Source organism: Dipodomys spectabilis, unplaced genomic scaffold (assembly GCF_019054845.1).
Source record: "Dipodomys spectabilis isolate Male_0828 unplaced genomic scaffold, ASM1905484v1 ptg000018l, whole genome shotgun sequence".
Classification (NCBI taxonomy): domain Eukaryota; kingdom Metazoa; phylum Chordata; class Mammalia; order Rodentia; family Heteromyidae; genus Dipodomys; species Dipodomys spectabilis.
Window position 1 is genome coordinate 8893760 of NW_024870695.1, and position 60948 is coordinate 8954707.

Here is a 60948-nt window from a genome sequence, read left to right on the forward strand (position 1 = left end):
ACCCCCAGTGCTCTCCACTCACCCGCTTCCAACTTTCTATCCTGAGCTCCAATATAAATGGAGTTAAATATGGTATTTTGTTTTCAGGTCCAGCTTCTTCTTCCTAGCTTTATATTGGTGAAAGCCGTCTGTATCACTGTATTATACTTATAATTTGTTCATTCTGTCTAGAATATAATATTCTGTTGTGTGAACATATTGCAGCCCATCTAGCCGTGCTGTTGTTGATGGTCCCTGGGTAATTTTAGGTTGGGGGCATTATGATTACAGTGTCTATGATATTCTTGGAAGTGTCTTTGGGCAGGCTTGTATGTATTTTTCTGTCTACACTTAGGATTGGAATTATGGGTTATAGAGATGGTATGGTTTTTGTGTTTTGGTTTTTTTTGGGTTTTTTTTTTTTTTTTTGGTAGGTCATGAACTCTGGACCTAGGTGCTGTCCTTCAGCTCTTCAGCTCAAGGCAACCGCTCTACCACTTGAGCTACAGCACCTTCCGGTTTTCTGGTGGTTTATTGGAGATAGGAGTTTCATGGTCTTTCCTGCCCAAGCTGGCTTTGAACTGCGATTCTCAGATCTCAGCCTCCTGAGTAGCTAGGATTACAGGCGTGAGCCACTGGTGCCAGCTTCTAAAACACATTTCAAGTCAGCAGCCACAATTTATGTGAAAGGACCACAGACAGATGATGAGATGTTAATCAAGTCTAATGCTGGGCCACGCTGGGTTCTGTGCCCAGCTGTTCTGGGCCGGCAGACTCCCTAGCCTGGAGATGACAGCTCACTTTGCGCCAACTACAGACATTTTTCGTGAGGGAGGTCCAAGAAGAGGGTGGTAGTGGGACTCCATGGAGCATTTTGGGGTGGTGACAGCTGATGCATGAGGAAGCAAGGCAGAAGGGGGTACCGCTGTCCTGCCAGGGCTTGCGCTATCCCGGCCCCTGCTGGGCACAGGTGAAGTCCCCAACCCCTGGGGGATGTTCAGTGTCCCTCTCACCCCGTGATCCAGACACAACCAGGCTGAGGCTCCATTGCCGAGAACACAGGGCCCCAAACCTAGGAGGGTGACGCCGCTTGGTTGGAGGGGGCATTGCAGGGAGTGCGGGCTGTGTCTGCGTTCTCCAGGGTTCTGGGGTCCGCCTCACAAGGACCCATCGCCCCTGGGGCCTCCACTCCCATGAAGTTAGATGCAGGCTCCTGACCTCGACCTTGTGGGGGGCTCAGCCCAGCCCCCGCAGAGTCCCTTGGGCGTCGGTGGCTGTCACGTCATGCCCGCGCGGGTGGGTGCCAGCCCAGGCTGTTTGCGCAGTTAAGTGGTGTCTGTGTACCCAGCGGGGCGCAGCGGCCCAGGCTTATGTCCACAAACAGCGCCCAGCGCCGGAACCCGCGCCTGGCCCGGCCTCCATTAGCCCCCGGAACGCCAGCCTCGGCTCATCACCTTATCAGCCCATTGCTGATAAGGACCGGAGAAGTGACCGGGTCACTGCTAAAAGCCCCCAACCCTAGGGAAGCTGGGAGCCTTCCAGCACCTTTCCTGAGACTACTCACTGTGTCCCTGACCCCATGGCCAGGCTTGGGGCCAGGGCCGGGCTGAGCTGTGTGCACCTGCCTGCCTGCACATGGCCACCACCACACAGCCAGGGCCCCACCCATCCCAGGGCAGACAGGAGACTCCAAGCAGCCTGCCTAACAGGAATGGTGTGTATCTGTTACTGGGGTCAAGATGCCAAAGTTTCCACCATCTGGCTTCTTCTCCCACTCTGTCAGGACCCCAGGTCCGTATCCCCGCGGCCCAGCCTCCAGCTGCCAACTGGGCAAGGGCGCATTTGACACTGGCTGTCTGAACCCAGAGCCTGGACCTCCCTTGTGCTAACAAGATAGCCCAGCCAGCAGCTGGTGGCTCACATCTGTTATCCTAGCTACTCAAGAGGCTGAGATCTGAGGATTGTGGTTCAAAGCCAGCCCAGGCAGGGAAGTCTATAGGACTCTTATCTCGCTGGGAAGGTGGCTCAGTGGTAGAGCGCTTGCCTTGCATGCATGAGGCCCTGGGTTCCATTCCTAGCACCACATAAGCAAAAAGAAAAAAGCCAGAAATGGTGCTGTAGCTCAAGTGGTAGAGCGCTAGCCTTGAGCTGAAGAGCTGAGGAACAGCACCCAGGCCCAGAGTTCAGGCCCCACGATTGGACACCCCCCAAAAAAACCAAAAAGACTCATCTCCAATTAACCAGCAAAAAATCCACAAGTGGAGCAGCCGTTCAAGTGGTATAGCATTAGCCTTGAATAAAAAAGCTAAGGGACAAGCCAGGCACTGGTGGCTCACGCCTATAATCCTAGCTACTCGAGGCTGAGATCTGAGTTCAAAGCCAGCCCAGGCAGGAAAGTTCATGAGACTCTTATCTCCAATTAATCACCAGAAAACTGGAAGCGGCCCTGTGGCTCAAGTGGTAGAGCGCCAGCCTTGAGCTAAAGAGCTGAGGGATAGCAGCCAGGCCCAGAGTTCAAGCCCCATGATGAAGGAAAAAAAAAAAAAAAAGCTAAGGGAGAGCACTGAGTCTTTGAGTTCAAGCCTCAGTACCAACACACACACACACACACACACACACTCAGAAAAGCCAGCCTGTCAGGTGCCAGTGGTTCATGCCTATAGTTTTAGCTACTCAGGAGGCTGAGATCTGAGGATTGCAGTTCAAAGCTAGCCCAGACAGGAAAGTCCTCAAGACCTTTACCTCCAATTAACCACCAGAAAACTGGAAATGGTGCTGTGGCTCAAGCAGTAGAACATTCTTCTTGAAGTGAAGAGCTCAGGAACAGTGCTCAGTCCCAGAGTTCAAGCCCCATGACTGACAAAAAAAAAAGCCAACCTATGGCTCCAACCTCCTCCCTTACAGATGGAGAAACTGAGGTAGGGATGCCCAGGGCAGATCTCTGGCTGTCTACCACATGGCCACTTCCCCTTCCTCCTGGGGTCAGGCACGTCGTCTACTCTGAGGCAGCTGAAATTGATGGTCTCAGTCTAGACCATGGGCTGCAATCTCATTAAATCTCAGTTTTGTTCTTAATTAAATCCTGACTGGCTGTATGAGGAATTGGAGCCTGACACAACTTTGTTTCTTTCTCAAACTTGGAGAAAAACTCATATGACTTTTATCATGAAAAATAAAAGGAAAAGCCCTGCTAAATATGAAAATATTTTAAGTGAGTATATTTTATAAGTTGATATTAAAATTTAATACTTCTTTGCATGAGAAAAAATTAAGCCAGTTACCAGTGGCTTACACCTGTAATCCTAGCTACTCTGGAGGCTGAGATCTGAAGATTGTAACCAGCCCAGGCAGGAAAGTCCTCAAGATTCTTCTCTCCAAATAACCACCAAAAAAGCCAGAAGTACAAGTGTGGATGGATCAAGCAATAGCCTTGAGCAAAAGAAAATTAATGAACTGGTTCCCAGGTCCTGAGTTCAAGCCCCAGTATTGGCATATTGAATGAGTGAATGAATGAATGTCTGCACCAACTCTCAGACCATGGACCATCATCTAGCAGCCTGAATATTTATCCCTCTGCCTATTCACCTGCTCACAGGTGGAGCCTCAGATTCAGCTGCCACAAACTTTTCTTTTTGGTGATACTGAGGTTTAAGCTCAAGACATCACACTTGCTAGGCCAAGTGTTCTACTTCTTTTTTTTTTTTTTTTGGTCGGTCATGGGGCTTGAACTCTGGGCCTGGGCGCTGTCCCTCAGCTCTTTAGCTCAAGGCGAGCGCTCTACCACTTGAGCTACAGCGCCACTTCCGGTTTTCTGGTGGTTTATTGGAGATAGGAGTCTCACGGTCTCTCCTTCCCGGGCTGGCTTTGAACCTCGATCCTCAGATCTCAGCCTCCTGAGTAGCTAGGATTACAGGCGTGAGCCACCAGCGCCCGGCTCCAAGTGTTCTACTTCTTTAGCCACATCCCTACCCCATTTTGCTTTAAGTCATTTTTCAGAGCATCTCCAGCTTTTGTCTGAGGGCTGACCTTGGACCCAAATCCTCCTATTTCTGCCTGTAATGTAGCTGGGATTACAGGAATGAACCATCATACCTGCCTTGGTTTTTTTTTTGAGATGGAGTCTTCTTACTTTTTTTTTTGTTTTTGATGGGGGGTGGGAGGCGGTGTCTGGGCTAACTTCAAACTACCATCTTCCTGATCTCTGCCACCCAAGTATCTGGGATTAGAGGCAGAGCTGTAATTTCAGCACTTCACTTGTTTGCTATGGACTAGGCACACTGCTAAGCATAGTACGTTGTGTATCCACATCAATCCTACATGGTCCATGTGATTCAGTCCATTCCACTGATTAAAAAAGGCGGCTTAGAGAAGTCAAGTAACCTGTCTAATGTCAAAGAACAGGAAAAGGACAATGCTCAGAGTCAGGACAGTCCGGACCCCGCCTTGCAAAGCCAGGCTGCCACGAGGCCCTAATGAATCCAGATGCAGCACAGTCCTCTCAGCCACTGTGTCCAGTCCTCCTCTGGTGATCAGCACAGATATGCGAGACTGTGGACCTGGAGTCACGACTCGCTTACCAGTGTTCCCCGACGAGACAAAGCCCTCCTCCTTGCCTTCTTAATCACACCCAGGGCCTCCAGGGAGAGGAGAACTGCTCCTTCCCTGACGCTGCTCTGGCATTAATTACTTCTCCCGTAATGAACTGCTGTGAACCCCTGAGAGGCAATGCATGTGCATCTCCATCCTGCAGCTTGGCCTCCCTGAGCCTGGTTTCTTTCTGTCCAGATCCTGTCTCCATCCCAGATCCTGATCTTCATCAGCAATCAGCCTGCCTCAGGGCTTTGGAGCAGACAACTCAGAGTGGCCAGTACTCCTGGCATTGGGGTCGGCCCTGGTGGGACTATGAGGAAGCAACCATGTGGCTTTCACTGTTTGCTTCTCCACCCCCACTCCCCAGGTCTAGCAGGGGACACAGCTCCATTCCAGCAAAAGAACAGAAGAGCAAGCCGGGCTTTGGTGGCTCACGCCTGAAATCCTAGCTACTCAGGAGGCTGAGATCTGAGGATTGCGGTTCAAAGCCAGCCCGGGCAATAAAGTCCATCAGACTCTTATCTCCAACTAACCACCAGAAAACGGGAAGTGGTGCTGTGGCTCAAGTGGTAGAATGCTAGCCTTGAGGTGAAGAGCTGAGCGACAGAGCCCAGTCCCAGAGTTCAAGACCCACAACGGACAAAAAAAAAACAGAAGAGCAGATAAATCATCTGGGCAATGTTGGATCATACTTGTAATCCTAGCTCCTCAGGAGGCTGAGATCTGAGGATCGCAGTTCAAAGTCAGCCTGGGCAGGAAAGTCGTGAGACTCTTATCTCCAACTAACCAGCAAAAAGCCAGATGTGAAGCTGTGAGTCAAGTAGTAGGGTGCTAGCAATGAGGAGAAAAGTTGATCCAGAGTGTGAGATCTTGAGTTCAAGCTCCCTCCACCCCCACCATAGACAGATAAATCAAATTTTTTATTAAAAAGGAAGAAAAGGGACTGGGAATGTGGCTTAGTGGTACAGTGCTTGCCTAGCATGCATGAAGCCCTGGGTTCAATTCCTCAGTACCACATACACATACACAGGCTAGAAGTGGCACTGTGGCTCAAGTGGTAGAGTGCAGGCTCAGGGACAGTGTCCAGGCCCTGAGTTCAAGCCCCAGGACTAGCTAAAAAAGGAAGAAAGGGGGATCTGAGAGTCGCAGTTCAGGTTAGAAAGGATGGACAGGAAGACAGGGCCCCTGATCCTCTAACCCAACTTGCGTAGTGCCCAAGCTAGAAGTCCTCCCAGCAGCCTGCTCTGAACTCCCATGCTTCGAGGCTAACATGTTCTTATGGATCATTACCTTCAATCACCCAGACTTTGGGCCACACACACCCTTTCCACTCATCCCCTTCACTACCACAGGGAGAGGACAAGGCAGGGGTTGGGCGCCCTGCCACCATCAGGAAGGAGGGAGGCAGAAGGAAGCAGCAAAGCTCTGTGCAGAGACCCAGCCCACGGACCTCCCCAGCACAGTTTCCAGGTAGAAAGAGTTAAATGTAAAAATAAAGCAAGCCATGGGAAAACAGGAAGAAATAGAACTAGCAGCTCTGTTTCGGGAAGAGATCTTTATGAGCATGAAAGCCTCGGGAAGAAATCACAGGGAAAGGTCAACAGCTTCGCTCAGGAAGCATTAAACAGAAGCGGAATTGAAAATGACAGGCGGCAACCAACTTTGCCTGGCCAGCTTCTAATGTGTCCTCAGTTCCCAGGCTTCCCTGACCTCCCCTGACCCCACAGCCCTCACACACTCCTTGGGGATCACTGGCTGGAACACCCCAGGGACTCCAAGACTGGTCAGTCTTTCTCTGCTATGATGGCCAACGTGTGTTTAAACACATACCAGGGCACTGTAACATTTTGTTATTTTTCTAATCTCAAGGCACAACAAACATATTTAGTATAATACAGAACTCAATGTTTTATTTTTCTTCTTTTTGGTGAATATGTATTTTTTCCTTTTTTTTTTTTTTTTTTTGTGTCAGTTGTAGGGCTTGAAATCTGAGCCTGGGAGCTGTCCCTCAGCTTCTTAGCTCAAGGCTAGTGCTCTACCACTTGAGCCACAACGTCACTTCTGTTTTTCTGGTAGTTTATTGGAGATAAGAATCTCATGGACTTTCCTGTCTCGGCTGGCTTTGAACCATGATCCTCAGATCTCAGCCTCCTAAGTAGCTAGGATTACAGGCATGAGTCACCAGTACCCGGCTCATTTTAGTTAAGTTTTAAAATCAAATATCTTCATTTTTCAGAAATAGATTTATTTCAATGCTGGGAATTAAACTCACAACTTTGTGCATGCTACATGAGTTCTAAGCTATGTGCCAGTGGCTCATACCTGTAATCCTAGCTACTCAGGAGGCTGAGATTTAAGGATGGAGATTTGAAGCCAGACTGGGCAAGAAAGTCTATGAGACTGTTACCTCAAAGTTATTACCAGAAAAGTGGAAATGGTGCTGTGGCTCAATGTGGGAGAAAGAGAGATGAGTTCTGCCATTGAACTACACCCTCGCCCTATAGAGTTTTCTTTTATTTCTATGATCAAGTTGGTAATTGACAGATTCATTTACTTGATTGATTTTAGATTTTTTTGTTTATTTAGTTTCTGTGTGTGTGTGTGTGTGTGTGTGTGCTATGCTGTGGTGTGCTGTGATGTGCTGTGATGTTCATGGATGTGTGTGAGGTTGTTTTATTGGAGACAAAATCTATCCAGCTCAGGCTAGCCTGGAATTTGAGATTCTCCTGACTTAACCTTGGAATCTGAGATTCTCCTGACTCAACCTTCCAATGCTGGGATTACAGCCCGAAATGGAGCTATGGCCCAAGTGGTATAATACAATTCTTGAGCAAAAGAAGCTAAGGGAAGTGCCCAGGTCCTGAGTTCAAGCTCCAGAATGAAACCAAAATATTTAAAAATGTATAAAAAAAAAAAAAAGAGCTGAAGGCATGACTTAAGTGGTAGAGCTTGATATGAGCATGCACAAAGGCCCTGAGCTCAAATTCCAGTACTGTGTGTGTGTGTGTGTGTGTGTGTGTGTGTGTGTGTGTGTGTGTCTTAAACCTAGCTACTTAGAATGCTGAGATCTGAGGATTGTGGTTCAAGGTCAGCCTCAGCAGACAAATTCATAAGAATGAGTTCATTCTTATGAATTTGTCTGAAGTGAGGATGTGAAAAGGAGAGGGACATAAAAAGAAGGGTAAAGAGTTCAAGATAAATTTCAACTACATAGGAAGAGGGCATAAGGAATCGCAGTGAAAGCTGTTGATCAACATGGAGTTTAAGAGGAACAGGAAAAGAGACAGCAATAGTGAGGGATATTCTGACCAAAATATAATATACGCATGTCTGAAATACCATGATGAAAACATTTGGTACAATTAGTACATGCTAAAAGACTGACAGGAAAACAAATCAGGCTTTATTGGGGAGGCACCAGGGTGAGGGGTGAGGGTGAATGAAGATAAATATGGGCATGACAGTTCATTTGCATGTGTGAAAACAGCACAATGAAACCTGTAGAAACTCTCTGAAGAGGGCTGGGAAGGTGGCTCAGTGGTAGAGAGCTAGCCTTGAGCTGAAGAGCTGAGGGACAGTGCCCAGGCCCAGAGTTCAGGCCCCACAACCGGACCCCCCAAAAAAAATTGTCTAAAGATGACAAAAGGCAGGATGGGGAGGATGACAGAGGGGTGGGGTTGACGGGGTGTATTACACGCATGTATGGAAATGTCCCAATGAAAACTCCCGTTACAACTTCTGTATGCTAATCAAAAATAAAAAGGATGAATACACTCTAGTAAACATCAGCCTCTCTGCCCATTCCACTGCCATGGTGGGTCAGCAGACCCCTGCTTTTGCCCCATAAATCCCCTGCTGCTCCTCTCAAAGCCTTTGCCACCCACCACCCCTTAGGCTGCACCTTGATGCCTGAGCACGGGCTGCATTTTCCCGGGAATAGGTTGAGGTATCCAGGTAGAAGCCAAAGGTGGACTAGAGGCAGCCAGGGCCCAGAGCAGTGGTGGTTAAGTCTGGGCATCAGACACTATGAGGTGTCTGTAGTAGGAAGACCCCCCTACTCAGGCAGGCAAACCAACCTAGTCATCCAGAGTAACAGAGCCCACCGCAACAAAGTTGTTAATAAAAAAGCAACTTTATGGAGAAGGTTCCTACACTGAGCAGCCAGGGCCGCAGCACAGGCTCGGGAGCTGAACCTGCAACCCCGGAGAAGCCCCCATTCTTTGGTTTTTAAAGGCAAAATCCATGAGGTCGAGCCTGGTCACGCAGGTGACCAATGAGATTGTCACACACCCAAAAGATTGCACAGTCATACTAGACCACACACAGGTGGCCAATGAGATCACAGTTCGTCACATAATGGCTGTTTAAACCAGACTATCACTTTTGGTTTAAATGACTCACGAAGGGGCTGGGAAGGTGGCTCAGTGGTAGAGTGCTTGCCTTGCATGCCTGAGGCCCTGGGTTCGATTCCTCAGCACCACATAAGAAAAAAGAAAGCCGGAAGTGGTGCTGTGGCTCAAGTGGTAGAGTGCTAGCCTTGAGCTGAAGAGCTGAGGGACAGTGCCTAGGCCCAGAGTTCAGGCCCCACGACTGGGCCAAAAAAAAAAAGACTCACGAATTCAACGGGTGAGGCAAAGCTTACAGTAAGCTGGTAAACTCGTGCTGTGCCAATATGAGCCAGATTACAACCTATCTGTTTTATGGGTCAGTCCTTAACAGAACAATCAAGGTGGGTTAGGTTGTTAAGGGGAGGGGGACCTAGAGGCATTCTTTCCATTCCAGGAACTGGGCTGGTTGGAGCCAAGGTGTAGTTAACATTGTTTAAAGGTTTTTTTTCTGAAATCCCTAAAACAAAGGCAAAGCCTAGAAAGAAGCTGTATCAGCTCAAGTCTCCTCTCAGGGCCTACTTCAGCGTCCACCGCCCAGACCCAACACCCCAGCCTGCTTCCCCACATTGGCTTCCCCCGTGGGTTGCTCGGTGCTGCAGGCGGACGCGGAGTAGCAGGTGTCCGTTGCCCCCTCGTGGCAGCTCTTTGTAATAACACCCTGGGAACCGCAGGGATTTGAGCTCGTGGAGCCCAACATGGAGATCCAAGTCCAGAAAGCTGAAGTCATCTTTTTTATTTTACTTATTTTTATTCAGTTGTTCAATTCATTTTTTTAATTTTTTGGAAAGTACTGTAGTTTGAACTCAAGGCATCAGATTCACTTGGCTGGCGCTCTACCCCTTCAGCTATGCCTCCACACCTCCAGCTTTTTACGGTTTGTTTTGGAGAAACTAGTGAACTTTTCTGACAGGGCTGGCCTCCGACCTTGATCCCCCGGACCACAGCCTCCTGAATAGGATCACAAACTCCAGCCACTAGCTGAATATTCACATTTAGGATATTTTCCTGAATCTTGACACCCCATAGTCCCTTCCTCACATTAGCTGACATTCCCCTGACATTAGCTTCACCTTGGGACATGCACATATCAGGCTGAACCTTGTAAATTGTCCACTAGCTGACCATTTCTAACACACACACACACACACAATACAAAAACACACATGAGCTCTTTCTCCAACTTCCACACACCAACACCCTGGAGTACACACAGACTTGTGATGCTCCACACACTCCTCTCCTAGGGGACACACACAGACGGATACCCTTTAGGGACATTTTAGCCACAAATTATAGAGATAACACTTGACATTATGCAATCTTAGCCAGGAGCGCCACCCCTCCCCCAGCCCTACACAGCCATAAACACCCACCACAGCCCTACCCAGCATCCCAGTATTGTCCCCTCCCTCTACCAGTTCTGCCCCTGTCTACAAAGGAACCCAGCCTATCTCTGCCATGCTACCTCACGCACTTTCACGCACATAAGAACACCCTGGCAACTGGTTACAAGGCAGATTCTGCCTCATAGGCTGGGACTTGTGTTCCTTGTTTGTTTGTTTTCATTGCTGGAGATCCAGTCCTGCCACCTACATGTTAAGCAACTGCTGTACCACCGAGCTATATTGTCAGCAACCCCCACCTCCATCCTCCACTTCTAACCAGCTCCAGTTGGTGCCATAGACCATAGTTAAACTATAAAGACTTCGAGCCAAGCACAGTGACTGAAGAGGCTGAGGTACCAGGTTCACATGAATCCAGGAGCTGGAAAACAACTTGGGCAACAGAGTGAGATTGTATCTTAAAACAAATAGGGCTGGGAAGGTGGCTCAGTGGTAGAGTGCGTGCCTTGCATGCATGAGGCCCTGGGTTTGATTCCTCAGCACCATATACGCAGAAAAAGCTGAAGGGGAGCTGTGGCTCAAGTGGTAGAGCGCTAGCCTTGAGCTTAAGAATTGAGGGACAGTGCCCAGGCCCAGAGTTCAGGCCCCACAACTGGCAAAAAACAAACAAACAAAAAACCCCAAATAAATAGCCAGGCGCTGGTGGCTCACGCGTGTAATCCTAGCTACTAAGGAGGCTGAGATCTGAGGATCATGATTCAAAGCCAGCCCAGGTGGGAAAGTCCATGACACTCTTATCTACAATTAACCACTAGAAAACTGAAATGGCACTGTGGCTCAAGTGGTAGAGCACTTGCCTTGAGCTGAAGAGCTTAAGAACAGCACCCAGGCCCAGAGTTCAAGCCCCACAACCAACAACAACAACAACAAAATGAAATTAAGTAAACAAAATCATTTGCTTCTCCAGCCACAGCTTCTCCAGGAATTCCATACTGTGGTCCCAACCTAGCCCACCCCCCCTTACATTGTGAGCTGCCCCCCCCCATTTTTGTACTGGTTCTGGGGCTTGGGACCTGTCCCTTTGATGGTTAATAGGAGATAAGAATACCATGGAATTTGCTGCCTGGGCTGCCTTTGAACCATGATCCTCAGGTCTCAGCCTGTTGAGTAGCTAGGATTACACGTGTGAGCCATCAGCACCCAGTTTGCCCTACCCATGATTGAGATGCCCTACCCATGGGCATCTGGGCTACTCCAGATTGGTCTCCTGCTTCTGAGCCCCTTCCAATCTTTCCTCTGCCATGAGGCCCTCTTTCTACAGCCCCTCTTGGCAGCCCATGCTCATCCCAGGGACACACGGAGCAGGTTCTCACCCTGAGGCTTCACCACCTCTTCAGGACCTCTCCAGGCAACTTCTCTCCTGAACCCCAGGCCCCATTTCCAGCTGCCTGCATAGCTTTACCTGTGCACTTAAAACACGTTATCACCATATTCAAAACCAGCCTCCTGGGAGCTCTGGAAGGACTTTATGAAATTAGTGTGAAAATTAAGTTAAAACAGTATCTTCAGTCTTCCAGGCAGCAGCTCTTTACAGAAACCTATCATAGGGTTATGGCAAATTCTTTCCTCTTCCCCCTAACTTCATCAAATGCTTCTTTGCAGTGTGTCTCTCTTACACAGCTGATAATCTTTTTCTTTCTACAAACCCTCCCAGCAGCAACCAGAAAGACAAAAGCAAAGTGTAGGACGCCCCCTGCTGGAAAGAAGCTGGTGGGACACTTTGAAGCTGAATTTTATTTTTATTTTTGGTGGTACTGGGAATTGAATTTAGGGCCTCCTGATTGCTATACAAAGGCTCTACTACTTGAGCCCACCCCTAAAATTTGCCAATCTATAAATCCAGGAGCTTCTTCCTCTGCCTTGTACTAGGTATTTCTGGAATGTTTTGTATTTTACATACTTAGGCATTAGAGGAAAACTAGGTCTGGAGAACACAAACTAGCATTTATTGCATGTTAACCTAATGTCAGACTGGGAACTGATATATTGGGGGTCATACTGAATCTTTTCTAGGTTGGAAAAGTCCAAGCACAGGTAAAAGCAGAGAGATAGTATAATAAAACCTCCTACATGTTAGGAAAACAGAGGAGAAAGGAAGGAAACAGGCCAGACTCGATCTTCTCCAGGCAAGGACTTTATTGAAGAATAGCAAGGGGCAGCAACTTTCCCATGGGATCTGAGGTTGTACAAGGAGGTGGGGTTGGAGTTAGGCTTTTGTGGGGTCTGAGCATGAAGACAGAGGTTTCTTGAGTTCAGTATAGGAGAGTTGACTGCAGGTGCAGGCAGAGAATAGGGTTAATGATAATTGACTCCTTTATCCAAGGTCTCCAGCTTTTTAATGTTCAAACAGCTCTATATGTGTCTTGCCTTGACAGTTTGACCTTCTCAGAGTCTAGTTCTCAGCCATCTGTTCAATCTGTTAACCCTTTCCTGGTCTCAGCTCAGCCTCAGAGTTCCCTACAGGTTAGGCCCATAATTGAATGTTTACAGCCAGACTTAGGTCGGATTGCCCTACTCTCGTCAAGCACATCCATGCAAACCCAGGGTTCTGCCTCACATCTGTATGCACCTGGGATAAAAGGGTTGGGGGGGGCAATCCTTCATATTCCATCTTTAGATATATAAAAAGATTGGGCCGAAAGGGGAGAAGTAAGTCCTTCACTACTCACCATCCAGCTTCAATGCCTAACTCACCCAATAGGGCAAGGTAAAGACGAGAGGGGGAATAAAAGGAGCCAGGTGAGAAGCATTAACCAGCAGAGAAGGAGAAAGCTAGGGACTCATGGAGAACAAGGGAGGTAGCCTGCCTCAGAGCTGGGCAGGGCTGATAATTGACTTTTGGTTCAGCAATGCCACGGTCATCAGTGGTCTTGTTAAGACAGGTTTTGACCCAGGAGAATGGTGGGGCTGAGGGATGGCAGCTAAGAAAGGAGGGAAGACCTGGGTGGCTCATGCTTGTGTAATCCTAGCTACTTAGAAATGTTAGGTCCAGGGGCTGGGAAGGTGGCTCAGTGGCAGAGCGCTTGTCTTGCATGCCTGAGGCCCTGGGTTTGATTCCTCAGCACCACATAAGCAAAAAGAAAAAAAGCTGGAAGTGGCGCTGTAGCTCAAGTGGTAGAGCGCTAGCCTTGAGCTGAAGAGCTGAGGGACTATGCCCAGGCCCAGAGTTCAGGCCCCATGGCCGGATCCCTCCCCCCCAAAAAAAAGAAATGTTAGGTCCACCCAGGAAAAATGGCCCCTTCCCTTCCCTAGAAGTCACTGCCCAGCATTTGTATCCCAGGTAACTGGTGCACCTGGGAGCAGTAGAAGGTTCCCCAGGCTCTAATATCTTTGCCATCCAGCCACACACACACCCCTTCCTATATATCAGTCTCTATCATAAGTCCCGCCCCTTTTCCCTTTGCCTCTTGCCACCTTTCCCTTCCCTTTGCTCCTTGCCCCCTTGCCCACTTTCCCTTCCCCTACAGCCCTTGCACCTCCATCTTGTGCAGGCTGGCAATATGCTTCCTCCCCTCTCCCCCCAATAAACTGTTTTCTGCCTGAACCATGTGGTGGTCTCCTTTTGCTGAATCTTTCAAGGACACTGAGACCTAAGGATCATGGATCAAAAAGCCAGCCCAGGCAGAAAAGTCTGAGAGACTCTTATCTCCAACTAACCAATAAAAAGGCAGAAGTGAGCTGAGTGACAGTGGCTCATGCCTGGAATCCTAGCTACTCAGGAAGCTGAGATCTGATTGAAGCCAGCCAGGGCAGGAAAGTCTATCAGACTCTAATTAGTCACCAAAATGGAGCTGTGGCTCAAGTGGTCCAGCATTAGCCTTGAGCAAAAACAGTTCAGGGACAGCACCCAGGTCCTAAATTCAAGACCAGGACACAGACACACACACTCCAGAAATGGGGATATGGCTACAAGTGGTAGAACACCAGCCTTGAGCTAAGCAAAGTAAGCAAGAGCCAGAGACCCTGAGTTTAGAACACCGGTGCCGGCTCACACACATGAGAAAGAAGGAACTAGGAGGGCAAAATTGTTCACCATTTCCAAGGGTTCTGAAAGCAAATGGAGCAAAGTAATGTGGAAAAGTTCCATTGATGAGGGGGTGCAGTTAAGGGGTAAGGCCAAAAAGTTATGTTCCAAAGTGCTGGTGGCCCTCATCATATGGTTCAGGTGGTAGATTGGCATCTTTGAGCAAAAAAGCCAAGGAAGAACATGAGGCCTTGACTTCAAGCCCCAGTACTGGCAAAGAAAAGAAAAATCAGGCTGAGACCGCAGGGCAGCTAGGGTCCTATGGGTGTCAGCCTGGCATGGTGGGTTCTGGCATCACTGTCTTCTCCAAAAGCAGAACTGACCATCCCTCAGGGAGAGGCTGAGGGGACACAGTGGCCGGAGGTCAATAAGCCTAGAGTTAATCATTCACCAGGGGTACACTGGGATCCCATTGGCTGCCTGGGACACAGCCCTCTGGGATGATACCCAAAAGGATTGGACACAGCTTCCAAACTAGTGTCTGGCCCACAGCCGATTGGGAGGACTCCCACAGGATGAGTGGGCACTCAGGATGCCCCCAGTCTGAGGAGGGAAACAGCAGCCCTGGGGAGCTCCAGTCTAAGACAAAGAAGTTTGACTGAGGGAGAATTCTAAGGGCACTTTGATGGGCTGGAATGGAGAGCCTGGAAGGGAAACCCATTTGTAGTTGGGTGCCCTGCGGGTGAGGAGGGGCTGTGAAGGGAAAACTTTTAGGTCAGAGGAAGGGAAAGGGGCTAGGCCCCCTCTGGGGATTCTGGGAAGTAAAAGTGGGAGGGGCTGGCAGTGAGGAGGGAAGATCTAGAGGCACTGGAGGCCCCCAGGGAGGAGAAGCAGACCCTCCCTGCCTAATGAATAGAAATGTCAATACAGAGGTCCCTAGGGTAGCCTCCCCTCCCCTGCCCTCTGATCTCCTGCCTGTGGCAGTAGGGAAAGCTGTGGGAGTCTTCCTGGAAGCCGTCTGCACACCCACTTAGCACCCTCGAGATTGCTTTTCTGGTGCTGGAGTTGGAACCTGGGGTCTTTCTCCTGCAAAGCACCTGCTTTCCCACGCAGCCACCTGCAGCCCTTAGAATACTCAGGACGGTGGTGGCCCAGGCCACTGCTCCTATTTAGGCAAAAGTCCTGAGTCCCAGCCTGCAGAGCGCAAAACCACACTAAGAAAAGCCCAGAAATGGAACCTAGGGTCTGACCATGACAGTGACAAGCTGTGTGGCCTTGGACAGATCATGTCCCCTATACAACGTCCAACATCAGATATCCTATCTCCTCCTCTTTCACAGGGAGTGGGACTGGGCCTTGTGCACCTATATGTAGGAATAGGATGGTGTAACAGAGCCCACAGGTGCTTTCATGCAGCACTTGGGCCCTGTGGCAGGTGACACTGACTCACTTCCTGTGAGAGCTAACACCCTCCAATTCTTTCCAAACCCTACAGCCTGGATCTGAGTAAGATCTAGTTTGCTTCAAAGGCCAGCATACCTGCTTGCGAGCAGAATGGCCCTCATCTGTAAACTAACTGAGGATGATAAAACAGGAATGAGAGAAGTCAGGCTTTGGGGAAGGGTTTTCCACAGTGACTGGCATTCTGCATGTAAGGAAACTGAGTCAGGAGGGTATGAGGGGGAAGCCAGAGTCTTCCACCCAGACTGGAGAGAAGATGGCCAGACAATCTTACCACTGATCAAGGGGGCGGGGGGGGGGGGGGGGGGGGGGGGGGGTAGAGGGAGGGGGAAGGGAGAGAGAGGGAGTCAGTGAAGTCAGGCAGGGCAAGGGTCTAAGGAAGTTTGTCTTAGGAGGAGGGGCAGGATGGGAACACCAAAGCGACTCAGAGCCCAGATTGAATCTTATCTTGACTTACAGGGAAGCATCAGCTTTTAGCAGACTAGTCAACAAACAGTAGGGCCCACTATTCACAGGCTATCTCTTAACAGCCACAGGGTATGTTTAGTGAGGGGGGGAGGGGAAGAGAGATGATCTAATGAGGCCTGCGGCAAAGGGCAGTTTTATGGCTCAGAGGGAAAGGCCAGTGTTTTTAGTTTAAGTCATTTTCCATCACTGCGTGAAAGACCTTCCACAGGCCTCCTATCTAGCTGGAATTTAATAACATTGGTGTTCTCTCCCTTTATGGCTAAGGCTGTCTCCAGTTTCTGACACTGCCCTCCCAGTCGAAGTCTAGACATGAATAGATGTTAAATTCGCATAGTTTAAAGAAAGGAGTTCCAGCCGGGCGTTGGTGGCTCATGCCAGTAATCCTAGCTACTCAGGAAGCTGAGATCTGAGGACTGATCATGGTTCAAAGCCAGCCTGGGCAGGAAAGTCCGTGACACTATCTCCAGTTAACCACCAGAAAACCGGAGGTGGCGCTGTGGCTCAAGTGGTAGAGCGCTTGCCTTGAGCTGAAGAGCTGGGACAGTGCGCAGGCCCAGAGTTCAAGCCCCACAACCGACGTAAAAAAAGAAAGGAGTAGCCGGGCGCTGGTGGCTCACGCCTGTAATCCTAGCTACTCAGGAGGCCGAGATCTGAGGATCGCGGTTCAAAGCCAGCCCGGGCAGGAGAGACCGTGAGACTCTTATCTCCAATAAACCACCAGAAAACCGGAAGTGGCGCTGTAGCTCAAGTGGTAGAGCGCTCGCCTTGAGCTGAAGAGCTGAGGGACAGCGCCCAGGCCCAGAGTTCAAGTCCCACGACCGACAAAAAAAAAAAGAAAGGAGTTCCAGGGGTGGCCCTTTAATTTTGCCAGGGGCTCACATCCTCTACCCAGCCTAATCGTTCTGTCTTTCTCTCCCAGCATCTGCTCTCTCTCCCTTCTCAAAACTCGGCTGACTTCCAGACCTCTCCTAGGCCCCTGGGCCCTAGGCCCTGGAAGGCGCCTTGGCAGCAGATTAAAGAGCTCGCTCCCCTCTTTATCTTGGCCTTGCTGTAAATCTCGTCTGGCCAACCCCCCTCCAGAGGCGGGGTTCCTGGAGGCCCCGCCCCCTGACCCATGGACTGACCCTCTCCAAATGCACCCAGAAGCAATTCCGGAGCCCAGGTCCTGACCCGCCTGATCCAGCCCCACCCAGAGACCTGCCAAGAGCCCCTCAGTGCTGAGTGTTCTAGACAGACTTCCACCCGTGGGAGGGGGGGGGGGAGGAGGGTTGGCTGTCGTCATGGCGACGGCGTGGGTAGCCGCGACCCTGCGGACCGGAGCTGCGGGTGTGAGGCTCCGGGGCACCCGGAGGCTGAGTGGTAGCACGGGGCGGCGGGCGGCTGCGAGCGGCAGCCCGGGACGCCGGCTCAGCACCGCTTGGGCGAGGGCCCAGCCCCCGAGGGAGGAGGCGGAGGGCACGGAAAACAGCGCCCAGTCGCCGGCCACCGGACAGCCATCCTGGACGCCGCCTCCTCCGCCCCCCGAAAGCCCGGCGCCCCCAGCGGGCCGCTCGCTGGTGCAGCGGGACATCCAGGCCTTCCTGAACCAGTGCGGGGCCAGCCCAGGGGAGGCACGGCACTGGCTCACGCAGTTCCAGACCTGCCAGTACTCCGCGGACAAGCCCTTCGCGGTCATCGAGGTGAGCAGCCACGGCCACAGGACGGGGGTGGGCACTGCCGGACAGGCTGCGGACCCGGGGACGGGAGCACGAGGGCGCTGGCCGGGCCTGGGAGGCCGTGCGCTGTTCCTGACACTTGGCGCCCAACGCTGGATGCCGGGAGCCAGCCTCCGGGGGTGATGCCTGGAAAAGCCCCCTCTCCGTGGGCGCAGGCAGGGTTTCAGATGGCAGAGCCGCCGCCGCATCCCCTCCCCACCCCACCCCCAGGGTGTCCTAGAGTCCAAGGTCTCCGGGAGGAGGCAGGATCGCAGGTATGAGATAAGGGGGTGGCAAGACCCGACGGTCAAAGGGCGAAGCAGACCGGTGCAGGTAGCCAGGAGTGGGGTCTGCCAGGAGAGCATGGGGCCCTCACCCTGAGGGTCCCAAGAACCAGACTGTGGGAGCTTGTGGCTCAGTGCCAGTGCTGCTCCCCCCCCCACACACACACCCCCCCGGAACGCGCACTCCTCCATTCCACAGGTGGACGAGGAGGTGCTCAGGTGCCCGCAAGCGGTATCCAGCCTCGCCTTCGCCCTGGCCTTCCTGCAGCGCATGGACATGAAGCCACTGGTGGTCCTAGGGCTGCCGGCCCCCACGGCACCCTCAGGATGCCTTTCCTTCTGGGAGGCCAAAACACAGCTTGCCCAGAGCTGCAAGGTGTTGGTGGACGAGTTGCGGCATAACGCAGCCACTGCCGTGCCATTTTTTGGCGGCGGTTCGGTGCTGAGCGCGGCGGAGCCCGCCCCCCATGCCAGGTTAGTGCGGGCCCCCGCCCGTCCCTGACTCCGCTGGGCGGGTTACTTTGCTCGTCCCGCCCGGAGGGGACTTCTCGAGCACCGCGTCTGGCCCACAGCTATGGCGGCATCGTCTCGGTGGAGACGGACCTGCTGCAGTGGTGCCTGGAGTCCAACAGCATCCCTATCCTGTGCCCCATTGGGGAGACGTCCGCGCGCCGATCTGTGCTCCTCGATTCGCTGGAGGTGACCGCGTCGCTGGCCAAGGCGCTGCAGCCCACCAAAATCATCTTCCTCAATAACTCAGGCGGCCTGCGCAACACCAGCCAGAAGGTGCGCCCCTCCTCCAGCGCCCATCCCCTCCCAGTGAGCCTAGGCGGGGCTGAGGCTCCCACGCGCCCTCAGTGGGCTTCAAACCAGGTGGGAGTATCAGAGAGGGGTTTGGCCCCTGAGGCTCGGATCCAACCACTTCCTGGCCTACAACTCTAGGAAAAAGTAGGGCAAAGGAGGAAAGGTCTTTGGGGGCCGCAGTGCTGTCTGGGGGTGGGGAAGCTTCGTAGCCGGGTCGTGGGCCGGAGGCTCATCTTGCCCCGACGCAGGTCCTGAGCAGCGTGAACCTGCCTGCCGACTTAGATCTGGTGACTACCGCGGAGTGGTTGAGCACCAAGGAGCGGCAGCAGATACGGCTCATCGTGGATGTGCTCAGCCGCCTGCCCCACTACTGCTCTGCGGTCATCACCGCCGCCAGCACGCTGCTCACCGAGCTCTTCAGCAACCGGGGTGAGCGCCACGGGAGGGCGGGGCGGGCCCTATCCTGGAGTGAGCCCGCGGAACAGGCCGTACATGAGCAGGAGCCGTGGTTTCCAGGCCAGCCCGGAGAACACAGGGGGAGGCCACAGTAGTGGCTTCCAGCCCGGCCGAAACTAGGGGAGGTGAGAAAGGCAGAGACCCATTGGTGATGCAACCCGGATGAGACCTGGACCTTGGGCGGACTGAAGCCTGAAGGGCTGGGCTTGAGTGGAGGAATGGTTGGTGGGCGGAACACAGGGGGAGGGACTTAGGGGAGCCGGGACTGGAGAGGAAGCGGGGGGGGGGGGGGGGGGGGGGGCGGTAGAGATAACAAAATTTAGGGAGAGAAGCCGGACTATGGAAAACAGGAAGGACTACTGGTGATGGATAGAACTTGGAAGACAAAACCTGCCTGGGAAAATCTCTGCAGACCACACCAATCATTTCACTGGGGTCCCCCAAGGGATATTGTCCCAACCATCGTCTACAGCCCAAAACAGGCCACACCCTGAAAGGGATGGGCACTAGGCCAATCTAAGGCCCTCTCTACTTTTCGCCCCAGGCTCCGGCACCCTGTTCAAAAATGCCGAGAGAATGCTGCGAGTGTTTAACTTGCACCACCTGGACCAGGACCGCCTAGTGAATCTAGTCAACACCAGCTTTGGCAAGAAGCTCCGGGACGACTACCTAGACTCGCTGCGCCCGCGACTGCACTCCATCTATGTCTCCGAGGGGTGAGCATGGGGGCCCTAGGGTGCAGGGACCAAACTGGGCAGCTTTAGGCCGGCCAAGGAAGCTGTTCCAGCCTGCCTCTCCCACTTCACCAGGTACAATGCCGCCGCCATTCTGACAGTAGAACCAGTACTGGGGGGCACCCCGTACCTCGACAAATTCGTGGTGGGCTCCAGCCGCCAGGGCCAAGGCTCTGGTCAGATGCTATGGGAGTGCCTGCGGCAGGACCTGCAAACTCTGTTCTGGCGCTCCAGAGTCACTAACCCCATCAATCCCTGGTAAGTCCCACCCTCCTCAGCCAAGCCGAGGTTCATTAGCCAGTTTTCTGGTTTTCTCAGTGGTTAACTGGATATAAGAGTCTTAAGATGGGCTGGGAAGGTGGCTCAGTGGTAGAGCGCTTGCCTTGCATATATGAGGCCCTGGGTTCAATTCCTCAGCACCACATAAGCAAAAAGAAAAAAGCCAGAAGTGGCACTGTGGCTCAAGTGGTAGAGTGCTAGCCTTGAGCTGAAGAGCTGAGGGACAGCACCCAGGCGCAAAGTTCAGGCCCCACAACCGTGCCCTTCCCCCCAAAAAAAGAGTCTCAAGAGCCGGGTGCCCATGGCTCATGCCTGTGGCTCACACTTGTAATGCTAGCTACTCAGGAGGCTGAGATCTGAGGATCGTGAATCAAAGCCAGCCCAGGCAGGAAAGTCGGTGAGACTATCTCCAATAAACCATTAGAAAAACGGAAGTGGCGCTGTGGCTCAAGCAGTAGAGTGCTCACTTTGAGCTGAAGAGCTGAGGAACAGCGTTCAAGCCCCATGACCAATCGGAAAAAAAAAAAAAATCTCATGGACGGACTTTCCTCCTCAAGCTGGCCTTAAACCTTGATCCTCAGATCTCAGCCTTCTGAGTAGCTGGGATTACAGGCGTGAGCCACTGTAGGCCTGGGTACTGTCCCTGAGCTCTTCAGCTGTAGACTAGCACTCTACCAATTGAGCCTCAGCCCCACTTCCAGCTTTTTCTGCTTATGTGGTGCTGAGGAATCAAACCCAGGGCCTCATGCATACAAAACAAGCACTCTACCACTGAGCCACCTTCCCAGCCCCCCTACATAATATTCTTAAGGACAGAAGTTGTGAATAGTGAACACTAGCCTTGCCCTAAAACCTGTCCTTTGCCTCCCCCCATCCAGGTACTTCAAGCACAGTGATGGCAGCTTCTCCAACAAACAGTGGATCTTCTTCTGGTTTGGGCTGGCTGATATCCGGGACTCTTATGAACTTGTTAACCATGCCAAGGGGCTGCCAGATTCCTTCTGCAAGCCAGCTTCTGACCCAGGCAGCTGACCCATGCTATGGGCCCTGCAGGCCCTGGGACAGCCAGGGTAGACCAGAAGCCATGCCTGCTGGGGGTGATCCCAGGCTGTTACAGGATGAATGGGGCTTGTTAGCTGAGTGGCCTACAGAGAAAGCAGCCCCTGCTCTGCCTAAGTGGGAGAAGCACAAAGAGGGGAGCCAGCCTAAGACCCAGACTTGCTCCAAAGCCGCAACCAGGTGGCCTATTTTCAGCCTGAGGATGGGGGCAGAGGCTTTAAGGGCTCTGCTCAGGGCTAACTGGAGGGGTGGACCAGTTTCTCTGTACTACATTTTGAGGCTCCTTTGCCCAAAATAGCACCTACATACACACCTGCCTGGTCTTCTAATTCTTTTGGGACTTACGATTTTTCAGGAGTCTTGATTAAAATGCTAGTACTTGCCAGGTGCCAGTGGCTCACACCTGTAATCCTAGCTACTCAGGAGGCTTAGATCTGAGGATCAAAGCCAGCCCAAGCAGAAAAAGCTGGAAGTGGCGCTGTGGCGCAAGTGGTAGTGTGCCAGCCCTAAGCAAAAGCACAGGGACAGTGCCCAGGACCTGCGTCCAAGCCCCAGGCCAAACATATATATATGCATGCTAATACTTGTCTGAATCAGCTCACACTTAAAAGGAGCACAAAGAGGCTCAAGGACAGTGCCCAGGCCCTGTGTTCAAGCCCTATACCAGAGGGGGAAAAAAAAAGGTGTTCCAAGTGGTTAAGGAAAGACAAACTATAAGATATAAGTAGAACTGAGGAGGATGGGAAGGTGGCTCAGTGGTAGAGCGCTTGCCTTGCATGCATGAGGCTCTGGGTTTGATTCCTCAGCACCACATAAACAAAAAGAAAAAAGCCGGAAGTGGCACTGTGGCTCAAATGGTAGAGCGCTAGCCTTGAGCTGAAGAGCTGAGGGACAGTGCGCAGGCCCAGAGTTCAGGCCCCACAACCGGACCCAAAAAAAAAAAGAACTGAGGGACGAGTCAAAAGCATAAATGAATAGTGGCATAATATCATGCATCTGTAATCCCAGCACTACAGAAGGCAGTAGAGTTGTAAATTGGAAATCAGCCTGGGCTACATAGCAAGACCCTCAAAATAAAATCCCAAATATATAAAGGACAGTAAGGATTTTGACCTTTTGAAAGTTGGTTATTTTGAAGTTCTAGAGATTGAATCCAAGGCCTGGAGCATGGTAGACAAGTGTTTTACCACTGAGGTACATCTATAGACCAGGTTTTTATGTGCCAGTCACAGGGCTTGAACTCAGCCTGAGCTTTTATGCTCAGGGCTATGCTCTACCACTTGAGCCATGGCTCAATTTCCAGCTTTTCTGGTGCTTAACTAGAGATGAGTCTCACAGACTTTCCTGCCTGGGTTGGCTTCAAATCCTGATCTTCAGATCTTAGCCTTCTGACTAGGATTGCACGTATGAGCCCGACACCCAGCCAGAGAGCCAAAGAACTACAGGAACTCTCAGAACAGGGAAATAATTATGGGAGAATCAAGGTCCTCTCACAGTTAAATCCCAACCAGATAGCTAGCAAGAAAGCCAAGAGTGGGGCTGGGAAGGTGGCTCAGTGGTAGAGTGCCTGCTTAGCAAGCATGAAGCCCTGAATTCAATCTCAATACAAAATAAAAGCAAGGCAAAATCAATCCAAGGCTGTGGTAATGCATCCCATGGAAAAAACAGCAACAAAGCCAAATGTGGATAGAAAAAGTTTATTTTGGAGGACTGTGTGTCTGGTGTTTGGGTAGGTACTCACACCTCACCAGGCCAACCATATAGCTGCAGAGATGATGGCAGCAGGTGGGACATTGGCCACTGCCTGCTTCACCCTGCCCATCCCAGAGCAGACTACGGTTGCTGTGCTCTCAAGGTGGGCGATAAAACTGGTACCGTTTGCTCTGGCATAACCTGAGAATCCAAGTAACCTCTACAGTGCTAAGTTCCACTGCTCCTCAAAAGGGGGACCTGATCCATGTGTCAACACACATACCCTCATGCTATCTCTGAAAAACATCACAGAGCTTAGCTGTATCTGCCATGTTCTTTTTTTTGTTTCTTTTTTGGTACTGGAGATCAAACCCAGGACATTGCACTTGCTAGGCAACCATTTTGCCACTGAGCTACATTCCAGCCTATTCTGTCATGTTCTTTAAAAGGGACTTTATACATTTGTTCACTTGCAAATCTTTCTCTGTCTCCCACTGCCAGTAGTTGGCATCCCAACTCAGCCTTACTTCCTTCTTAGGGACTCTTTCCCCCAAGATACTCAGAGAGCAACTGACTTCAACTCTCCTCTGAACAAACAGAAAGAAAGAGAGAAAGAAAAAGAAAGGAAGGCCGGGCGCCAGTGACTCAGATCTTTAATCCTAGCTACTCAGGAGGCTGAGATCTGAGGATTGCAGTTCAAAGCCAGCCCGGGCAGGAAAGTCCCTGAGACTCTTATCTCCAATAAACCACTCGAAAATCAGAAGTGGCACTGTGGCTCAAGCGGTAGAGCGCTCACCTTGAGCTGAAGAGTGCAGGGACAGCGCCCAGGCCCAGAGTTCAAGCCCCACAACCGACCAAAAAAAAAAGAAAGGAAGGAAGGAAGAAAGAACTGTGAAATATTAGCATTAGAGCTCCTACTCTCCCATAGGCCCAGCCAGGAGTTAGGAAGACTTGCCTATTTAAAAAAAAAGTAAGCCAGGTGCTGGTGGCTCACACCTATAATCCTAGCTACTCAGGAAGCTGAGATTTGAAGATTGAGGTTCAAAGCCAACCTGGGCAGGAAAGTCCGTGAAACTCATCTCCAATAAACCACCAGAAAACCGGAAGTGGCTCTGTAGCTCAAGTGGTAGTGTGCTAGCCTTGAGCTGAAGAGCTGAGGGACAGTGCTCAGGCCCAGAGTTCAAGCCCGACGACCAACAAAAAAAAAAAAGTATCAAGCACTAAGAAGCATAAATAGGGCTGGGAAGGTGGCTCAGTGGTAGAGCACTTGCCTTGCAATGCATGAGGCCCTGGGTTCGATTCCCCAGCACCACATAAGCAAAAAAGAAAAAAGCCGGAAGTGGCGCTGTGGCTCAAGTGGTAGAGCGCTAGCCTTGAGCTGAAGAGCTGAGGGACAGCACCCAAGCCCAGAGTTCAGGCCCCACAACCGGACCCAAAAAAAAAAATAAAAAAAAAAAAAAAAAAAAAAAAAAAAAAGAAGCATAAATAAACAGCACTGGGTCAGCAAGGTGGAACGCAGGGTGGTCCTCAATGGCTTCCTGTGTCTATCTCAGCATCTCACTGTGAAACTCAGCCATCAGTAGCCAAGATGACAGCAGCCCCAAAGATGCCCACGCTCTCACCGAGGAGCTTCATCTGGTTCCAGAATTCAACACGCCGTGAGTTGTGCCAGTAGGCCACATTGCCATCAATGAGGAGCATGACAGGGGGCAGCAGGACAGCCAGGATCTGAGCAGCCAGGGTCACATAGTAGCCTGATAGGAAGGCCAGGGCCAGGACACCATACAGCACAAAGAACAGCTGGATCATCAGCTCCCCCCCTGGAAGGTGGTTCAGATATGCCAGCCGGTCCTCCTTGCTGTGCTGCAGTGAGTAGGCCTGGGGAAACATCATCCTTTAAGCCTCTCCAGCAGGCTGTGATGCCCATGTGGGGAAGGCACCATGTAAGTCAGACCTTGCTAAGTGGGCTTCTGAGTAGCCTCTAAGAATGGGGACTCTAAAAGTAAGGCTGACTGTAAGGCCCCAAGAGGCTATGCTGTATCTCCATTCCCCTGGGGCTCCTACCTCTGAATATTCCAAGGAAGCCTACACAGAACTCTGCACATGGTATATGAACCTGGTTATTAAGATGACACCAGGTGCCTGGAGCCTTAGCACCAGGAAGTACCAAAGCTATCTACCTTGAATAGCTCCCATCAGCTCTAGACGGAAGAGTCCTTACTTCAGCCTGAAGCACACCACATCTCTCCAGCAGTGACCTGGAAGCTGGAACCATGAAGGAACTAGCTTGTTCTTCAGGGTTGAGCATAAATGGTCTTTACTTGGTAGCAATACAATTGGAAGAAGGGACTTTTACCAAAAGAGCTCAAGTGCTTGGAAAGCCTGAGGCCCAGAAGTTGTATAGGATACCTCCTGAGAGCCAGGCTATTAGGAGCTATATATCAGGCCTTCTTCTGTACCCTTTCCTGGGATTCTGCCTGGCCTGAGCTAACCACATTTCACATCTAACCAGTCACCTCCAACCAACAATATCCCAACTTACCACACAGATGAGGTAGATGCCCAGGAACACCTGGCCGGTGGACTGTAGAGAGCGACTACGAGGTTTCCGACGGTACAGTTCCCCAGCCCCACTAGCCAGCACCAGAAAGCCGCCAATGATGGCAACTGTGCGTGAGTACATTCGGACCTATGCCAGGACAAGGAGACCCAAGTCAGGAACTGCAGCGCCCACATTTCTCCTGGCTGCCCATCTCTATATATCCCATTCCAGCTGATGAACCCTCTTACCTATTCCAAGTGCGATGGACAGGTACAGCAGGAATAGATAATTCTTTTTTACAGAAGTAGAAACTGAGGCCCAGAGGGATTAAGAAAAATGTCCATGGTCCTACAGAAAGTAAGTGGCATAACCCAGACACCACACATTGCCCCTCCCCCACCCCTAAGTTTGAAGGCTAAGCCCCATGTTTGATCTATCCTTCCCTTCCTTCCTTCTCTTCTTTCTCGTAGTAGAATCTATTGCACTTAAAAACTCCATTGATCCCATAGTTGTTCACATATGTGCCTCCTCTACTGGATGGACAGTCCCCAGGTCTAACCTTATCTCCAAGCCTGCAGTGCCTGGCACAGGCTCTGGTATGTATTGTCTTAGTTACAGTTCATAAAATCAGATCTGTAGACCAGATAGTCTCCAAAATCCCTTCTGCCCTATCAATCTGGGATTATTACCAAAGTAATGGTTTAAAAGGACCCCGGGTTCTGGTTCTATGAGTGTGGTAACTGTGGGATGACTTTGGGAAAGTCTGTTCTAGATCTGACGCGCTCACCTTCAGCCAGTCCCCATAATGGACGTAGCCCCCGATGTAGGCCGCATAGGTGCTAATGGCCAGCTGGAGTGCGGCCCCCAGAGCAAACCAGCGCCGCTTCACTCCGAAGGACATGAAACTAGCACACAACACAGCTGCTCCCATGTCGAAGTACAAGTATGGCACCGGGATGTCTGGCTTCCTGCGGGCCGAGAGTGGGGAAGAAAGGTCTGAACGAAGCGACAAAGAGGAACCAGAGATCCCGGGAGTTTCCACAAGCTGTACTGTTCCCCCAAACTGCAGACCTCTCCGGTAGCTAAGACTGCAGCATCAGATCTGGCCGGATATCTCCTGGACCAGATCCCCTCCCAATTCCTCTCAGTCCCAGGGTCCCAATGTCTGAGTCCCAACTTGCCCACATCACCGCGCCCCAGCTCCGGACAGGCCGTACGCCCCCTGCCGCGCGGACTAAACAAGCAAGCTCACCGACGCGCCTCGGCCCTTTCAGCATACAGCATGAGCTGGCTGAAGCAACCCCAAAAGGGGCAGCGTGTGAGCAGCACCGAGCCCAACTGCATAATCAACTGCAGCATCCAGCGTCTCGAACCTATCTTCGAAGCCATCTTGGGAAAGGGCAGTGCGATGCGGCCTCACCCGGGTTTGGATGGCCAGCGTGGGTACGATAAAACATGAGCTTCCGGTCCTTTGACTGCTTCCTTCCCACTCCGCCGGGAAGCAATGTTCTCGCCCTTTAGTTCCGGATAGAAGGATGCGCTCCAGTTGCGGGAATTCAGCCTCGCCCTCTGCCTATGGAGACTTCGGGGCTTTTTTTTTTTTAACCTTCAGAATTGAAAACTATAGCAAGCAAATGGAGTCAGATCAGAAGTCCTGGATCACAGTTGGATATATGGGCGCAAACTAGTCTGGATACAACCAGATTTGGACTCTAAACTCAACTCTTAACAGGAGATTTGAGCAACTTTACCTCAGCTGAGACCCATCTGTGAAATGGGGATGGGCTGGGAAGGTGGCTCAGTGGTAGAGCGCTTGCCTTGCATGCCTGAGGCCCAGGGTTCGATTCCTCAGCACCACATAAGCAAAAAAGAAAAAAAGCCTGAAGTGGTGCTGTGGCTCAAGTGGTAGAGCGCTAGCCTTGAGCTGAAGAGCTGAGGGACAGCGCCCAGGCCCAGAGTTCAGGCCCCACAACCGGACCCCCCCCCCCAAAAAAAAAGAAAAGAAAAAAAGAAATGGGGATGACAGAAAGATCTGAGCTCTAAGAATCGGAGTTTGATGCCAGCCTAGGGAGAAGTCTATGGGATCCTCATCTCAAATTAACCAGAAAAAAAAAAAAAATGGTAGAACACTATCTTTGAGCAAAAAAAGCTAAGGGACAGTACCTAGGCCCTGAGTTCAAGCCCAGTACCAGCATACACACATGCAAAAAGGTACTGCCATTATGTCTAGTCTATAGTAGATGGTTAGTATAAATTTGCTAATAAAAGGATGTTTCCACCACAAATCTGCCTTATCTTTAGAACATACACACACTATACACAATCTTTAATACATGAATTCACTCTCCAATATTGAGGTAAGATCTTGTCAGGACTCTCCTGCTGCAGCAAATGATCTAAGTCAGGTCTGCTTCGAATCTGCAAAGGTTTCAAGTCCATGGCTTCTCTTTTCTTTTTGGTAGGTCATGGGGTTTGAACTCTGGGCCTGGGCACTGTCCCTGAGCTCTGAAGAGCTCAAGGAAAGCACTCTACCAGTTGAGTCACAGAGCCACTTCTGGTTTCCTAGTGGTTAATTGGAGATAAGTCTTACAGACTTCCCTGCCTGGGCTGGCTTTGAACCGTGATCCTCATGTTTCAGCCTCCTGGGTAGTTAGGATTACAGATGTGAGCCACCGGCACCTGGCTCCAAAAAGCTTTTCTGACCCTGTGAATTAAAAAAAAAAAATCTGGGCTGGGAATATGGCTTAGTGGTAGAGTGCTTTCCTAGCATGCATAAAGCCCCAGGTTCAATTTCTCAGTACCACATAAACAGAAAAAGCCAGAAGTGGCACTGTGACTCAAGTGGTAGAGTGCTAGCCTTGAGCAGCAGCAGCTCAAGGACAGTGTCTAGGTCCTGAGTTCAAGCCCCAGAACTGGCAAAAACAAAAAACAAAAAAAAAAAACTCTCAGTTTGCCAGTGAGTCAGACAATAAAACTCCATTTCATTTGTGCAATTGAAATAAAGTTGTGATATATACACACACACACACACAAAAACTCCTTTTCACATTTTATTTTTTTTTTGTCAGAAAAAGCCTAAGTGCTGTGGCTCAAGTGATAGTATACTAGCCTTAGCAAAAGAGCTAAGGGACATTCCCCAGGCCCTGAGTTCAAGCCCCAATACTGGCAAAATACAAAAACAAAAAAACTAGGGGATGAGACTGTGTATGTATATGAGGGTGAGATCTCTATTCAAGATGAGAAAAAGCCCAAATTAAAGGTAATTTTTTATTATCCCCACTGTTCAGTGACAGCCACATGAATTAAATTTTCTTCACCATAATAAAGGCACATACCACAGAACTGTTTTTCAATTGGTTTATTTTTCCAGTCTCTTTACCCATCTCTGACTCAAATGAGATAGATGAACAGCCCTAAGGTGTTCAGGACCAAAACTGAAATTATGGGGCTGGGAATGTGGCTTAGTGGTAGAGTGCTTGCCTAGCGTGCATGAAGTCCTGGGTTACATTCCTCAGTACCACATAACAGAAAAAGGCAGAAGTGGCACTGTGGCTCAAGTGGTAGAGTGGGGCTGGGAAGGTGGCTCAGTGGTAAAGTGCTTGCCTTGCATGCATGAGGCCCTAGGTTCAATTCCTCAGTACCACATAAGTAGAAAAAGCCGGAAGTGGTGCCGTGGCTCAAGTGGTAGAGCAATAGCCTTGAGCTGAAGAGATAAGGGACAGCGCCCAGGTCCAGAGTTCAGGCCCCACAACCCACAAAAAAAGAAAAAGAAAAGAAAAGAAAGTGGTAGAGTTCTAGCCTTGGGCAAAAGCAGCTCAGGGACAGAGCCCAGGCCCTGAGTTCAAGCCCTAGGGCTGGCAAACACACACACACACACACACACACACACACACACACACACACACACACACACGGAAAGCCCTAGGGCTGGCACACACACACACACACACACACACACACACACACACACACACACACACACACACACACACACACACACACACACACACACACACACACACACACACGGAAAAACCAAAACACCTGGAACTATGTTTCTTAAAATAGTCCTAAGACACCCAGCTGGTCTGCTTTCCCTCCCGTATTTCCTAAGCAATCAACCCACTCACTTGACAGGGTAGCTGGCTATATCCTAAATGCTTGAGCACTTCCAAGTGTACTCAACAGTCCTACCACTGGTCCCTTGTCTATTTACTGAACCTCTAGACCAAACTTCATTTTTATTTTTGTCCGTCATGGGGCTTGAACTCTGGGCTTGGGTGCTGTCCCTCAGCTCTTCAGCTCAAGGCTAGTGCTCTACCACTTGAGCCACAGTACCACTTCCGGTTTTCTGGTGGTTAGAGATAGTCTCTGGGATGTTCCTAAGTGAGCTGGCTTTGAACCACGATCTTCAGATCTCAGCCTCCTGAGTAGTTAGGATTACAGGTGTGAGCCACGGGCACCCAGCTTTAGATAGAACTTATTACCCCACAACAATCTGGCCTCAACATCTCAGGTTCCACGTCTGGAGACTCAATCAATTACAGATCAAAAATATTTAGGGGGGGAAAAAAAACAAACATGTCTGGCTGGGTGTAGGTGACTCACACCTGTAATGCTAGATACTCAGCAGGCTGAGATCTGAGGATTGTGGTTCAAAGTCAGCCCGGGCAAGAAACTCTGTGAGACTCTTATTTCCAATTAACCACTCAGAAAAACAGAAGTGGCACTGTGGCTCAAATGGTATCACTCCAGCCTTGAACTGAAGAACTGAGGGACAGTACCCAGGCCCAGAGTTCAAGCCCCATGACCACAAAAAAAAAGTCTGCATAACAACTATTTACATAGACATTACAATGATAGGTATTACAGGATGAATTTCCTTTATCTGAATTGCTTCGAACCAGATATGTAAGATTAAAGATTTTATCAGACTGTAGAAAATTTCATATACATATCTTGGGGACAGGTCACAGCCAATCATGACATTCATTTACTATTTCACACATATCTCACACACATGGCCTAAAGGTAATTTTGTACACTTTTTGTGCACCTGTTTTGACTGCTACCAATCATATGAGATCATATGAGATCAGGTGTGAAACTGTGTGTGTCTTTACATGGGATCACAGTTACAGACTTTGGTGTGTAAGATTTCAGAAATAGTCAATCTAAGCTGGGTGCTGATGGCCCACACATGTAATCCTATACAGGAGGCTGAGATCTGTGGATCGTAGTTCAAAGCCTGCCTGGACAGGAAAGTCTGTGGGACTCTTTTTGTTGTTGCTGTTGGTTGCAGGTCTTGAACTTTAGGCATAGGCACTGTCCCTTATCTCTTCAGCTCAAGGCAAGTGCTCTACCACTTAAGCCAGAGCCCCACTTCCGGTTTTAATTGAAGGTAAGAGTCTCATGGACTTTCCTGCCCTGGCTGGCCTTGAATAATGCAATTCTCAGCCTTTTGAGTAGTTATGATTATGACTTGAGCCACCAGTGCCCAGCTAAGTCTGTGGGATTTATATTATTTTATTTTTTGGTCATGGGGCCTGAATTCTGGGCCTGGGTGCTGTCCCTCAGCTCTTCAGCTCAAGGTTAGCACACTACCACTTGAGCCCCAGTGCCACTTCCAGATTTTTCTGCTTAGGTGGTGCTGAGGAATTGAACCCAGGACCTCATGCATGCAAGGCAAGCACTCTACCACTGAGCCACCTTCCTAGCCCCAAGTCTGTGGGATTCTTATCTCCAATTAACCACCAGAATACCAGATGTGGGGCTGTGTGTGCTCAAAGTGGAACAGCATAGCACTAGTCCTGAGCAAAAAAGTTTAGGGACAGCACCCAGGCCCTGAATTCAAACCTCATGACCGAAACAAAACAAAACATTAAATGTTCAATCTGTTAAGTAATATAGAGATGATCCATATATGAGAAGCTGGGCAACCATGACTTATGTCTGTAATCCTAGCTATTAAGGAAGCTGAGATCTGAGGATCATGGTTTGAAGCCAGCCTGGGCAGAAGTCAGTGATACTCTTCTCTCCAACTAGTTAACAACAACAATAACAAAACACCAGAACTGGATCTGTGACTAAGTGGTAGAGAAGCTACTGAGATCAGAAGACTGAGGTTCAAAGCTCGCCCAAGCAAATTCATGAGACTCTTATTCCCAATGAATGGGAGCAATGCTGGAACTGTAGCTGTAGTGGATGCTAGGCAAGAAGTCAGTAGAAATATGCCTTAGCTTTGCTCTACACTGCCAGTACAAAAAGCAAGTTAGTTCCACTTCAGACTTCAACAAATTTTAAAAAGGCAAGAAGAAATTTTAACCCCTCTGTATTTTCACAATAAAAAAATAGGCAAGAGTGAAGGGTAAACAAAGGAGGAGGCTGCAATGCTTGGTAAGAAATGTATGCATTATCCTGCCCATGTAATTGTAACCCCTCTGTACAGTATGTTCTCAAATAAAATTTAAAAAAAAATAGGCAAGAAGAGGGGTGGGAACACAATATAACTAGATTTTATCCCAAATGTCTGCTCCAGAGAAATCAGAAAGCCAGGCATGGTTGGCATATGCTTTAATCCAAACACTCAGGAGGCTGAGACAGGAATATCATAAATTGAAAGCCAGCCTGGGAGAAGATGATGACTCAAAAACCAAACAAAAACACCCTGGATCACTTTCTTTTTTTTTTTTGGTCGGTTGTGGGACTTGAACTCTGGGCCTGGGCACTGTCCCTCAGCTCTTCAGCTCAAGGCGAGCGCTCTACCACTTGAGCTACAGCGCCACTTCCGGTTTTCTGGTGGTTTATTGGAGATAGGAGTCTCACGGTCTCTCCTGCCCGGGCTGGCTTTGAACCTCGATCCTCAGATCTCAGCCTCCTGAGTAGCTAGGATTACAGGCGTGAGCCACCAGCGCCCGGCTCTGGATCACTTTCATCTTGGTCAGGAAACAAATTCGGTAATTATATTGATAACTTTTGAAACTCTTTCAGTCTTATGTCAACAGTTAGGTATGAGAGTAACAAAAGGGAGTACAAGGTATTTTTTGGGGGGTGGGGGCTAGTCCTAGGGCTTGAACTCAGGGCCTGGGCGCTGTCCTTGAGCTCTTTACTCAAGGCAAGTGCTCTACCACTTGAGCTACAGTGCCACTTCTGGCTTTTATTGAGTAGTTTATCGGAGGTAAGAGTCTCACAGAAAAATTTCTGCCCAGGATAGCTTAAAACCATGATTCTCAGATTTCAGCCTGCAGAGTAGCTAGGATTACAGGATTACAGCCACTGTCACCCAGCTGAGATGAATCACTTCTCATGGCTAAGGTGAGTCACTTCTTATTGAAACAGGCTCATACTTGTAATCTCAGCTACTTAGGGGGCTAAAATCAGATGATGGTTGTTTGAAGCTAACCCAGTTCATGAAGACTCTTACACACACACACACACACACACACACACAAGTGGAGGCATAGCTCAAGGGTAGAGAGATTAAGGCCCTGAGTTCAAGCCCCAGTACTAGCATGTAACAGATAACAGATAACAACAAAAGACTTGGCATCAGAAGCCTCCAGCAATGGGAAATTATACCATGATACAACCAGCTTCCACACAATCTTCTGCCAGTATTCCTTTAGCACTTGAGCCTCCAGCATTACATTTTCACCGGTATCCTCAGGCAGGACAGGATTATGTATAACCAGAAAGCCTATATGTTATTAGTATTAAGGAGAACAGAATTTGACACTTTATTTTTCTTTGTCGGTTGTGGGGCTTGAACTCTGGGCCTGGGCGCTGTCCCTGTGCTCTTCAGCTCAAGGCGAGTGCTGAACCTCTTGAGCCACCACACCACTTTCAGTCTTCTAGTGGTTTATTGAAGATTAGTCTTATGGACTTTCCTGCTTGGGCTGGCTTTGAACCCTGATCCTCAGATCTCAGCCTCCTGAGTATCTAGGACTACAGACATGAGCCACCGGCGCCCAGCTGACACTTTTTTTGGGGGGGAGGGGAGGGGTCCGGTCGTGGGGCCTGAACTCTATAGGCCTGGGCGCTGTCCCTCAGCTCTTCAGCTCAAGGCTAGCACTCTACCACTTGAGCCACAGTGCCACTTCCGGCTTTTTTCTTTTTGCTTATGTGGTGCCGAGGAATCGAACCCAGGGCCTTAGGCATGCAAGGCAAGCGCTCTCCCACTGAGCCACCTTCCAAGCCCCTGACACTTTTTTTGAGCTTTAATTTTTTTGGTTCAAGGATAGCACCCTAGTATTTGAACCACACCTCCACTTCCGGCTTCTGGGGGGATTGTTAATTGGAGATTAAAAGTCTCATGGAAGCCGGGCGCTGGTGGCTCACGCCTGTAATCCTAGCTACTCAGGAGGCTGAGATCTGAGGATCGCGGTTCAAAGCCAGCCCAGGCAGGAAAGACCGTGAGACTCCTATCTCCAATAAACCACCAGAAAACCGGAAGTGGCGCTGTAGCTCAAGTGGTAGAGTGCTCGCCTTGAGCTGAAGAGCTGAGGGACAGCGCCCAGGCCGAGTTCAAGCCCCACGACCGACAAAAAAAAAAAAAATAAAAGTCTCATGGACTTTCGTGCCCTGGTTGGCTTCAAACCTCAATCCACAGATGTCAGCCTCCTGAATATCTAGGATGATAAGGGTGAACCACTGGCGTCCGGTGATACATGCATGCATTCTTAACTCCAAATATATCAGGAAGCTATGTGCTAGTAGCTCATGCCTATAATCCTAACTACGCAGGAAACTGAGATCTGAGGATCACGGTTCAAAGACAACTCAGGCAGAAAAGTCTGAGATTTTTGGTGACTAGTTGGAGTTAAGAGTCTCATAGGCTTTCTCACCTGTATTGGCTTCAAACCATTATACTCAGATCTCAGCCTCCTGAGTAGCTAGGATTATAGGAATGAGCCATGCACACCCAACATTCCATGAGACTTTTCTCCAATTAAGCACCAAAAAAGTGAAAAGTGGGGCTGTGGCTCAAGTGGTAGAGTATTAGCTATGAACAAAGAAAGCTCAGGGCTAGATACTGGTGGCACCCTCCTGTAATCCTTAGCTACTTCAAGAGGCTAAGAGCTAAAGATGATGGTTTGAAGCCAGCTTGTGCTAAAAAGTCCCTGACTCTTTTTTTGTCGGTCATGGGGCTTGAACTCTGGGCCTGAGCACTATCCCTCAGCTCTTCAGTTCAAGTAGCACTCTACTAGTTGAGCCACAGTGCCACTTCTGGTTTTCTGGCGGCTTACTGGAGATAAGAGTTTTATGGCCTTTCCTGCCCAGGCTGGCTTTGAACTGCAATCCTCAGATCTCAACCTCCTGATTAGCTAGGATTATAGGTATGAGCCACCAGCGTCCAGCCCCATGACACTCTTATCTCCAATTAACTACAAGAAAACTGAAGTGGAACTATGGCTCGAAGTAGTAAAGCACTAGACTTGAGCAAAAGAGTTCAAGGACAGAGTCTAGGAACTGAGTTCAAGCCCCATAACCAACAACAATGAAAGTTCAGGGACAGTGCCCAAGCCTGGAGTTTAAGTTCCAGGTCCAGCACAAAGTCAGGAGACTGAAGAGGCTCACAGGCTGGAGCCACTGAACTAACACTGAAGTGGTTAGGCAATTTCCAAAATTTTAAAACACAAAACAGAAACCATCAGTAGTGAGCTGCCCAGACTGAAACAGCAGGTTCAGTATTAATTCCTGTGGCAATGGGGCTGGGATGGTGGCTAAGCAGTAGTGCTTGCCTCGCATGTCTGAGGGCCTGGGTTCAATTCCTCAGCACCCCATATACAGAAAAGGCCAGAAGTGGTACTGTGGATCAAGTGGTAGAGCACTAGTCTTGAGCTGAAGAGTTGAGGGACAGCGCCCAGGCCTAGAGTTCAAGCTCCACGACTAACAAAAATTAAAAATAGGGCTGGGAAGGTGGCTCAGTGGTAGAGCGCTTGCCTTGCATGCCTGAGGCCCTGGGTTCGATTCCTCAGCACCACATAAGCAAAAAGAAAAAAACCGGAAGTGGCACTGTGGCTCAAGTGGTAGAGTGCTAGCCTTGAGCTGAAGAGCTGAGGGACAGTGCCCAGGCCCAGAGTTCAGGCCCCACGACTGGACCCTCCCTAAAAAAAAAAAAAAAAAAAAATTAAAAATAGGGCTGGGAAGGTGGCTCAGTGGTAGAGGGCTTGCCTTGCATGCCAGAGGCCCTGGATTCAATTCCTCAGCACCACATAAGCAAAAAGAAAAAAGCCGGAAATGGCACTGTGGCTCAAGTGGTAAAGCGCTAGCCTTGAGCTGAAGAGCTGAGGGACAGCGCCCAGGCCCAGAGTTCAGGCCCCACGACCAGACCCAAAAAAAAAAAAATTAAAAATAAAAATTTCTGTGGCAAGGCTGTTTGTAGAAAACCAGCTGGACATTCTAAACAGCAAACAAATTGTGCAGCAGCAGGTGAACAGACACTGCGGTGTTGAGGTATATGTAGATCCATAGCCAGGGAAATATTGCAAAACTGCCTATATGTTTTGTCACATACGGGAACTCTCTATCACGCTCTTGCACAGTTCAATGTCCTTTCAATCCTGGGGCATCTTCTCTCACCAGTCTTACGTTCCATCCTTAACTTGGCAAAAGGAAGTAAGCAGTATATAGGGTGTAGACTTGCAAAAAGTCACAGTGCATTAAGGGCCCATGAGTGAAGCTGGGCAAAACTGACTCACACCTGTAATCCTAGTTACTCGGGGCAGAGATCTGAGAATTGAAGCTCAAAGACAGACCAGAGCCAGGAGCCAAAGACTCACATCTGTAATCCTACTCAGGAGGCTAAGATCTGAAGATCTCAGTTCAAAGCCAGTTAAGGCAGGAAAGTCCGTGAGACCATCTCCAGTTAACAACTAGGAAACTCAAAGTGGCACTGTGGCTCAAAGTGGTAGAGCACTAGTCTTGAGTTAAAAAATTCAGGGACAGGGGCTGGGAAGGTAGCTCAGCGGTAGAGTGCATGCCTTGCAAGCAATGAGGCCCTGGGTTCGATTCCTCAGCACCACATAATCAGAAAAAGCCGGAAGTGGCACTGTGGCTCCAGTGGTAGAGCGCTAGCCTTGAGCTGAAGAGCTGAGGGACAGCGCCCAGGCCGAGTTCAGGCCTCATGGCCAGCAAAAAAAAAAAAAAAAAAAATTCAGGGACAGGGACTGGGAAGGTGGTCCAGTGGTATAGTGCTTGCCTCCCATGCATGAGGCCCTCGATTCGATTCCTCAGCACCACATCAACAGAAAAGGCTGGAAGTGGCACTGTGGCTCAAGTGATAGAGCGCTAGCCTTGAGCTGAAGAGTTCAGGGACAATGCCCAAGCCTAGAGTTCAAGCCCCACAACAAAAAAAAAATAATAATTCAGGAACAGCACCCAGGACTTGAATTAAAGCCCCCATAACTGACCCCTCCCCCCCAAAAAAAGATAGCAAGGAAAGTCCATGAGAATCTTATCTCCAGTTGAACATCAAAAAAGTGGGAAGCAGCCGGGCGCTGGTGGCTCACGCCTATAATCCTAGCTACTCAGGAGGCTGAGATCTGAGGATCGCGGTTCAAAGCCAGCCCGGGCAGGAGAGACTGTGAGACTCCTATCTCCAATAAACCACAGAAAACCGGAAGTGGCGCTGTAGCTCAAGTGGTAGAGCGCTCGCCTTGAGCTGAAGAGCTGAGGGACAGCGCCCAGGCCCAGAGTTCAAGCCCCACGACCGACAAAAAAAAAAAAAAAAAAGTGGGAAGCAGAGCTGTGGCTCAAATGGTAGAGTGCTAGGCTTGACCAAAAAAAAATCTCAGGGATAGCATCTAGGCCCTGAGTTTAAGCCCTGGTATTGGCATGCGCAGGCAAGCATGTGCACATACACCCATGAATGGCTTGCAAGGCAGGGGGCTTTTTCTAACTCTGCCATCCCAAGGAATGGGGGGACTCTGAACAAGTTACTAACCTTAGTGGAACTGTCTTTACCCTAAAGAACAAGTGGTTTTCAAATGCCAGAGACATTTTTTTGGAGACTTCAGAAAGAGGTAGGGGAGAGATGCATGAAAAACCAAGGGCAGAGATCTAAGCCCTGTCTGAATGCTTCACATCAGCCTCACTTGAAATACCCTCAAAGGGTGGGGAATGTAGCTTAGTGGCAGAGTGCTTGCCTAGTATGCATGAAGCCCTGGGTCCAATTCCTCAGTACCACATAAACAGAAAAAGCCGGAAGTCGCGCTGTGGCTCAAGTGGTAAGAGTGCTAGCCTTGAGCAAAAGAAGCTCAGGCACTGAGTTCAAGCCCTATCTAGGACTGTCAAAAAAAAAAAGGTAAAATACCCTCAAAGGACTCCCCATATCCACTCAGTAGTGAGCTAGAACTCAGGATCTTGTACTCAATTGGCTTTTTCACTCAAGGATGGTGCTCTATCAATTGAGCCACATCTCTATTTTCACAGGGAAACAGGATCTTATTACGTAGGCTAGGATAGCTTAAATTTTGTGTGTGAGGACTCAGGGCCTGGGTGTTTTACCTGAGCTTCTTTTGCTCAAGGCTGGTGATCTACCACTTGAACCACAGCTCTGCTTCCAGCGTTTTTGGTAATTTATTGGAGATAGTATCATGGATTTTCCTGCCTACACTGGCTTTGAACTGATTCTCAGATCTCAGCCTCCTGAGTTGTTAGGATTATAAGCATGAGTCACTGGCACCCATCACTTTTTCTTCTTTTATTGGTCATCAATTGATTAAGTCTCAGGGTCTTTCCTGCCCAGCTGCCTTCAATCTGCAACTGTGATCCTCAGAACTCAGCCTTCTGCGTAGGTAGGGTTATTGGTCTGAGCTACTGACACCCAGCAGGCCTTGAATTCTTGATTCTCCTACCTAAGCCCCAAGTGCTAGATTACATGAATGTATCTATCATCTCACCTGGCTCTAAACAAAGATTTTTTTTGGGGGGGGGGTCCGGTCATGGGGCCTGAACTCTGTGCCTGGGCATTGTCCCTCAGCTCTTCAGCTCAAGGCTAACACTCTACCACTTGAGCCACAGTGCCACTTCCAGTTTTTCTTTTTTGCTTACATGGTGCTGAGGAATCGAACCCAGGGCCTCATGCATGCAAGGCAAGCGCTCTACCACTGAGCCACCTTCCCAACCCCTAAACAAAGATTTCTTAAGCAAAGTTGGAACTCTGGAAATCACCTAATCCACTCCCAACTGAATCTTCTTAGGAACAAACTAATACTTATAAGAACATTTACATAGCACGTTTTAAGCATTAGATATCTTAAACACCATTAGCCATTCACATAAGTTCTAAGTGGTGGGTGCTATTTCCATGTTTACAGTTGGGAAAATGAAGGCTCAGGCAGGAGAAATGATTTACCCAACCACAAAATGAGAAATGGAACTGTGAGGATTTGAACCCAACTCCTATCTCCAAAGCCTCCAAGTTCCTCTTTTTTTTTTTTGTCGGTCATGGGGCCTGAACTCTGGTCCTGAGCATTGTCCCTCAGCTCTTAAGCTCAAGGCTAGTGCACTACCACTTGAGCCACAGTGCCACTTGCAGCTTTTTCTGTTTATGTGGTGCTGAGGAATCAAACCCATGGCCTCATGCGTGCGAGGCAAGCACTCTACCACTGAGCCAACTTCCCAGCCCATGTTCCTCATTTTTTAAAATCCTCAGGGCCTGGGTACTGTCCCTGAGCTTCTTTTGCTCAAGCCTAGCACTCTACCACTTGAGCCACAATGCCACTTCTAGATTTTCTGTTGTAGTACTTAGGAATCGAACTTACAGCTTTACATGGTATGCAAGCACTCTACCACTAAGCCACATTCCCAGCCCAAATTCCCTCATTTTAGAATGCCCAAGTCAGCTGACACTCACAGCCCCAAATTCATGGGCCTAGACATTTCTAGGAGGGAACCAAAGACATAGTGCATGTAACAAGTTTTCCCCAAGCTCATGAGTACCTAGGGATTATTATAACACCTTCATCATTCCTTTTACTGAATCTCAGGTATTCTAAGAGTGACAAAGTTTCTTCTCATTTTCCTGTTTAATCTTTTCCCAAAGTGTACATTTGTATTAAGACTAAATCAAAAGCTCCGTTCTTTGAATTCAGACCAATAACAGATAAGATTTAAAGATTTACTTCTCAGCCTTCGATCCCTTGTGATGAAGCAGGAGACTCCTATCTTTTGCTCCCACATCCAATTCCATACAACTTGGAACCCTGAGTTAACTTTTTTTTTTTTTGCAGTTGTGAGGCTTGAACTCTGGGCCTGGGCGCTGTCCCTCAACTCTTCAGCTCAAGGCTAACGCTCTACCACTTGAGCCACAGTGCCACTTCTGGCCTTTTCTGTTTATGTGGTACTGAGGAATTGAACCCAGGGTCTCATGCATGCAAGGCAAGCACTCTACCACTGAGCTACCTTCCCAGCCTGAGTTAACTTCTTAAATCACCTAATTTGCACATTGGGGATGAGAAAAGGACTAAAGAGAGGAAGCAGGAACCCAAAGGCAAAGGTCAAACCAAGTACACATGCCCTTTGGTTATCTTAGATTCCCTCCTCGGAGCGGAGCGTTGTAAAGCACGCACAGACCCAGACGTGAATGATGGTTAAAAAAATTTGGGTTTTATTGTTTTTGCTAAACAATACTAAAAAAAAATTTTTTTTCATTTTGAAGGCAGGGCTTGAATTATTTAATTTTGATCCATTTATTTAATTAAAAAAAAAAAGGAAGGGGAAAGAGATCATGGCCAAAAAAAAAGTAGGTAGCCCCTACTCCACCCCCAAAGCTCTAGCCAGTCACATGAGCATCACCCAGGTCCCACTCAGTGCCTGATAGTCAGCTGGTGGCACACTCTGCCCCATGAGACTGCCCTGAAGGCACAAAGGCAGTGAGTACCAGTTTCAGCTCTCAGCAGGTTAGTCAAACCAGACAAACTGGTGGGCTGAAGTCCAGAAATTCTTTCCAGGTTTTTTGCCCATTGGCTGAGCACATACAAACTGTCATTAGCTTGTAAGATTTCAGGGGGTGGAAGAAAGAGCAGGACGGCAGAAGAGAAACTAGAAGTCACCCAAGCTTTTCCTGGGCTAGAAGCTCTGAATATAGGACTTATGAGAGTAGATGGATTCAAGGTTTCTTAGAAGAGAAAATCAGCCCCAGAGAAGGATGAGCTGAGATGTGCCATGCAAGCAAGTTCTTCCTGCAGAGGCACGGGGGAGGGGCAGCTGTCTCCTGTGTGGAGAGTGGCAAGAGGTTCTTCTAGTACCATCAAGTGAGACAAAGGGAGAATCCTGAGGGCCAAATGCAAGACTGGTACAGTTAAAGACTCAAAGGCCATCAGGACCCTGAAAGCAAATCCCATCTGCACACACTGGCTCTACAAGTGCTGCAGGAGATCCTGTTGTGAACTAAACCAAGTTAGTTGTCTGGATATGAGTGGTAGAAAGGGCAACACAGTTCTTTTCTCAGAGGTATGAGGTGGAAAGAGTGGCCATGATCTAGTAAAAAGAGACCTGCAAGAAGCAGAAAATATTTAGAGAACATTTTAATATATATTTTCATATATATATTTAAAGTTAAGAAAAATAAAACTAATTCAAGCCATGCCCTGTGCAAAAAAAGAAAAAAAAAGTTAAAGAAAAAAAAAAAGGAAAAATTTAAAGTGAGACCACTGCTGCTCTGGCCTCAACTTAAGAATCACAGTCAGCTTGTTACTTTTATTTTGGAAGAAAAGATGTAAAAGTTTCCTTCAGTCATTCAGAAGGCAAGTGTAACCACTTATAAAAACAGAATGGCAGGAACAAATTAGGAAAAGAAAGTCAGAGATGAAGGGGCAAAGTGGGAAAGGACTTTTCAAAAATAAAATTAACAAGATGACTGTTCCAGAGGGGGCTGTGAAAAGGACATGGTGGACCGAAGTCTGTTAGTCAAGTAATGGTTTAACTTTTAAATTATTCTCTTGTTCTTTTTTTGTTGGGTGTTTTGTTTGTTCAAGTCTAAGATTTGGAAATGCTGACCCTTTGTTCACAAGAGCCAACAAGAAATATAGGATCCCTTCCCTCCCCCGGCCTGCCTCCGTTGAAGCCACCACCACCGCCTTCTTGGCTGGATGCTGGAAGAGTCCTCCATGTGTGTGGACTCAGGATGACAGAGCAGCCTCCTTCTGTGGTTGTTGGGCTTGTGAACGCTGCAGTATCTTTTGGCTTTCCACATCTCTAAAATGTTTTTCAACCTGTAAGAGATCAAGCAGCTAAGTTAAAAAATGAGGTGGGCAAGCAAGGGCTCCTAAACAAGTGAGTCCAGGCTTTACCAGCCCTGGCCTGGCTGTTGTGGCCCATGGACTGTGTAGGTACTTTTGGTACAGCCTACTGGCATTCCCAACAAAGTAAGCAAGAGCCTTTTATTTCAATCACATTTTTGGCAGCTTAGCTAAGTAGTTTTGAAGAAACTAAATCTGAAACAAGCCAAAATATGACAAAAATAAGGGGAGATTATTACCAACAAAATTCTCCCTCCCTTCTTAAGTACAAAATGAAAACCTAAAGGAGAGAAGAATTAGTCCATGATAGTTGTCTTTCAATATTCTTCAAAGATCAAAAACAGAAAGATTTTTTTTTCAGTTATTACAAATGCTGTATCTCAATCTAGAAGTCAGATAGGGTGCAAAGGACCAGAAATGCTCATAGTATCAGATTTACACCGGCCATCCCTTCCTTGAAGAGCACCTATAGCTGAGAAAAATCCAGCTGGTACTGAGAGGAACTGTTCAGGCATCATAACATGGAATGGCCTGGCTAATCCTATGAAACCATTTATAAAGAATATAGGGTTTATTCCTCACTTTACTCCTCACTGCTCACTCCAGTGGAGTAGAATGGAATGGCTCAGACTAGAGTGCCGAGGCCATAGATACAGAACCCCATAGTAAAGAAAGCAGGCAGAAATGCTAGAGAAGCATGATAGATAAAGCCAAGGAGAGGGTAGCTCTCCCTAAATTTCTCAGCACCTTTACTTACTATTTTGCGTACATGGCTCAGTGCACTCCCTTCTTTGCCTTTACAGTTTTCCACTTGATATGGAGGTGTAATTACAACTTCTTCCATGACTACAATGTTTTTTTCTTGCCATTTACAGTCTTTAATGCTGAAAGGAGAAGACAGAAGATGAAATGACACTTCTTAACCAATGGGTGTGGTAGCAAATTCAAGAAACGCCAGCACAGGAAGCTGAGGCAGGAAAGTAAAAGTTCAAGTTCTAAGCCAGTATGAGCTATGTAGTGAGTTTAAGACTAGTCTGAGCTACTACAAAGTAAAAGACCCCATCTTAAAGAAAAAGCTTTCTTTTGGAAATATCATACGTCTCTTGTCTGATGAAGAACTAACTTTATCAGGCACCAGTGAGTCACGCCTGTAATCCAGGCTACTCAGGAGGCTGAGATCTGAGGATTGCGGTTCAAAGCCAGCCCGGGCAGGAGAGACCTTGAGACTCCTATCTCCAATAAACCACCAGAAAACCAGAAGTGGCGCTGTAGCTCAAGTGGTAGAGTACTCGCTTTGAGCTGAAGAGCTGAGGGACAGCACCCAGGCCGAGTTCAAGCCCCATGACTGACCAAAAACAAACAAACAAACAAAAAAAAACAACCTAACTTTTTTTTTTTTTTGGGGGGGGGGGGGTCCAGTCCTGGGGCCTGAACTCTGGGCCTGGGCACTGTCCCTCAGCTCTTCAGCTCAAGGCTAGCACTCTACCACTTGAGCCACAGCGCCACTTCCGGCTTTTTTTTCTTTTTGCTTAGGTGGTGCTGAGGAATCGAACCCAGGGCCTCATGCATGCAAGGCAAGCACTCTACCACTGAGCCACCTTCCCAGCCCCAAAAACAACCTAACTTCTGAAGACAGACCCCAACCTCCTAAGCTCACTATTCAGCCAATAGCTAGATGGCAGCATCCCAGGGAGAAGAACCAAGAAATATTCCCTGGGTTCCACTGGCTGGAAACTCATGCACATTTCACCCAAGCAGCTAGAACTACTGTTACTCTAAGGGACTTAGAGGGCTGATGACAGCCTCACAAAAACAAATCAAGAGCCAGGTACTGGTGCCTCACGCCTGTAATCCTAGCTACTCAGGAGGCTGAGATCTGAGGATAGCAGTTCAAAGCCAGCCCTGGCAAGAAAGTCTGTGAGACTCATCTCCAATAAACCACCAGAAAACCGGAAGTGGTACTGTAGCTCAAGTGGTAGAGCGCTAGCCTTGAGCTGAAGAGCTGAGGGACAGCACTCAGACTCAGAGTTCAAGCCCCAGGACTGACCGAAAAAAAACAAAAACAAAAACAAAAAACAAATCCAACCTCTGTCTAGTGTCTTCTATCCAGGGTCATATAGAACATATTTTAGGCTCTGTAGGCCATATGGCCTCTGTCACAAAGACTAAACATTGCCATTGTGGGGCAAATGAAACCACCATAGACAACACACACAGAAATAAGCAGATCTGGGGGCTGGGAAGGTGGCTTAGTGGTAGAGTGCTTGCCTGGCATGCATGAGGCCCTGGATTCGATTCCTCAGCCCCACATGAGCAGAAAAAGGCAGAAGTGGCGCTGTGACTCAAGTGGTAGAGCGCCAGCCTTGAGCTGAATGAGGGACAGTGTCCAGGCCCAGAGTTCAGGCCCCACAGCCAACAGAAAAAGAAAAAAGAAAAAAAAAAAAAGAAATCAGCAGCAGATCTGGACCACTAGAGTAGATTGCCTACTCACTTAGACATGCAAACTCCCCTTCTTCTTCTTCTTTTTTTTTTTCCCTGGATGGGGATTGAACTCTGGGCCCAAGCACTGTCCCTCAGCTCTTCAGCTCAAGGCTACCTACCATTCTATCACTTGAGCCACAGAGCCACTTTTGCCTTTTTCTGCTTATGGGATGCTGAGGAATCAAACCAAGGGCCTCATGCATGCAAGGCAAGCACTCTACCACAGAGCCATCTTCCCAGCCCCAAACTCCCCTTCTTAAAGTTATCTGTACTCTGCCCTTACTACCCACTATGTAAGAGGCCCCTCTCAATTACCAGACAGCTGGACACTTGCCAAACAGAGAAAACCATTTGAGTTCACACTTGGGGAATACCAGGGCAGCTGATACTACCATGAAAGTTCCTTTACATACCTGTAAACACTCAGATACACATGGCCTTAGACAGCTCTGGTGCCAGCTGCCATCTGTGCACCAGACCCTGGGTGGTTAAATAGAGTAACAGAAGGCTGCAGGGGGGGGGGCGGAGGGGAAGTGTCAAATGTTCCAGTTTACAGCAGCTAGGGAAGCCAGTGGAGAGTCAAATGACTTCTACTGTGACAAAATACCTTTGGAAATGGTAAGAAGGTAACCTTCTGTGCTCTCTAACTCCCTACTGTACATCCTAATGTACAACTGCTAAAATGATATTGATAACTTTCCCTCAATAAAACAGCATCAAGTCAGGCACTGGTAGCTTGCTCTTGCCTGTAAACCTAGCTACACAGTAGAAGGAAATCTGAGGATCGCAGTTTGAAGCCAGTGTGGGCAGGAAAAGTCTATGAGATTCTTATCTCCAATGAAGCACCAAAAAAAGCCAGAAGAGCTGTGGCTCAAGCGGTACAGTTCCAGCCTTGAGCAAAAAAGCTCAGGGACAAGGCCAAGACCCTGAATTCAAGCCCCAGGGCCATCACAAACAAACAGCAGCAGCTTTTAGAGAAAGGTTTGATAACAAGAAAATACTAAGAAATCACTAGTTCAGAATCTGGACTACTAGGTCTAGAAGGGACCCAAAGTTTTAGAGACAAGAAACTGAAGCCCAGAGATGACTGGTATGAGCACACTATTGTGTGGAAAGGAGCAACAAGTACCACAATCCCTTGATGCCAGTGTGCTTCGAACATAATACTAATTTTCCCCCCACAAACAGGCAACATCACCCTACAACAAGAAACCCCTTATCCTTCCCCAACTCACGTCTTGTGAATGGTCTGGAAGAGCTGCTGGCCCTCTAGGGAGACACCAGCGCTGATTGCATAGGCCTGGCTCAGCTTCTCCTCCTTCTCTGTCCGCGCTTTGCTGGCAAGCTAGGGTGGGGGAGATGAAAGAGGCTTAGAAAAGTATTCACTTTACCCTTCCCAATAGCCAGGACCTAAACTGAGGAGAAGTCAGAAAAGACTGGTCTGGAGAGATTGTTTCATCAGAGAGCCAAAGTGCAACAAACAGATACCCCACAATATAATACCTCAATAGTTACTACTAGTCAACAAACACTCCTTCCTTCCTTCTTTCTTCCTGAGGATCTCCCATGTGCCAAATGCATACTATGCTTTGAAGTATGGGGATGGAAGAAACAACCTATATACATATAAACAAAAAACACAAGACAACTATCACCAGGCATGGGTGGCTCACATCTATAATCCTAGCTACTCAGGAGGCTTAGATCTGAGGAACATGGTTCAATGCCAGCCCAAGCAGGAAAGTCCATGAGACGTTTGTCTCCAATTAACCACTAGAAAACCAGAAGTGGCACTGTGGCTCAAGTGGTAGAGTGCTGGCCTTAAGGACAGCACTCAATAGGCCCAGAGTTCAAGAAAAAAAAAAGGGAAAAGAAAATAAAGAGGAATAAAAATCATACAATATGTCTAGAAGGCGAAATGGAGTGATGGTTAAAGGCAATGCATATGCATACATTTCTAGCTAAAGAGGAAAATAATGTGCATTGCTGCAGGTTAAAGTCTCAAGTTTTGGGGCTGGGAAGGTGGCTCAGTGGTAGAGTGCTTGCCTTGCATGCATGAGGCCCTGGATTCGATTCCTTAGTACCCACATAAGCAGAATATGCCAGAAGTGGTGCTGTGGCTCAAGTGGTAGAGCGATAGCCTTGAGCTGAAGAGATAAGGGACAGTGCCCAGGCCCAGAGTTCAAGCTCCATCACTACCACCACCACCAACAACAACAAAAAGACTCAGGACTTCATAGACCAAATTCTAAGGCTCTTAGGCTCTGCCTGTCCAGTGCCATTATCTGCTAACACGAAGACTAAGTCTCAAGTACACTTAAACCATAGATGCTGTATAACCCTACCCTGCTGTTCAATGAAAGGAAATGTCTGCACTCTACCTTGTCTGTTCCTTCACTGCCCTCTGGTGGAACAATCATAAACTGATCAAAAGAAATTCTAGTAAAACCTTTATTTTTATTTTTTGTGATGTCCTGGGGCTTGAGTTCAGGGCCTGGGCATTGCACCAGAACTTTTGTGCTCAAGGCGAGTGCTCTACCACTTGAGCCATAGCTCTATTACAGGATTTTTAGGTGACTAGAATCTCACAGACTTTCTTGCCTGGGCTGACTTTGAACCATGATCCTCAGATCTCAGCCTCCTGAGTAGCTAGGATTACAGGCGTGAACCACCGGTACCTGGCAGGGTAGTCCACTAAAACCTAGGAAATCTCGCAATATAACATAATCCCACACTATTGGTTAAGGGACTCAAGAGTACAAATTTGAGTGTGAAACACATGTGCTCAACAAGGTAGTTAAGATAAAGGCAGACAATGCATCTGAAAAGCAAATGTTCAGCCTCAAGAGTAATGAAGCTACAACACAGTAAACACGTGTATAAACACACGCAAACACAATTTTTTGCCAAACATCAGCTCTGTAAGTACAAAAAGGGATTATACCCTCCAGCATGTTCCAGCAGTACCTAGATGCCCTTAAACATTTATACTTTGCTTCTATAGTGACTCTTTAAACAAAAAGGAACAATTCTATGGGAGGGAAAAGCAAACAAAGTATCGAATCCTTTATTGGTAAAAGGAAGCATTTTATCAAGGCTTGAATTTGGCTACCTAGAAAGGAAGGGGCTATAGAAAGGTGGGTACTCTCATCTTTTAGAGTGTCTGAAGGAGAAAGGAAGGATGTGAGTACAGAAGGACTAGTCCATACCTCATACAGTCATTTTTACCTTCGCAGAAAAGAACAGAAAGCAAGGCAAAACTGTAGTGATATGAAACCAGAGTTCATCAGGTCTCTAGAACATGAACAGACTCAAAAACAAAAGCAGCATATAAAATAATCTTTCCTTCAAGCCTGGCTGCCATTTAGCCTCATCAGGCTACAACTTTACAGAGAAAAAATTTTTAAATGAGTTGTAACAATTCCAACTGTGGCAAGAAAACCTTGTTTGTTGGCTTGAAAGCACTCAGTTTCTATGGAAAGAGAATTGCTAACAGTGTATTTTAAGCAACAACCAAAGTAATACTTAGGAACCAAGAAAACCCTGGTAACAAGGAAGTTTCCTTAAGTCTAGCTTTCTAAATAACGTTTTAGAAAACCTAAAGTCACCAAGGAAAGAAAGAAGCTGGAGGGCAGCAGAGATCCTAGAAGCAGCTAGTGGCGTCAGGTGTTCATGTCATAAACCACAACTTTGAAGTCTCAAGCCCATTAAACATTTTTCCCTGGAAAACCAAATCTAACGCTGGGTCAGACAAAGCTGCTTCTTCCTGTAAAGCTTGTGGTAACTAGACAGGCTGAGTGTTCTAAAAGTAAGATGTTCTTGTCACCTACATTAATAATTTTAAAATGTAACATCACCTCATTCAGTAAAAGATGAGTTGGCTCAGGAAACCGGTTTAAGAATGGAACTGACAAATTAAGCTGGAGGGAGTAGGGGAGACTGAGATAGGAGCCACTTTTGGATCTTTACCAGAGGCAGAATAAAATGAACATAAATCTCAGCCAACGTGATTATTTAGATAGCCAAATGTGTCACTGCTACGCAGGCTATTTCAAAATACAACCTCTTTGTCTCCCAAAACACTAGTTGCACAATCTGTTTTGAAGGCTCTGAAAGCAAAGGAAAATGGGTGAGGCGATTCTTTACTTCTAGTGTGAACAGATTCCAAATGTTAGAAGATGTATAAGGGGCACTTGGAAAAGTCAGCAGAAATGTGTGCAAGCTGGCTGGATTGTTTCTTTTTTGCTATTTTTGTGGTACTAGGGAGTGAACTCAGGGTTTTATACACACTTGGCAAGAGCTCTAAACGCAACTTTAGGGGCATTACAGCCCTTAGCTGTAATTCAGCCCCAGGTCTTCATGTACTTTAGCTCTATCTATATAATTAGGCTTTGCATATCTGAACTCTGCAAATCCTGAACCCTCCAACAGACTATATTTTCATGCATTCTGAAAAATGCTTCAACATGACACTGAACTGCAAGAATCTACTTACACCAAAGTTGTACAAATAGGGTGAAGCTTTCCCACAGAGGGCCCAACCAAATAGGCATAGAGAGATTGTTTCTACAAAAAGAATCTAGAAGTATTTCTTCTCCTCAAAACTAGGATGAGGGAAATCACTTTGCTTTTTCTAGGCATGAAGATTCATGTAAAATGTGGACAAGCCTTCTTTTGAAGAGCAAATAATCTTAACTGTTACACAAATCTAAATCTAATTTTTTTTCACATTTTTCAGGGAGGGGGGAGGTCAGTCCTGGGACTTGAACTCAAGAGCCTCGGCTCTGTCCTTGAGCTTTCTTGCTCAAGCTAGTGCTCTACCACTTCAGCCACAGCTCCATTTCTAGCTTTTTAGTGGTTAGAGGGAAGAGTCATGGACTTTCTTTTTTTTTTTTTTTTTTTTTTGGGTCCCGTCATGGGGCCTGAACTCTGGGCCTGGGCGCTGTCCCTCAGCTCTTCAGCTCAAGGCTAGCACTCTACCACTTGAGCCACAGCGCCACTTCCGGCTTTTTTCTTATGTGGTGCTGAGGAATCGAACCCAGGGCCTCGAGCATGCAAGGCAAGCGCTCTACCACTGAGCCACCTTCCCAGCCCCGAGTCATGGACTTTCCTGCCCAGGCTAGCTTTGAACCATGACCCTCTGATCTCAGCCTTCTGAGTAGCTAAATTCACAGGTGTGAGCCCACTGGTACAGTTTTCCACCTTTTTTTTTTTTTTTTTTTTTGGGGGGGGGGGGAGTAAATGTCTGTATTTTTCTACATGGTTCAGTTATTCCAAGTTAGTATGTCCATGATTATTGTCAGAAGGCCAAAAAAATGGATAATAGCAATGACCTCAATAGCAAAGGTATAGGGTATGCTTATTAGGCTTCAGGTCATTGGGATTACAATTTATCACCCATACAGAACCCATTTTCAATGCAACATTCTAGCTGCTGACCTCACTACCAATCAAAACCAAGGCACTAATTATTTAGCATCTGAAATAAAAGGCACCAACTTTGAGAACACACTAGGTTCAGGCAAATCAAAAGTGTAAACCTACAAACATGTGTTACTATTGTGCATGTGGCTTAACTGAAATGACTGCACATGACAACCTGCACTTACCTGCCTCTCCTTTCATTTTGTATGATTCCCAGTGAAAACAAAGTCATTCCTTGTCTACTAACCAGTGCTTCCTCCTGGGGCCATTTTATATATAGCACCTTGATGTGGGCAAAGGAGAAAAGCACATGAACTTGATACCAAAGCACCATCAATATTAAAAGGCTTCTAATCATGCCTGCTGAGTAAACCTTAAGAGAATGACTGAACACCAAGGGCACACATCTCTCGTGCATTTAGTGATAGACAGGAAGATATAATAAGCCAAGAACCGGTGGGTCACACCTGTAATCCTAGCTACCTCAGGAGGCTGAGATCTGAGGATCACTGTTCGAGGCCAGCCCAGGCAGGAAAGTCCATGAGATGTTCATCTTCAATAAACTACTCAGGTTGAAAGTGGCGCTGTGGCTCAAGTGGTCGAGTGCTAGCTTTAAGCAGAAGAAGCTCAGGGACAGTGTCCAGGTCCTGAGTTCAAGCCTCACGACAGGCGGAGGGGAGATATACAATACACACTTCACCTTATTAGTTGCTAGCTGGACAATATTATTTCCACCCATTCAGACCATAAAAACACAGGTGATATGAGGACTCTAAGGAGATTTCTACTGCCAGCATTTAACAGGCCAAGAGAGCTGTTACAAAGGAAACAGAGTGAAACCTGCTGGTGTATTTGGGTCTTCCAATCATCTGACCTCATAGGGGTTAGGAAGTAATGCAGCTACTACCTAAAAGCCTGGTAGGGATCCCCAAGGGGTAGCACACCAGAAGACAACTTTTACTCCCAAGAAACCTTGCTCCTCTTGCATAGCTCTGATTTAGTGTGTCTGTGTGGTACTGGGGTTTGAACTCATAAAACCTTGTATTTTCCTAGGTAGGCACTCTGCTATATTAGCCATGTCCCCAGCCTTTTCTTTGCCTCAGCCTCCTACTAGCTAAAAAGCTCTCATTGTTAGTCTGCAAGAAGCAGGCTCTAAAAAAGATTTCTTCCAGTTGGGTACACACTGAGGATCTTGAGTTCAAGGAGAGGCTGGGCTATACAAGGGAGACCTTGTGTCAAAACAAAAAGATTTCTTCCAATTATTATTATTTTTTGGGGGGGTCCAGTCGTAGGGCCTGAACTCTGGGCCTGGGTGCTATCCCTCAGCTCTTCAGCTCAAGGCTAGCGCTCTACCACTTGAGCCACAGTGCCACTTCCGGCTTTTTTCTTTTTGCTTATGTGGTGCTGAGGAATTGAACCCAGGGCCTCAGGCATGCAAGGCAAGCACTCTACCACAGAGCCACCTTCCTAGCCCTCTTCCAATTATTATTATCCCCAAGTCTCCCTGTTCTTAGCTGCAAATTCCTACTTTAAAGTTTCTAATACAATATTGTTCTACCTAGCAAAGCCTAAGGCCCTAAATTCAACCCTCAATATTGAAAATTAGGCACTAATGGCTCATGCCTGTAACCCCAGAAATACTGGGAAGCCTAAAGTAGTCAGGTAACAGCTCAGATGTTGGCCCAGATGGGAAGCAAGAACCTATGGTGAAAACACCCATCAGCAAACAGGACTGGAGGCTTTACTCAAGTGGCAGAGTGCTGAGCCTAGCAAATACAAGTCCCTTAGTTCAAACTCAGTAACACTCTCTCTCTCTCTCTCTCTCTCTCTCTCTCTCTGTTTAGGGTGTGATGGCATGCACAGCTAGAGTCCCAGATTCTTAGGAGACTAATACTGGAAGAATCACTTGAACTCAGGTATCCGAGGCCAGCCAGTATACAGTATAACTCCATCTTTGAAAAAACTAAAATAGGAGCTATTAGGATGGCTCAGTGGTAGAGTGCACTAAGTCCTTGGGTTCAATTCCTCAGCACCACATAAAAAAAGCCAGAAATCGCGCTGTGGCTCAAGTGGTAGTACGTTATCCTTGAGCTGAAGAGCTAAGGGACAGAAGCCCAGGCCCACAATTCAAGCTCCAGGACCGAAGGGGGGGGTTGAGGGGAGTGTTGGCAGGAAGCACTGAAATAGGCTGGAAAGTTGGCTTAATGGTAGAGTGCTTGCCTAGCATGCACTAATCCCTGGGTTCAATTCCTAGGTATAACATAAACAGAAAAAGCTGGAAGTGGTACTGTGGCTAAAGTGGCAGAGTGCAGCCTTGAGCAAAAGCAGCTCAGGGACAGTGGCCCAGGCCTTGAGTCAAGCCCCAGGACTGGCCAAAAAAAAAAAACTGGAGCTGGGCATCAGTGGCTCACGACTGCAATCCTAGCTATTCAGGAGGCTGATATCTAAGGATCTCGGTTCAAAGCCAGCCCAGGCAGGAAAGTCTGTGAGACTTTTGTCAGTCATGGGGCTTGAACTCTAGGCCTGCGTGCTGTCCCTTAGCTCTTCAGCTCAAGGTTAGCACTCTACAACTTGAGCCATAGTGCCACTTCCAGTTTTCTGGTGATTTATTGGAGATAAGAGTCTCACAGACATTCCTGCCTGGACTGACTTTGAACAGAGATCCTCAGATCTCAGCCTACTGAACAGCTAGGATTACAGGCGAGAGCCACTGGCACCTGGCAAGATTATGAGATTCTTATCTCCAATAAACCACCAGAAAACCAGAAGTGGTGCTGTGACTCAAGGGGTACAACACTCACTTTGAGCTGAAGAGCTGAGGTGCAAACAAATAAACAACAGCAGCAAAAAAAAAAGCTGCATGCTGGTGGCTCACACCTGTAATCCTAGCTACACAGGAGGCTGAGATCTGAGAATTAAAGTTTGAAGCAACCTAGGCAGACAAATCCAAGAGACTCTTATATCTAATTAGCCACCAAAAAGCTAGAAGTAGAGGTGTGGCTCAAGTAGTAGAAAGCCAGCCTTGAGCAAAATGGTCAAGTGCAAGTCTTGAGTTCAAGCCCCAATAAAGGCACCAAAAAAAAAAAATAAAATTAATAAGTTATATGATAGGAAAATGATGCTTATTATGATGAAGTGGTAGAGATTTGACCTTGAAGACTGATTGGCTTGACTCACATTCCAAGTTTTTTCAACTACAGACCCTGCCTGACCACATAACATTGATGCTTCTCATCCCTTCAGAACATTTCTCAGTATTAAAGATGTCTGAATGTTCATCTCATTTAGGCAAAACTACAAGTTATTTGGCCTAAACACAAAGTTAGGAAAAATATGAAACTCTGCCATAAAAATTTAAGGTGAGCCAGGTGCCAGCAGCTCACATCTATAATCTTAGCTACTCAGGAGGCTGAGATCCGAAGATTAGGGTTTGAAGTCAGACCAGGCAGGAAAGTCTGTGATACTCTTATCTCCAATTAACACCAAAAAGCCTTAAGTATGGCTCTGGTTCAAGTGGTAGAGTGCTATCCTTGAGCAAAAAAGCTCAAGGTCAGTGCCCAGGCCCTAAGTTCAAGCCCCAGCACCAGCACGAATTAAATTAAAAAAAAAACAACAATTTAAAGTGAATTCAAATTCCTATAATCATGTCAATCTTTTCAAACCCATGCACAGTAATAGAGAATGTAACTCAATGGTATTTGCCTACATGCAAAAGGCCCTGAGTTCAATCTCTAACACAACACAAAAACAAAAATAATGAATAAGATGTTTATCCATTGGTAGTTGGAGCATGACACATAAAAATAGTTCCCACTCTTTAAATAGAGTCTTCAAGAAGGCACTTAAACTGAGAGGCTCATTTATTTCATCTGTTTAGCTAAAAGAAGTGGGGCAACATATTAAAGATCATATAGGGGCTGGGAATGTGGCTTAGTTGTAGACTGTTTGCCTGGCATGCATGAAGCCCTGGGTTAAATTCCTCAATACCACACATAAACAGAAAAAGCCAGAAGTGGCGTTTTGGCTCAAGTGGCAGAGTGCTAGCCTTGTGCAAAAGCAGCTCAGGGACAGTAGGCCCTGAGTTCAAGCCCCAGTACTGGCAAAAAAAAAAAAAAAGGGGGGGGGGGGAGCTGGGAAGTTGGCTCAGTGGTAGAGTGCTTGTCTCGAGTGCATGAGGCCCTGGGTTCGATTCCTCAGCACCACATAAGTAGGAAAAAAAAAAGTCGGAAGTGGCATTGTGGCTCAAGTGGTAGAGCGCTAGCCTTGAGCTAAGAGCTGAGGGACAGCACCCAGGCCCAGAGTTCAGACCCCATGACCAGACCCACCTCCACCCAAAAAGAATCATGTATGTGCTGGGAAGGTGGCTCAATGGTAGAGTGCTTGCCTCACATGCCTGAGGTCCTAGGTTCGATTCCTCAGCACCACATGAGCAGAAAAAGCCGGAAGTAGCGCTGTGGCTCAAGTGGTAGAAGGCTGGCCTTGAGCTGAAGAGCCAAGGGACAGCGTCCAGGCCCAGAGGTCAGGCCCCAGATAGAACAGTTGGGAGGAAGCTATGCACTGGTGGCTCACGCCTGTAATCCTAGCTACTCAGGAGGCTCAGATCTGAGGATAGGGGTTCAAAGCTAGCCCGTGCAGCCAAGTCTGTGAGACTCTTATCTCCAATTAACTACCAGGAGTGGCACTGTGGTTCAAAGTGGTAGAATATTAGCCTTGAGCAAAAAGAGCTCAGGGACAGTACCCAGGCCCGGAGTTCAAGCCCCACAACTGACAAAAAAATAAAAGGTGTGAGGATGAATGGGACATAGCAAAGCTCTTTATATTATTGTAAAGCACTAGGAAAATAAAAGTCCCCAGCAAAGCTTACCACAAACAGATTTTTAAGCAGAAGGGGTGAGGAGTTGGTGCTAGGATCAAACCAGGGGCCTTAAACATGCTAAACATACACTCTACCACTGAGCTATACCCCAGCTCTTCTGATTCTCAGTAAACCTTAGGGAAATACTACACAAAAGAATACCTGAAGCCGGGCGCTGGTGGCTCACGCCTGTAATCCTAGCTACTCAGGAGGCTGAGATCTGAGGATCGCGGTTCAAAGCCAGCCCGGGCAGGAGAGACCGTGAGACTCCTATCTCCAATAAACCACCAGAAAACCAGAAGTGGTGCTGTAGCTCAAGTGGTAGAGCGCTCGCCTTGAGCTGAAGAGCTGAGGGACAGCGTCCAGGCCCAGAGTTCAAGCCCCAGGACCGACAAAAAAAAAAAAAAAAGACTACCTGAGCCTGAGCCAGAGCTCAGGCCTGTAATTCTAGCTACTCAGGAGGCTGAGATCTGAGGATCATGGTTCAAAGCCAGCCCAGGCAGGAAAGTCTGTGACACTCTTATTTACAATAAATCACCAGAAAACTGAAGTGGCACTGTGGCTCAAGTGGTAGAGCACTTGCAATGCTGAAGAACTCAAGGACAGTGCTCATGCCTAGAGTTCAAGCCTCACAATGACCAAAAAAAAAAAAAAAAAACCTGAGCCAGGCACTGCAGGCTCACACCTGTCAACCTAGCAACTCAGGAGGCTGAGATGCGAAGATTTCCTGTCTCACAGACAGGAAAGTTTGTGAGACTTTTATCTCCAATTAGCCACCAGAAAACTACAAAGTGGAGTTGTGGCTTAAAGTGGTAGAATGCTAGCTCGAGCACAAGAGACTCAGGGACAGTGCCCAGGCCCTGAATTCAAGTCCCACAACCAACAGGAAAAAAAAAAAGGATACTTAATAAATTCTGACATACTCAAAACAGTCTCCTAAGAATACTGCTAACTCACATGGCACCATGGCTCACGCCTATAATCTAGCTACTCAGGAGGTTGAGATCTGAGGATTGCTTCAAAGACAGCCTGGGCAGGAAAGTTCATGAGACTCTTATCTCCAATTAACCACCAGAAAACCGAAGTGGCACTGTGGCTCAGGTGGTGGAGTGCTAGCCTTGAGCAAAGGTAGCTCAGAGGCAGGCCCAGGCCTTGAGTTCAAGCCCCAGGACCAGCCAAAAAAAAATATATATATATATGGTTCAAAGAATAGGACCGCCTGAATTGCACAGCTTTCAAATGTGAAACCCAAGACCCTGAAGAATCTGATCTTGACTATCACTAAAAAATGTGTGGCATGTGGCCATTTCCCTGAAATCTGACAAGGAAGCTACAGATCTGAGGTAAATGCATTCAGTAGCCTCTACTGTTGCAACTGCTGAACTATAGAGAACATACCACATTCCCAAAATAATCAAGAAAATACACATTACAAGATTCCCTACAGGGAAAAACTAAAGAGAGATTTCAGGAAAGGCAGCTACTATTAAATATTTAAGGCATAACTTGCACATCCAACAAATACTTACTAAACAGCTACTCTTCACAAAGCTGTATATATTCAATAGTGAAATTAACAGGTATAGTATGTATTCTCATAGGATAAAGTATGCAGAGCCAGACATCAGACAAGTGAGCAAATAATACATAATTACAAAAAAACGCTACACAGGGCTGGGAATTCGGCTTAGTAGTAGAGTGCTTGACTAGCATGCATCAAGCCATAGGTTCAATTCCTCAGTACCACATAAACAGAAAAAGCCAGAAGTGACCCTGTGACTCAAGTGTAGAGTGCTAGCTTTGAGCAAAAAAGCTCAGGGATGGTACCCAGGCACTGAGTTCAAGCCCCAGGACTGGCAAAAAACAACAACAAAACAAAAAAGGCTATGCACTGGGTCCAATTTTCCCAGGATACATCCATGTCTCTGTCCCAGTGTAAAGTAAAAGCAGCCCCTGGACTGGGAAGGTGGCTCAGTGGTAGAGCGCTTGCCTTGCATGCATGAGGCCCTGGGTTTGATTCCTCAGCACCACATAAGCAAAAAGAAAAAAAGCCAGAAGTGGTGCTGTGGCTCAAGTGGTAAAGTGCTAGCCTTGAGCTGAAGAGCTGAGGGACAGAGCCCAGGCCCAGAGTTCAGGCCCCACGACTGGACCGCCCACCCCCCCCAAAAAAAGCAGCCCCTTTTATTCTCAAAAATGCCTGAGTTGAGTGCTATGGTTAAGTGATATGGTCACCCAAGCTGTGAAGGACAAGGTATTATGATAATACTGGAGGCAAATTACTTTAGCTTTGATAAGAGAAGACTTCTTGGAAGAGATGCCATTTACTAAGACCTGATAAATAGGATTCAATAATTCTGGCAGGAAATATTCCAAGAGACTTAAAAAAAATAAATAAGTGACTTAAGTCCAGGTGCAAGTGACTCACATCTGTAATCCTAGCTACTCAGGAGGCTGAGATCTGAGGACTGAGGTTCAAAGCCAGCCTGAGCAGGAAAAATCTATGAGACTGTTATCTCCAATTAATCACTAAAGAAGCTGGAAGTGAAGCTGTGGCTCAAGTGATAGAGCCCTTGAGCAAAAAAGCTGAAGGGACAGTGCCCAGACCTTGAGTTCAAGCCTTAGGACCAAAAAGAAAAACTCAAAAGTGACTTAAGGCTTCCTGAGATCAATCTGCACATCCAAGATTAAAATATCCTTTATATCACCTGGCACTGATGGCTCACGCCTGTAATCCTACTTAGGAGGCTGAGATCTGAGGATTGCGGTTCAAAGCCAGCCCATGCAGGGAAGTCTGTGAAACTCTTATCTCCAATAAACCACTAGAAAATCGGAAATGGCGCTGTAGCTCAAGTGGTAGAGCGCTCGCCTTGAGCTGAAGAGCTGAGGAACAACGCTCAGGCCCAGAGTTCAAGGCCCACAACTGACAAAAATAAAAATAAAGAAAGACAAAAATGAAACTCTAAGGTAGCACCTTTTAAACTTTTGTTGGTCATGAATCCCTTAGAATCTGAAAATTACTCAAATCATGTATGCACATAGTCATATTACACAATTTTAAGAGGCTAACAGGCAATAATTTACCAAATACTACTAGCACCAGAAGTTCATGCACAGACTCTAGGATTAAAAAAAAAGAAAAAAAAAATCCCTCTTTACAGCGAGCAAATCAAGCTCTCAACTCTATTTGGATATTAAGATGGGGGGAGCACCAGGCACTAGTGGCTCATGCCTTAATCCTAGCTACTCAGGAAGCTGAGACCTGAGCATCACAGTTGGAAGCCAGCCTGGATAAAAAAAGGCCCTATGAGAGTCTTCTCTCCAATATGTCATTCAAAAACCAGAAGTAGAGCTGTAGCTCAGAGTGGTATAATGCTAGTCTTGATGAAAAGAGCTCAGGGACAGCACCCAAGCCCAGAGTTCAAGCCCCACAAACCAACAACAACAACAACAATAAAAAGATGGGGAAAAAGGTCCAAACCAGAGCCCGGCATGGGCTAGGCAAGGACTCTACCAGTGAACCACACCCCCAGCCCAAAATATTTCTTAAAACCTACTGAAGATATCCAGGAGTTTAAAAAAAAAAAAAAAGTAAACATATATATATAATATATATGTAAAAAATACTGGAATAAGCAATTGTAAGTCAATACAAAATAGAAGATTCATCTTTCCCATCATTTTGGAGAGCCAAACCTGTCCCTGAGTTCTTACCTTACTAACATTGAGTGAAGCTAGGGGAGGAGGGGTTTCTGTTCGGTCATTAATTATTTCCACTTCTGAAACATACTGTAAGTTTATGAGCAAGATGTCTGCATGGTTGGGCTTTCCACTGGAAGAAGGACATTCTGGTGAGAAAATAAAGTTAAGGAAAATAGACAAGCAGAGACATATCTCAAAAGAAGCATAAAAAACATAATACACACAAAGCTAGTATAAAAAGTTTGCCACCATCAAAAGGGTTTCACAAGGTTAAGACTGCTCTCTACATCACCTGTGCCTGTCACCTTCCTCCTCAAACCATAACCAAAAGATCTTGTTTTTCAAATCCATACTTGACCCAAAACTGAAAAGTCTCTAAGATGTTTCTGTCACTTTCCCTATGGGTTTTATGGAGGCATGAGTTTCAGTACCTTATATGCACCATTTGTCTTGAACCTATGAACCACACAGAAGAGGCAATACTTTCATCTCCTAGTATAATAGTCCCTGAATCTATGTAGGTTTTTGTTTCCCCTTCAGTTTTGAGATTTCCCATTCTTGAGAAAACTAGAGCACTAGGGACACTGAGGGTGACCCCCTAAATTAATCCATTCATCCATCCATTCATTCACCCATTCTTCAATCATTTACGAAGACCCTGCTCTACTACAATTGAAAGTAGAGTTAAGTCCTCTTCCTAAGATCCTTACAAATTAAACCACTTAGTGAAGGTACAACCTCTTGGGTTTGTTTCCTGTTCTTTATAAAAAGAATGAGCAAGTAAGCAATTGTTCCTACCTCAGTTTAAGAAGACATATTCCTAAGCTAGAAAGCTACAACTGGTGGTTAAATGAATTAAAATGCTTGCCACTAAGGCAGCAGACTCAGTAGGAAATTTCATTTGGAAGAATGCCATAAAGGATTACTTCTCAAAAAGAAAAAAATAAAATAAAATAAACAAAAATCCAAGTAAACCCACCTGTAGCTCTAATAAAAGGGAAAGTTGTTTTATTCCAACCAGGACGTTTTGTTTCCAAGAGTGAGTTTGCTGTAGTAATTCAGAAATCATTTCCACTCCAAAGGAGCAGACCACCTCTTCCATTCAGTTTAACACTGGTACTTTCAAAAAGGAGGCCACTACTATGGAACCCAGGACTCCATGTGCTGGACTAAGCAAGAGAAAATGAGAACTTACTCTGTCACCTGTAACCCACATTCATACATAAACCCATGAGGGGGAGGGGAACCAATAAAAAAACAATGTGGCAAGCCCTCTCTAGATCAAGTTACCAATCAAACACCCCCCCAACTCAATTTCCAAATGATTTAGAAATCCAAAAATTAGTGCTTGAGCAAAGTGCAAGCACTCACACACACAACTGCACCACGCATATACACCAGCAATACAAGCCACCACTTCAGATCCAAACTGTCCTGCAGTTCGTCTCCCCCGATATAGGCAAGGACCATTTGGTCACCATCCCACCACCCTTTCTCTTACCAAATCACACCAATACTCACATACACACCCAAATGCCCTAACCCTTGCCCTACTAGCAGTTTCTTACCCTACACACCCCCCTCCCCATAAGATTTCACCGACCTGACCGACCCGACCCTCCATCCGGAATCCAATCCACCAGCCCCTTCCCACCACCACCCTTTCTCCAAATCAGTGTGTCCCCTCTCATAACCTCCCTCACCCCCGAAAAGCCACCCGCGTGTCAGCGTCCTCCACCCACCAACCCTGGGTTGGGGCCCAGCTCCCGCAGGGATGGGAGACAGGGTCCCCAAAGTGCCCCGAAGGGCCCGCGGGAGGGGGAGGGGAACTCGGGGCCGTGCGCATGCGCTCCGGGCGCCGCGGTAGCCGGTCGCCCCAAGGCCCGGAGAGGGCCCTAGCCGCCGCTGTCGTCCCCCGCCCTCCCCCCCCCACACACACCGCACCTACACGCCGGCCAGGCCTCGGGCTCCACGCAGGGAAGGATACTTAAAGCCAGCATTTTGGACTGGTAGTCAAAGGCTACCACCTCGCCCTGCAGCCGCTGCTCCTGGCACGTCCGGCACGACACCTGGCTCCCAACGCTGAAGTACTCGCCCGGAGGAGCCGCCATCTTGGGAGAGCAGCCGCGGCCGGCGGCGGCGGCGGCAGCAGCGGGCGAAAGCCGGGCCCCCAGTAAGCGCCGCGGCGCGACGCACAGGGCGTGTTGACGTCACACGCCGGGGCGTGGTCTGTCCCTGGGTGGGGCGAGAGCCTAGGTGGAAGAGAAAAGGAAATAAAGGGAAATCTGAATACAGGGATGTTTGTGTAGTTGGGCCCTGGTTGGTTAAGTTCTTGTCAAACCCATATTTAGAAGTTAAGGATAAATGGCCTACATGGGGAGAATAGGGGTAAAACGAAGAAACTGTAGAATCTACTTAGGTTTAATGAAAAAAACTATACAAAATAAC

At 47.9% G+C, this 60948-nt stretch overlaps 3 protein-coding genes across 3 annotated transcripts; 1 reads left to right on the forward strand and 2 right to left on the reverse strand.

The window, feature by feature from the left end:
* The first annotated feature begins 17413 nt into the window (after nucleotides 1–17413).
* Nucleotides 17414–21906, forward strand: Nags (N-acetylglutamate synthase). Its single transcript, XM_042673881.1, has 7 exons — nucleotides 17414–17932; nucleotides 18431–18705; nucleotides 18804–19017; nucleotides 19284–19464; nucleotides 20036–20207; nucleotides 20301–20483; nucleotides 21383–21906. The coding sequence occupies exons 1-7, from the start codon at nucleotides 17534–17536 to the stop codon at nucleotides 21534–21536; spliced, it is 1578 nt and encodes a 525-aa protein (XP_042529815.1). The 5' UTR covers nucleotides 17414–17533; the 3' UTR covers nucleotides 21537–21906.
* A 2780-nt stretch (nucleotides 21907–24686) lies between these two features.
* Nucleotides 24687–27236, reverse strand: Tmem101 (transmembrane protein 101). Its single transcript, XM_042673811.1, has 4 exons — nucleotides 27050–27236; nucleotides 26585–26765; nucleotides 25798–25944; nucleotides 24687–25133 (listed from the first exon to the last, which is right to left on the reverse strand). Exons 1-4 carry the CDS (start codon nucleotides 27184–27186, stop codon nucleotides 24825–24827), a joined length of 774 nt encoding a protein of 257 aa, XP_042529745.1. The 5' UTR covers nucleotides 27187–27236; the 3' UTR covers nucleotides 24687–24824.
* A 13149-nt stretch (nucleotides 27237–40385) lies between these two features.
* On the reverse strand, nucleotides 40386–60681 carry Lsm12 (LSM12 homolog). The gene is made up of 5 exons (XM_042673960.1): nucleotides 60488–60681; nucleotides 58513–58646; nucleotides 45758–45867; nucleotides 42799–42925; nucleotides 40386–42014 (listed from the first exon to the last, which is right to left on the reverse strand). Exons 1-5 carry the CDS (start codon nucleotides 60609–60611, stop codon nucleotides 41922–41924), a joined length of 588 nt encoding a protein of 195 aa, XP_042529894.1. The 5' UTR covers nucleotides 60612–60681; the 3' UTR covers nucleotides 40386–41921.
* Nucleotides 60682–60948: the final 267 nt, after the last annotated feature.

Bases quoted from the DNA above. Each gene is read 5' to 3' on its own strand.
- Nags (XM_042673881.1), top strand. From the start codon at position 17,534: ATGGCGACGGCGTGGGTAGCCGCGACCCTGCGGACCGGAGCTGCGGGT. The intron at 17,933-18,430 runs GTGAGCAGCCAC...TCCATTCCACAG, and splicing joins AGCCCTTCGCGGTCATCGAG to GTGGACGAGGAGGTGCTCAG. The intron at 18,706-18,803 runs GTTAGTGCGGGC...TCTGGCCCACAG, and splicing joins GAGCCCGCCCCCCATGCCAG to CTATGGCGGCATCGTCTCGG.
- Tmem101 (XM_042673811.1), bottom strand. From the start codon at position 27,186: ATGGCTTCGAAGATAGGTTCGAGACGCTGGATGCTGCAGTTGATTATG. The intron at 26,766-27,049 runs GTGAGCTTGCTT...CTCGGCCCGCAG, and splicing joins GAAAGGGCCGAGGCGCGTCG to GAAGCCAGACATCCCGGTGC. The intron at 25,134-25,797 runs GTAAGTTGGGAT...ATGTTTCCCCAG, and splicing joins GCATCTACCTCATCTGTGTG to GCCTACTCACTGCAGCACAG.
- Lsm12 (XM_042673960.1), bottom strand. From the start codon at position 60,611: ATGGCGGCTCCTCCGGGCGAGTACTTCAGCGTTGGGAGCCAGGTGTCG. The intron at 42,926-45,757 runs GTGAGTTGGGGA...TTCTCCTTTCAG, and splicing joins TTCCAGACCATTCACAAGAC to CATTAAAGACTGTAAATGGC. The intron at 42,015-42,798 runs GTAAGTAAAGGT...GATCTCTTACAG, and splicing joins TGAGCCATGTACGCAAAATA to GTTGAAAAACATTTTAGAGA.